Genomic DNA, 70654 nt, shown 5'->3' on the forward strand with positions numbered 1-70654 from the left:
TTCAGTAAAGGTAAGATGGGGGTGGTCAATGATAACTCTAGGAAAATGCAAATCAGATTTAAAAGTTGAGCCGGGCGGTGGTGGTGCACGCCTTTAATCCCAGCACTCAGGAGGCAGAGGCAGGCAGATTTCTGAGTTCGAGGCCAGCCTGGTCTACAAAGTGAGTTCCAGGACAGCCAGGGCTACACAGAGAAACCCTATCTTGACCACCAGCCCCCCCCCCAAAAAAAAAAAAAGTTGAACAAGAAAGGAAATGTAATCAGAGCATGGTATGTGGCTAAGGTGTGAATATTATCTACAAAGTTATAATAATGGAAACACAAAATACTAGTTCAACCAAAAGGATGTATAACACTGGAGGGATAAGGACAGAACTTGTGGTGTGGGGGAGAGGGGACGGACAGTGGTAGAGAAAAGGTACAGTTTCATCTTCTACATAAGGTCAAAGCCAGAGAAATGGAGAAATAGCTGTGTTAGCATCTTAGTTCTAATCTGGCCATTCAGAGAGTGGACGGACCATAAAGCAGCATCAGCAGCCACGACGGGGTATTGGAAATGCAGAATCTTGGAAGCTGCCCCAGAGCTGCTGAATCAGACCCTGCTTTGTAGTGGTCAAGGGAGGTGAGTGTGCTTCCACCACACCCTGGGGCATCGTGCATGCTAGGCAAGTGCTCCTCACTCGGCTACACCCCAGCCGCAGGACCCAGATTTATCAAGGACCTCCAGAGATGCGCCTCACTTGGGGGCCTGGACACCTAGCTCAGAACCTGACTTAGAAAGAGAACAGCTGGGTTGGAGAGATGGCTCCGCGGTTAAGAGAACTGACTGCTCTTCTGAAGGTCCCAAGTTCAAATCCCAACAACCACAGGGTGGCTCACAACCATGCATAATGGGATCCAATGCTCTNTTCTGGTGTGTCTGAAGACAGCTACAGTGTACTTACATATAATAATAAATAAATCTTTAAAAACAAAACAAAACCCAGCACTTGAGAGTCAGAGGCANGTGGATCTCTATAGGTTTGATCCCAGCTTGGTCTTCATAACACCTTCCAACCATCCAAGGTNACATAGCAAGACTTTGTATAAAAACAACCTTACATCTTAGAGTTCTGTCCTCCAGGTCCACTATGGATGAGTTACAAGGCAGGAGCAGGTGGGAGGANTCTCTGTTCTGAGCTGGGTCCTCCTGACTGCTGCTTGTACCCTAGCCTGTCTCCCTCCCTTCAGTTACACCCCACTTCTGTTCCAGATGTTTGCCCTGCCCATGCCTGTGCAACTGGGAACTGATTTTTTTAATCTCTTTTGCTGCTAGCTGACAGAAACATTCGAAAGTACAGAGATGCCTTTTGCATCCCCCTACCTTCCCTAAGGACAAAAAACAAAAACAAAAAACAAAACAAAAAACAATAACAAGATGCCGCTAGGCAACAGAACAGCCAGCCTCTGCACAGCTGCACGAGAAACAGAATCTCTCCACCGATAAAGCCTGGACCCGATCTGGTTTGAGGCATACCTTTTTGTCTATGTGGGATGTTTCACAGGCTCCTTCTAGGAAGACAGTGGCATTCTTGCCAAGGTGCCTAAGCCACACTGTGATACATTTTAAGTCAAGCCTCTTCCAGGAAGCTGGCTTCCTACTTACGTTTCTGTCAGTCATCCGTCAGGCCTGTAGCAATCTGGCGTTGAACTCTCTTTCTTTTTCCTTGTGTTTTGTTGAACCACTCCTATATATAGAAAAGGGAAGGACTATGGTGGTCATGGTGGTACACACTTAAGAGACTGGGGAAGGAGAATCACAAGTTGGAGGCTAGCCTGGGCTACACAACAACAATCTTCAGGTTAAGTGTAGAGTCAGAGCCAGACACACACACACACACACACACACACACACACACACTCAGAGAGAGACAGAGACAGAGAGAGAGACAGAGAGAGAGAGAGAGAGAGAGAGAGAGAGAGAAAGAGAGAGATGAGACAGTATTTGCCTCTCTTTGAACTATGAGCAAGCTACGTTCAGTCCTAGAGGTTCACTTGGGTTTTATTTAGTTTTTTTGGCTTTGTTTTATTTTGTTTTGTTGTTTAACAATTAAGTCAATTTATTTAAACAGTTGATTTAGGCATCTGCAATGGTGACTTCAACCCCCACTCGTGGCTCAATACTGATGGAAGTAATCTGCTTAAGGATTTCAGAAGGACTACGTAAATCAGTGAATTGCTTGTGGGTCCTCATCTGGAAAGATCTCATGTCTTGGAATCTTCACCACAAGGTGTTATTTTGGTAGTGAGTCTCAGTGTCTTGGTAGGCATGTGAACCGGTCCTTTCACTTTCAGATTCTTTTCCTTTGCGCCTCTGGTCAAGTCCGCATGTGAAGTCACAGGAGAAGGTTTTAGTGAGCTTTAAGGGCACCAAATAGAGAGGTGCTATGCCTGAGCCTCTAAGGGGAATGAGCTTTGTATCGAGTCCGTTGCTGTGTGGTTGCAGCAATGTAAGCATTTAGCACACTTGCTAGAATAGTTTTCAGAGTGACCCACAAGGGAAGGATTGGAGAAAGCCTCAGTGACTTATTCCTGCTCAGCATCCATGGTGGGTGGGATGGGGAGAATCAAAATATGGATTGAGGGGCTGGAGAGATGGCTCAGTGGTTAAGAGTACGGAACTGGGTTCAAATCCCAGCACACACGTGGCAGCTTACAACTGTCTGCCACTCCAAGATCTGACATCCTCACACAAACATACATGCAGGCAAAACACCGATGCACATAAAATGAAAAAATAAATTAATTAATAAAAAATACGAATTGAGATAAGGGAAGGGTCCTACATGGATAACAAATAACAGGGTGATTATGAAACTGGGGAGTATGAGGGAGTCCTGAGGAGGACCCTAGCAAGTCTGTCCAGCATACAGTTTGTTCCCCAAAAGCTTCTGTTCAAACTGTGTTTGAGCCTGGCATCTGCTGTGTCCTGAGTGGGGACAGGGAAAAGGCCAGCTTAGGGTTAGATGGGCTGGGGAGGTATGTTAGAGTTTTGTCGTTGTGACAAAGTACCTGGCTGAAATAACTTACGGGAGCAAAGATTTAAAATATTGCTCTGGGGCTGGAGAGATAGCTCAGCAGACAAGAGCCCTTGGCGCTCTTCTATAATTGCATTACCAGCACGGTATGTGGAGGTGTTGAGGTTAGAAGTCAGGGCCCTGGAACAGAGAATTTCCACGAGTTCCACACCAGCCTGGGTTACCAACTAAGACCCTGTCTCAAAATATTAATCAGTTCACTAAAGTTACTCCAGGGGTTAGAAAGATGCTCGGTAGTTAACAGCCCTTCATGCTCTTGCAGAGGGTCTGAGCTCAGTTTCCAGTGCCCATGTCAGTGACTCCTAACTGCCTGCAAGAGATCAGACACCAGCACATAAGTAATTTTTAAATAAAAAAAATACTATCTGGGTAGTGGTGGCACACACCTTTAATCCCAGCACGGGGCAGGGTTGGGGTTGGATGGGCAGAAGCAGTCAAATATGTATGAGTTTGAGGCCAGCCTGGTCTACAGAGCTAGTTCCAGGATAGCCAGGGCTACACAAAGAAAGTCTGCCTGGAAAACAAAAACAAAAATAAAATAGAATTCTTTTAAATTGTTATTTGTCATCGTCATCGTTGTCATCGTCATCATCATCACCATCGTCGTCGTTGTCATCATCATCATTTGTGTGTTTATGCAGGCCATGGCATGCATGTAGAGGCTAGAGGACAGCTTTATGGAGTCAGTTCTCTCCTGTCCACTGTTATGTGGGTTCTAGGGACTGACAGAAGACTGTCAGTCTTGATTGCCATATGGCAGTGCCTGCACCAGCTGCGCCAACTCAGCAGCAGGGAAGAGATTTCGCTATGGCTCGTGGTTTCAGTCCCTTACTCCTTCTCAGTAAGAACACCATGGTAGAGCATCGCTATGCACGGTGTGGAGGGCAAGAAGTATGTAGGGAGACAGGAAGGGGTCATAGAATAGAACTTCCCAGGACACACCCCCAAGGACCTACTTCCTCCTACCAAGCCTCACCTCTCACTCCCACCACCTCCAAAGATCCTCCAATGAAGACAGAGTCCTGCTGAGTCAGCCATTTCCCAGAAGCCCTGTGCCAGTACACTACTGCATTGGGAACCACTCTGTCAGCATAGGAGCCTTTAGGAGAATACCTGAGATCCCAAATGAGGCCTGGTCATCACCACTCTTCAAGTCTGGGTCCTGGAGGCTGCCGCACCTGGCTCAGACCCAAACAGATGGCCTCTTTAGCTGGTCAGAGCCCTATCAAGCAGCAGGAGTGGACTCTGGGCCATCAGGAGAAGCATGACCATGGAAAACGTGTAAATTAATTGTGTTTATCCCTGCCTAGCTTCCAAATGAATGAGACTCAGACAATGATTTATTCACTAAGCACTTGAACAATTACTGGCCGATTACCCCTCATCTATATTTCTATTTGTTAGACTGTTAATTCCCAGCTGTGCTCCCCCAAATACTTGCTGTTTTGAGTCTTGCCTGGGTTACCTCCGCTCCAGCAGTCTGTCCTGGGGGAGGACTTCACTTAGGTATATGCTCCTGGTCCAGCATGTCTAATGGAGACCGCCGTTGTCTCTGTCTTCTTCCTCCTTCCTTTTCCTCTCCTTGAGGTCCCCCACCTATGACACTCAGCCCAGTAACTCAAATTCCACCTCTCTCTATTCTCCTCAGTGATTGGCCGCTGCCATTTTTATTTAACCAATTGTTTTAAGTTGGGCTGCAAGGTTTGTACAACAAAAGCTGGTGACATCTTGGGACCACCAGATCTTGGGGTACAGGATTTGGCATCTGAATACATAGAGGCACCAGACAGAAGCAGGCAAAACCCTCTCCACCCCATCCCTGAAGATGCAACCTCTCATCTTCTGAGGTTTGTTGTGTTTTGGAAGCACCAACAATTTTTTTTTTTTAGAAGAACAGTATTATCACCATCATCATTCACCTGAAAGGCTTACACTTGTCTAATTAGCAAGAACACACACACACACACACACAGAGAGAGAGAGAGAGAGAGAGAGAGAGAGAGAGAGAGAGAGAGAGAGAGAGGTGGCTCTGTTCTCCAGATAATTACAGGAATCTCAGAGGGCATCTACTGAGGGACAGGACAGGATGTGGTTGGGAATGGGATGTGCTCATAATGATGGCTGCAGAATATACCGGCTCTCAGTCCTGACAGAACAATTGTCAGCCTGTGTATATGTGTAACTGCCCACAGGGAGGTCTGTTTGTAGCTCTTCTGGCTCAGACCAGCTTCCCTCTGCTGCAGAAGGTAAACCAGGGCTGACCCTGAGTGGGTGGGCTGAGGAAGCTATACTCCCCCATTCAGTCCCCGAACTCCAAGGTCAAGGGCAGCAGGCATGACAGCAGCCCCCAAAGCTGGTGGGGAGGCACTTCCAGATCGGAACCACAGGTCTAGCTCAAAGGCTAGAATGACGACCATCCATCCTGGAGTATGACAAAAGACTGAGATGCAGGATTCCGTCTTTTCATGAAGTTTGGGGCAGTTTGGAGTGCATTGGTGACCACAGTCCTCTCTCCCTAGTCTGGAGACAAAAGGCACTGGTGTGTAGACAGGGAAGGGGAAGACTTAGGCTCCTGTGCCCCTGAGCTGAGGTCACACCCTGCCCCTAACCCAAGATCTAGGTTCAGTCACCCAAACAGGAGACAGACAGAGCTTCACAGCCACTAAGAATTAAAACCTATCGATTTTCCCCATTAGCTAAAGAACGCCATCAGAGTGCATTAAAAACAGGCAAAGCACAGCTTCATGAATAATTAACACCTGCAAATGACAACCTCGTGGGACCTGGGGAGGGGGAAGGGACATCCAGAGTTCAGGGCCAATCTGACCCCTCTGACTCTCACCACAGAGATTGTAACATGGGCTGTCTCTCTACCTCCACCACCCTGTCTCCTGTCCCTTCCTATTCCATGGCCCCCTTTTGAAGGGGCACCCTATCAAGTTTGCATATCAAGAGACCCAAGGTTAACCCTTGAAGAGGGAAAGAGGGAAGAGAACCCCCGAATATCATAACCTTAAGGGAGATGCCGCTCTGTTCTGAACACGTTCTCTTCGGCTGTGCAGTGTAGTTCAGTGTATGTCTGTCAGCCTGTGGTTCCAGTCAGGGACAGAAATAAAAAAACAACACATCGAATCTGCCGCTGAGCTTGTGGAGGGCCCAGGGCCCCCAGATCATCTCCCCAGCTCAATCTTGAATACGCAGAAAGATGCACCTGCTTGGGACAGGCCAATTCATAGCGGGTGCTCCATCCAGAAGAGTAAGTGAGAAGAGGCTGTCAAAGCAGACAACGCAGAAAGAGACCCTGTCTCCAGAGGCAGGTGTGGGTTTCAGTGTCAGGGAAGCCTCCACAGGAGAGTCACGAGTTCAAGGCCAGCCTGGGCTACACAGTGAGGTGTCAGGAGGAAAAAGAAAGAGAAGAAGGGGAAGAGAACCTGGGAGGATTGGTTAGGGTGAGTGCCTTTTAGGCTAAGCAACAAGGAAAGCCCAAAGTCCCATACAAACATGCTAGGTTGGCAGAGCTGGATCCTGGCCCCAAGCTATCTGCCAACGTGTCCTTTGTGCACTGCTCAGGAGCCAGCCCCATTTTTTTTTCTTGGCCTAGGAGGTCTAGACCTGTTCTTCCAGCTAGTGAAACTCAGTTCAGACAGTCCTTCCAGGCTTGTAATTCTCCATCTCCAACCGCCCCCGACACACACCAGGTTCTCAGCCTCAAGACAAATTCCCACTTCATCTCCTGTACACCCTCCCTCTTCTTCATCACCCTACAGTGAGCAGAGTGGCTCAGAACAAACACTTCCCACGCCTCTGACCATGTTTATCTCTTCCTGTTTTGTAAGGCTCTGTACAACCCTGTCATCTTCTCTGATGGTCTTTCCCCCACCTCTTGATCCCCCAGGAAAGCTCTACTCCATACCAAAAAAAGCCAGCTTAAAGACCTTACCTGCCTCTCACTCACCTCCCCAAATGGCCCCTGGTGCCTATGTTCCTGCTGGAAGGCTCTCCCCTAGATTCTAGGTCTTCAGTTGGCTCCTCCATGGCACCTTGTTGGAACGTTTTGTTTTTTCCTTCCTCAAACCCCCTTTCTAAGTACCTGCCTGTCCATCCCAGCCCCTCTCACATCTGCTTAACTCCCCTCCCACCCCACCCTTTTCACAGCCTGAATTTCTTTATCCTTTGTTTCCTCTGCTCCCAGGGCCACTGGAATGGTTGCCTGTGTTGTCAATTTCTGCACAGGTGAGGTCCTCACTGCAGGCAGTGCCCTGGGCTTGCCTGGGGGAAGCACCCTTTCTAATTCATTGGCCCCTGTACAGACCAGCCACAAGCCCCTTGGCCGCCTCCTGTGGGGTACAAGCCCAACCAAGGGAGGAGGAGCCTTAGCCTCTTCCTGACTGTGAGCTCTGTGTCCCGCCCAGTGCCTGATAAATACACAATGATGCTAAGGAAACAGGTAAATAAGGCCCACTCTGGTACACACACACACACACACACACACACACACACACACACACACACACCAGCATACTAAACAATGTCTGCCTCACCCCTGGCTCCCATTCAAAGTGGTCATGCAATTGGACCCAGAGTCAGCAATGCTCATTTCTGGGAATGTGGAGGGACTTGGTTACTTGACAGTGTAGGTGTGAACTGAACGGCTCTGGGGGTGGGGTGGGGGGTAGGGGGGATGGTCCCTGGAGCTCAGAGCTCTGAGTCCCACCCAGATCCTCCCTACCTGTGCATGGAGGGTCTAGGTGGCACAGGACATCTGACCAAGCCCCAGGGACTGTGCAGCACTGGCTCACAGGCAGGAGGTATTGCGGAGTGTCTGCTAGCACACCAGGCTCCCAGCAGAGGCGTGGTCCTCGCTTCCCTACAGTGGCCAGCCGCAGTCTCCTAGCTCTGGCAGAGAAGGAGTTAACTTCCAGGCTTCTCAGCGTGAATGTGGAGCTATTAATACCCACAGCCCAGCCATCTACAGCCACCACAAGGCTGAGCCCCAGAGCTGAGGAGAGAGAGCGGGGAGCAGGGCAGCTCCCAGGCTGGCCAACCAGTACCTGACTTCAAGGGTCAGAACTTTTTCTGGGGACAGTGTAGACTCTGTGTCAGACTCACCTGACCCTTGCCTACCCCCCAGCTTCAGGTGTCAGTCGGCTCTCCCGCAGGCCACTGAGCTACTTACTCCAGCAGGGGAGGACAAACTTTGTCAACCATCTCTGTGCCTGCTGGTCACCTAGGAGGAACAGATTGCTGGACAGACAGAAGGCTCACACTCCTGCCTCTGGCAGGCATCTGCAGAGTGGACAGCTAAGGTGCTGAGGACTTCCCCAGAGGCAGCGATAGGACCTCGGTCCACTGCCGTCCGGCCACCTCTTGAGTCCAGGCAGCTGATAACTGCCGTTCAAGTGCAGATCCCGTACCTCAGGACAGGAGCCCCAAGAGAGCCACAGGCTCTTCCACCCACCGAGGCAACGGGTAACGTGGGCGAGAAGGCGCAGGTGGCAGGTAGGCAGGTCCGGGGTCCCGAGGCCGACAGGCTGCTGACCCTGGAGCACACTGGCTCAGAGAACCGCGTCCTGTCTGGGGATGATGCTGTGGCGGCCACCAACAGTCACCCCTGCCCTGTCCTGCGGCTGCCTCCTGCCTGGCCCCTGGGCTGTACAGCTGATGATGTGCCAGCCTTCTGCCTGGTCTGCTTCCACAGAGAGGAGGAGGAACTGGAGGAGGGTCCACTGCAGAGGTCAGTCCTGGGGTGGGCAGAGGGCTGGAGGGACCACCATGCAGCCTTCCATGCAGGAACTTTGGGGCCTGGTGATGATGTTTATGGGACCTGTCTGCCCAGGCTTACCACCCCCTCCACCTTCCCGCTGAGCTCTCTGGCTGTCACCACAACCTTCCCACGCCTCCCACTCTGGCCGAGTGACTTGCCTGTCCCTTCACTCCCATTGTGGTCATGTCTTGTCCCCACTTAGAGACCTCCATGGTTCCTCAGTTCCTAAACAGAAAGTCAGCACTCGGCATTCAAGACCTGTCTGATTGGGGCTAATGCCCCATTTCACTCTGTTCGCCAACATTACCAGGGAATACTCTGGCTCGCCTCCACCCAGGCCCAGCTGAAATGTCTCCTTTCAGGAAGGCCTCCCAGAAGACATGGGCCCGCTCTGATCGAAGAGCCCCTTGCCCTTCTAGCATCGCACTGGCATTTAACATATGCTCAGTCTTTGTTGAATTAATAAGTGAAAATGTGTATGTGCACATGTGTGCATGTGTGCATGTGTGAGCGCTCATATATGTGGAAAGGAGGGGAGGGAGGGAGAGAGAAGATGAAGGTTTCTAAGGTTGGGATTGTGTATTTGTGGGAGTATGTGTGTAACTGTGTGTACAGGTTTTTGTGAGCAGATGGGAGGACCTTTGGGATGAGAGGAGCTATGCATGAGGCCAGTGCCTAGGCACTGACTGCTATGCCCCTCAACCCTCAGGGAAACCCTGGCCTCAACCAAGTGTGACCTGGGCCACACTTGTGAATGCACAAGTCAACAGGGTCACCTCTGCTCCAGCCCAGCCTGCTCAAGCCAGTGCCACTGTGGGAAAGGCGAACACAGGACCAAGCTAGGATCCTGTCCATGTCCATTGAAGAATAGGAGGAGAAAATGTGGGCCCCTGCATCCTGGACCAGGTGCCCCTCATGAGTATATTGGACCTTGCGTCTGTGGTTTCCCTGCTAGGGGCCTCTGTGTCCTCCTCTGTGAAGTGGGAGGATGCTTCCTGCCCTGGTTGCCAGCTGACCATGCAATGACTGGACAGACACCTGCAGAGCACCAGGCTTCAGCTGGGGCTTGGAACCCCGGCACAGCCCTGGTGAGGTCTGCGGGCAGACAGGTTGGGCAGAGATTGAGGGCACATTAGTGGGAGTGGGGACACAGTGCCCATGGAGTCAGGATGCAAGATGGACCACTTCTGATTACAGAGACCACAGTCTATTCCACCAAATCTATCTAGGAGTACAGAAGCCTCCCAGGAAATGAGAGAGGCCCAAGAAAAGGTATCAGTGGGCTGTGGGGCGGCAAGGATGAGGATTGGTGGTTTGGAAAAGTAACTGGACAGGGATGGGTTGAGGTTGGCAAAGACAGTAGGTATCAGATCACATAGACCTGGACTTCAGAGTTAAGCATTTGAGCAGCCATGGAGGGCTGGAAGCCAAACAGGCAAGTTAGGAGACTCAGTGAGGCTAGATGAGAGACACTGTTCTTTACTCCACAGAACTCCACACCCCCAGTGTGGCCACTCTTCATAGTGGAGGCTTGGAGTGCTTGGCAAATGACTGCATCAGCCAATGAAATGACACAGGAGGCGGGGCTTTGGCATCATCTGCTGTGGTTGTCTTTCTGTCTTCTCAGTGTCTCTATCTATCTCTGCATCTGTCTGTCTTCTCAGTGTCTCTGTCTCTGCATCTGTCTGTCTCTGTCCCTGTCTGTCTCTCTCTGTGTCTCTGTTGATCTCTGTCTCTGTCTGTCTATCTGTGTGTGTGTGTGTGTGTATACCTCTGTGTGTCTCTGTATGTCTCTCAGTGTCTGTCTCTCCCTGTCTCTCTCTGTATCTCTTTCTTTGTATCTGTTTGTCTCTGTCTGTCTCTGTGTATCTCTGTATGTCTCTGTGTGTCTCTGTCTCTCTCTGTGTCTGTCTCTCAGTCTTTCTGTGTTTGTCTCTGTCTCTCCCTGTCTCTCTCTCTGTCTCTGTCTTTCTCTGTATCTGTTTGTCTCTGTCTGTCTCTCTCTGTGTGTACCTCTGTGTATCTATGTCTCTCTCTGTGTCTCTGCCTTTCTCTGTGTCTCTCTCTGTGTTTCTGTTTTTCTCTGTATCTGTCTGTCTCTCTATCTGTCTCTCTCTGTGTGTACCTCTGTGTATCTCTGTATGTCTCTGTGTGTCTCTGTCTCTCTGTGTTTGTCTCTGTCTCTCTCTCCCTGTATATCTCTGTCTGTCTCTCTGTGTCTCTGTGTGTGTCTCTCTCTCTGTGTCTATTTCCTTGTCTCTCTGTCTCTGTTTTTCTCTCTCTGTCTCTCTTTCCTTGTCTCTGTCTTTCCATGGGGATGAAACCCAGGGCCTTGCACGTTTATGTTAATGTGCAAGGTTAATTCTAGGTTAATTCTCAGCCCTGAGCTGACTGTCAACAACACACAGCCAAGCCCTGCCCCGATGTCCCCTGGCTTCAGGTCTTGGAGCAATGCTTATACAATCAATCCCTACCAGTGAGTGACTCAGGAAGCCCCAAGATGAGGGTCGAGCATTAGGGCCAGGATCTTCTGCCCTTTCTCCCTCATCTTTTCTCCACTCCACCTGCAGCTTTGGGGAGTCCTTTGTATCAGAGGTCCCTTCTCTCCTACTCTGGGATGTAATGGCCTACGTTTGTAGGGGCTGCTATACTCTCTAACTAATGGACTCTGGCTCTTTAAGGTCTAGGGAGGGGACACTGCCAGGCTGGGCAGAAATGGTGACCACAGGTGCCAGGTGGTGAAGCTAAAAATACTGAGTGATGTGGACAGCCAGGCTGTGGGAGCCAGGCAGAGCTGACTGGGAGGGCAGAGAGACTGGGTGAGGTCACCTTGGACTTAGAGAGTGTGTGCCGCACCCAAACCCCTCACCACCTCTCCCAGCCTTTTTCTGGTACCAGGGCTTCTCTAGAAAATCCAACTTCCATCTTTATGAGCCATGGGCTAGTCTGATTCTGCCACAGCCCTCTTCTGTGTAACCCTGAGGTCTCTTTGGATCTCTTCTCAAGCAAAATTAGAAACAGAGAGACTGTAAGGGGTATAGGCAAACTGCTCATTCATTTTTAGGTTAAAACTTCCTGAAGCCTTCTGGGACTGGATGTTGAAGCCACAGAGATAACAGGGATACAGGCACACCTCCCTAATGGGGCTCGCTGCCTTGTGGGTACAAATGGCGGCTATGTGAATATGCGGCTCCGCGAGCTATAATGAGTGTAAGCTTCGTGGCCCTGGAATCTGCTGTGGGTTGATGCACACTGTGCCACATGTCAGTGACAGTGTCACTAGCCACCTGCTTATGCTGTATCCTTGTGTTAACTAGGGTGAGGCAGCTGTTGTGCCTATGAGCCTAGAACATAGGATTCCATTCTTGTTTTGTTTTTTCGAGACAGGGTTTCTCTGTGTAGCCCTGGCTGTCCTGGAATTCACTCTGTAGACCAGGCTGGCCTTGAACTCAGAAATCTGCCTGCTTCTGCCTCCCAAGTGCTGGGATTAAAGGCATGTGTCACCACTGCCCGGCAGGATTCTATTCTCTACAGTTGGTATCTATGTAACCGAGTCTAGTGAGAGAGGTTCTGCTCCAAGCAGTCTCTCACTGACCCTGGATTCTTCCATCACGGGCCAGGCATCATTCAGAACCTTAGAACCCACTGCTAGAAACTACATTCCACTGATAGAGAAAGAAGAGAAAGTGGAGTAGCCAGATGTGGTTTATGTCTGCAAGCCAGGCATTCAGGAGTCTGAGGCAGGAGGATTGTGGGTTCAAGGCCAGCCTAGGTTATATTGTATCTCAAAACAAATACATTAAATTGAAAATGTCAGCCAAGGCTTTTGTGAGTCCCAGCTGGAGACAGCGTCTTTCACTTACCTCTGCATGCATTGGCTGTAACTGCAAGGGAGATGGAAAAGGCAGGCCAGTGCAGCCTCACTGGTTCATTATGAACATGGAATAGTCTGGTGTATGAAGACAAGCCACCTTTGGTGCCAGTTATGCTCATTCATTCACTCAGCAAAGTGGCTTGGTATCTTTCATGGGTAAGAGCTAGGGGCCACAGGAGAAACACCTGCAGTCCTGGAGCTCAGAGCTAATGAGGGACAGACAATAGGCACATAAACTTATACCATGATCATCGGGTTCAAACCCACGGGGAGTGTGGAGGATGAACAGCGGCACACAGGAAACACACGCTTTGTGAAACTGAGAAGCTGGTATCCCAGACCTGGAAGAGGAAGGGGGCTGGCCATCCTGGGGGAACACCATCCATGCAGACAGAGCAGAAGTGCAAAGGGCCAGAGGACACTGACAGGCAGTGAGCACTCACTCCGGTAGGCCAGTGTGAACAAGCGGAGAATTGTGCGATAGTGACATGGGTGAGACTGGGATAGATTAGGCCTTGATAGCCCTGCTGAGAACGGATTTTACACTAGGTGGGATAGGGAAGCTCTTGGAAGCTTTTAAGTGGGGAAGCCATGACATCTGGTTGACATTTTAAAATGGGGCTGCTCCGGGCCAGCATGGATAGAGGACCCCAGTGCTGAGATCACGGAGGGACGTGCAGGGTGGGTGACCTGTGGGCCAGCCAGGGTCAAGGGAGAAGATGGCTGCTAGCCCATCTTGAAGATGGTTTGTCCCAAGAATTCACACAGGAGTTCAGTCTCCAAAGACTTATGTCAATAATATCAAGAGATAGAAAATTAATTTAGTTGTGGTATTAGAGATGAGGTAGTGGATGCAATGGATTACCTCATTGGGGTGAGAGCTCTGGTGAGTGTTGTGGTGGCTTTGTAAGCAGAGGGAGAGGAGCCTATCCAGGCATTTGTGTATCCCTGCCATGATGGCCAACACCTTCCTGCTCCCCACAGAGACTGTGCAACGCTCCATGGACTTCCAGGCTAAAAACCTATGCACAGACTCTTTTAAAGAGAATTTTAATGTATATGTATATGTCTGCAAGTAGGCCATGCATGTGTAGGTACCCTTTGAGGTCAGCTGGAGCTATAGAATTATAGGCAGCTCTGGGCCACAGGACATGAATATTGGGAGCTGAACTAGGGTCCACTGAGCCATCTCTCCAGCCCATCCTCTTTTTTCTTTTCTTTTCTTTTTTAATATAAAGAATTTCTGGATCAGCCAGTATGAAGTATAGTTGGGATTAATTCTATTTTATGTTTTCAATTATTTACTTCTGAGGGGGGAAGCATGAAGTGTCAAGGTGAGTGTGGAGATCAGAGAACAGCATGGAAATGTATGTTCTCCCCATCCAACATGTAGGTCCTGGGGATCAAACTTGGGTCATCATGTTTGGCAGCAAAGCTCTGTTACCATTGAGCCAATTCACTGACTTCTGGCAAACTTTTTCTTTTCTTTCTTTCTTTTTAAAGGATGAGTTTATTTAGAACATTTCAAAGAAAGCAGTTGGCAGTGCAGGACAACAGACTTGCCTGCATTTTGTTTTAAATTTCGGATCTTGCACCTACCCCAAGGATCCCTAGGGTGACACTGCTGGGAAGTGCTGGAGTCATTAGGAGGTGGGCCTGCTGTGAGGAAGTCAGGTCTCCGTGGGACAGACTCTTGCAGGCAGGGCTGTGAGGGCCCTAGTGTCCCTCTCTCTTTCCCTCTGCCCATCACAGCCCACAGTCAGCTGGAGAGCACTCTCTGGAAAAGGAGAGGCAAGGCAGCAAGTGGGGAACTGACTCAATAGACTAAGGAAGTTATCCCTCACAGAACAGAGCCCCTAAAGCTGAGCGAGGACAAGCCTGTGAAACCACAGCTAACTCTTCACATCTCCAAAGGTGATGACAAGGGAGGGCAATGCTCAGAGGTCGAGTACAGTGGGGCTGCTCAAGAATTCTCTAGCTTAGGAGGGTGTGATAGTGCACGCCTTTAATGCCAGCACTCGAGAGGCAGAGGCAAGCAGATCTCTGTGATTTTGAGGTCAGTCTGGTTTACAGAATAGATTCCAGGATAGTCATGGCTACACGGATAGTCTCTCTCTCTCTCTCTCTAGGCCCAGCCCAAACTTTTTACATTGAACCCAGCAACCCTTTCCTTGCGAGCACTGGGTTTCTCGACTGCTTGCACATTTTATAAATTTCACTTTTTAAAAATTGGGAGCGCCGGGCGGTGGTGGCGCACGCCTTTAATCCCAGCACTTGGGAGGCAGAGGCAGGCAGATTTCTGAGTTTGAGGCCAGCCTGGTCTACAAAGTGAGTTCCAGGACAGCCAGGGCTATACAGAGAAACCCTGTCTCAAAAAACCAAAAAAAAAAAAAAAAAAAANCAAAAAAAAAAAAANAANAAAAATTGGGAGCATGGTTTACTCACAGTGAATGTGAAGTTTGTAAGTAACGAGCATAAGGAGTTCTGTCATATGTATTCATCGGGTAACTCAAGCCTTCATCCAGGCAAAGGACATTTTTGTTTTTCCAAAAAGTTTCTCTTGCTACCTGGTCAATATTCTCTCTTGTGCGCTCTCTCTCCCTCTCTCACGAATGCCCACACATGCATAGCAGACACACATATACACAGACACACAGACACACACACACACAGAGGGGTGGAGACACTACTACAGTTTGTATTGACCTTTGAAAGTTCCTGTGAATTAGCAGGAAACCAGGGACCCACTTTTGAGAAACTCCTGAATCTAAGTAGAACCAAAGCAAGCAAGAAAACAATGTAACAGGGAAACAAAACTTTCAAACAAGAATAGAGGCTCTGTGTTCAGAGCCAAAAAACCAAAAAAACATTGTAACTATTAAAGATAAGGAGGGTGTCTCCAGAAATAATGGCAACAAAAGTTGGGGCTGGAGTCTAGGAAGACCCAGTTTCAAAACGACATTTAAGCTTATTTCATAAACACATCTCTAATGTGCTGGTTGGTTTCCTGCGTCAACTTGATACAAGTTAGAGTCATCAGAGAAGAAGAAGCCTCCCTTGAGGAAATGCCTCCATGAGATGCAGCTGTAGAACATTTTCTCCATTAGTGATCAGTGGAGAGGGCCCAGCCCATTGTAGGTGGGGTGGTCCTGGGTTCTATGGGAAAGCAGGCTGAGCAAGCCATGTGAGATAAGCCAGTAAGCAGCACCCCGCTTGGCCTCTGTATCAGCTCCTATCTCCAGGTTCCTGTCCTGTTTTGAGTTCCTGTCCTGACTTCTTTCCATGATGAACAATGCTGTGGAACTGTAAGCCAAATAAACCCTTTCCTCCCCAACCGACTTTGTGGTCATGGTGTTTTGTCCCAGCAATAGAAACTCAAACTGAAACATAGGACATCTCAGCATGCAGCTCAGGCTGTCCTGGAACCTGCCATCTTCTTGCCCCCTTCTCCTCAGCGTCTCCTGTGCCACCACCACCCCCTGCTTTATTTTTGTAAGTATAGGTAACAGAGGGAACAAAAGAGAGTAGGAGGCTAATAAGGAGATGCCCTAGAGCCTGGGAGGACAGACCTGGAAGAGAGGTGGTGGCTCAGCAAAGGGGAGTGTTAAAACCAAAGCCCTCTATTCTCACCTGGGGCTGCTCACGGGAAGGGTGCTCTTCTGTACACAGTGACTGAGAAAAGGCTAAATCCTTGGGTTAATTTCTTAGTGTGCCCGTGCCCGTGTGTGTGTGTGTGTGTGTGTGTGTGTATTCACAAGTGCCCATGGCGTTTGAGCCCTGGGAGGTTGAGTTGCAGGCATCCGTGGGCATCCTGATATAGGTGCTGGCATCTGAACTCTAGTGCTCTTAACCACAGAGCCATCTCTCTAGCCCTGGATTTAAAAAAAAAAAAGATTTATTTTATTTCAGAGTGTGTGTGTGTGTGTGTGTGTGTGTGTGATGTGTACATGAATACCAGTGTTCGAGGAGGGCCAGAGGTGCCAGATCCCCTGGAACTGGAGTTACAGGAGTCATTCCAAGTGGGTGCTAGGACAAACTCAGGCCCTCTGCAATAGTAATACATGCTCTTTACTCTGAGTCATAGCCTTAACCTCAGCTTTAAAGAGAGAGAGAGAGAGAGAGAGAGAGAGAGAGAGAGAGAGATTGTTACTGCATATAATTTTTTAAAGATTTATTTATTATATGTGAGTACACTGTAGCTGTCTTCAGACACTCCAGAAGAGGGAGTCAGATCTCATTACAGATGATTGTGAGCCACCATGTGGTTGCTGGGATTTGAACTCAGGACCTTTGGAAGAGCAGTCAGTGCTCTTAACCACTGAGCCATCTCTCTAGCCCGTTATTGCATTTATTATTATACAGAATAATGGTTCCATTATGATATTTTCATAAATGTGTATCATGTACTTTGATTATATTCACATCTTTTTTCCTAAATAGACCCCCTTCTTTCAAGTCCTTTAAAAAAGTGTATTCAATATGTGCAAGAGGGCAGGTGACACTTGCCTTCTGAACCTGGTTAATCTAGCATGGCTAGTCTTAGCATGATTTTCTCTAGCTCCATCCATTTTCCTGGAAGTGACATCATCTCATTCTTTTTTTTTTTTTTAAGATTTATTTATTGATTATATGCAAGTACACTGTAGCTGTCTTCAGACACTCCAGAAGAGGGAGTCAGATCTTGTTACGGATGGTTGTGAGCCACCATGTGGTTGCTGGGATTTGAACTCCGGACCTTCGGAAGAGCAGTCGGGTGCTCTTACCCACTGAGCCATCTCACCAGCCCCATCTCATTCTTTATGGCTTAAAAATACTCCATTGCGGGCCAGGCATGGTGGCGCACACCTTTGATCCCAGCACTCGGGAGGCAGAGGCAGGCAGATTTCTGAGTTAGAGGCCAGCCTGGTCTACAGAGTGAGTTCCAGGACAGCCAGGGCTATACAGAGAAACCCTGTCTCGAAAAAACAAAAGAATAACAATAACAATAACAATAATAATAATACTCCATTGTGTACAGAGACTGTCTTAGTTAGGATTTCCATTGCTGTGAAGAGACACCATGGCCATGGCAAGTGACAACATTTAACTGGGGCTGGCTTACAGGTTCAGAGGTTTTAGTTCATTATCATCATGGTCATGGTAGGAAACATGGTAGCGTGCAAGCAGACATGGTGCTGGAGGAGCCGAAAGTTTTGATCCAAAGGCAGCCAGGAGGAGAATGTCTTCTGCTGGCAGCCAGGAGACTAAGTGTGATTCCACACTGGGTGGAACTTGTGCATATATGTAAGACTTTAAAGCCTGCCTCCACAGTGACACACTTCCTCCAACAGGGCCATGCCCACTCTAATAAGGCCACATCTCCTAATAGTGCCACTCCCTATGGCCAAGCATTCAACATATGAAATCTATGGGTGGGGGGGGGCATACCTATTCCTACCATCTCTCTCTCTCTCTCTCTCTCTCTCTCTCTCTCTCTCTCTCTCTCTCTCTCTCTCCATTAGTGGCTGTGTAGATGTGCTCGTCTGTGATGGAGGCTAGGGCTAACACTGGGAGTCTTCCTCTCTTCATCTTATTTATTGAGACAGGGTCTCTTGCTGAACTTATGGCTGACCATTTCTGGTAGACAGGCTTGCCAGGAAGCACCCCCTACCCTGCCACGATCTGTCTCTCTTTTCTCTGTCCCCAGATCTGGGGTTATAGGCACGGGTTGCCACGTCTGGCATTTACATGAGAACCAGGGATCCGAACTCAGGTGTCGAGGCTTGCACAGCGGGTACTTCACCCACGGAGTCAACCTAGACTTCCATGCTTCCCTTTTCTAGTTTATTCTTATTGTTGTTGCTTAGTTAGTATGCAGAGTAATGGATTTCACTGTAACATCTTCATACATATAAACCTTACCTTTGTAATGTATATAGTTTACCTTCCGTCTGTCTCTCTGATGATGAGCATCCCGACTGGTCCCCTGTTTTGGCTGTTGTGTGTAGTGCAGTGATACACAAGGGTATGCAGGTGTCTCTGTGTTGTGCTGACTTAGGGTCCTTGGCTGTTTCATGTCATAGCTCTGTTTCCAGGTTTTGACGGACCTCCATCCTGATTTTCAGGGTGACTGCTGGCTTCATGGCTTGGTATCAGGAGTCAGTGTGATGACTCAGATCTCTGTGCATCGTGCCTGAGGAGAGAAGAGATGTTAGCAAGAGGCATCCAGGCCTTAATGTGGAGTGTTGGGTCTATGGAAGCCATGTGGGAATCACCCGGCACTAGCTTGAAGTGCAGAGTGTCTGGCCTCACTTGGATCCTTCGGAGACTCATGCATGGCAGAGGGAATCTTAGGTAGCCATGCTCAAAGGGAGCAGGGAAGAGGAGTACTTGTGGAGCAACAATGAGTTTCTCCCTCTAGCCACACTTCTAGAGGCTAAGGGGCATGGCTGCTTGGAATGTGGCTCTCCCTGGTGAAGCCACTTGCTTGATGCAGGCAGTAAGAGGGCAGGTGATTGTAGCATGCCTAGTGCAAAAGGTAGGTGAGCAAGTGGGCACTTTCCAGGTACGAGTGTAGTGATGGAGAGTGGAGCCCAGACAGGACGAGGTAGGTAGTGGTGGCTGCCAGGCAGTGAGAATGCAGGTGGCTGTCTCTATAAGGTCAAAGGGCTGTCACACGCAGGAACTGGACAAACAATGGGCTAGATAGAGAGCAGAAACTGTGAGAGCGACTGACCTTAGAGATTAGGGTAAAGTGATTGATGGGTGAGTTCTCACGAGATCTGGGGTTTGTACCTAGGGGCATGGTCCAGAGGGGTCCAGTGTGTTGGAGGTGACATTAGGACATCCAGGCAATGAGAGGACAGCTCTCTGATATCTGTTCTCTAAACTCTGTCCCTCACAAGTCTAAACACAGTCATTTGTTCTGGGACATGGCCTGACATGGGACATCTGAAGGCTCCTAGAATGTCACAATGTGCAGCAGAGCTTCAGCACCACAGCGTGGACAGAGACCAAGTTCCTTACACACCGGGAAACAAGATGCTCTGGGGCTGGCTCTGCTCAGTCATAACCAGTGAGGAGGCCTTGAGTGGACCAGCGGGACCAGAGGGACCAGCGGGACCAGAGGGACCAGCGGGACCAGAGGGCTTGGACTTAACTGTCCTGGGCGATGGGAAGCAAATGATAGAAATGTGCTCTTCTTTCCCAGAAAGGAATGAGGGGTTGGGGCTGCTTCTGCGGTCCTTTGGCCTGTCCTGCACTGTAGAATTTTGGCCACTAGAGGGAGCGCTATGCTCATATTTCCAGGGATTTCCAGGCGCTGTTTGCTCAAGCTTGGCTTCTTTTTCTAATGACTGGACAGGTTCAGAGTTTGAAATGACACACTCTAGGTCCACTACTTCTGCATTATGTAGCTTTGTTGGAGTAACCTAATTGTTTTGTGTTGTGGTTTCAACAGCCATAAAACGGACATAGAAAGGCGTTTGTAGGGATGCATGCCTATTATCCCAGCACTGGGGATAATTACTTTACTAGTGTAAAGTACGCTACACCACAGTAGTGAGTTTGAGGCCAGCCTGAGTTCAAGCGCAGCCTGGTTTGTATGGACAGACCCTGACTCAAAGGTGAAAACTATTAAAATAAGTAGGTAAATAAACAAATGAGCCAACACTTAAAACCCAGGGCATTTTGTCCTCATTATCAAAATTCCCAACATCTTTGGAAGGCTGAAAGCACCCAGAACCTGAGTCTACATCCCCACAGGGCTAACCTGGGCACAGACACGTGGAGATGAGCCTCAAGCATGGGTCAGGGGCTTGTTCACAGGTCCTGGCTTCAGGTCTCTGTCAGCACCACAGCCAGCCATGTAATGATCCACAGGAGACAAGAACGCAGTTGTGGTTCAATACAACTAAGTAGCCAGCGTTGGCTCAAACTTTGGGAGTCTGACCCTCAGTAGTTTATTTTTAGGCACGTTTAAACATAGCACAATTTAGTGAAAATTTCCCAGGGGTAACTTAATCCTGTATGTGCAATAAGGCATAACTCCACCAAACCCTCTGTAAAGTACTAGTGGCATCTTTCATTTTATTTATTTATTTATTTATTTATTTATTTATTTATTTATTTATTTATTTATATGTAGTACACTGTATCTGTCTTCAGACACTCCAGAAGACAGCATCAGATTTCGTTACGGGTGGTTTGAGCCACCATGTGGTTGCTGGGATTTGAACTCAGGACCCTTGGAAGAGCAGTCGGCGCTCTTAACCGCTGAGCCATCTCACCAGCCCTAGTGGCATGTTTCATAAAGATGAGTTCTATAGATGGACTCCATGTGACACCTCCCATAAAGATAGGTTCTACAGATTGTCAAGCTCCTGATAAGGGTCTAGGGGAGGTCCCAGCCACACCGATATCCCGAAAGTCACCAGGCTATTAATCATGTCCGATCCCAGCCTTCTGGGTGGAAAGCAGATTATACACCTCCCCCCTTTGAAGAGACAACCCTGTGTGTTTAACATTCCTGGGTTCCCTAGTGCTTATCTATGAGCACAAGGACGTACATTCACACAGAGATAGGATGCATGTCTTCTTGGCCACTCCACTCCCACATGCCTGCCTCAGGCCAGTGTCACCCCTCCGGTCTGCGGAAGGCAGCTTTCTGATTGGTGCTTCTGAGTCCTCTCCCCCCCACAGCCTATTCTCCCTATGTACCCCAGATTTCTCCCTATGCACCCCAAAGCCTTTAGCAGTCCCCCCTCCATCAGAGTTAAAGCCAAAGGCTTCCAGTGGCTCTGTCACCTCTTACTGTCCATGCTGCCCCAGCCTTAGCACTTAAATCACTGCTGAGCACCTAGAGCACACTGACCGCAGGGCCTTCACACTAGCTGTTGCCTTGGCCTGGCTCCCCTGTCTGTGTATCCCCTTTCTCACTCCATTCAAGTCTCTGCTAAGAGAATGAGGCTGCGAGGACTTCCCAGAATGCTGTGTGCCCTTTCCCGGGCTTATCTCTCTTTTCCACTTTAATGCCTTGACCTGTATCATTTACTTCTGTGTCCTGTTTGTCACTGTCTCTGTACTAAAGCAGAAGCACTGCAAAGGCAGGGACTGTTCTGTGTCGTTAGTTGCAAACAGCACACCTACTCTAACACCGAGTAGAAGGACTTAATAAATATTTGGGGGTACACTGTAGCTCAGGGGTAGAGAGCTTGCCTGGCATGTCAGGGGCCCTGAATTTGATTCCCAGAACTGCAAAAGAAAACAAAAAGATGAAGAAGTATTTACCTGGTCGCGCATGGTGGCGCAGGCCTTTAATCCCAGCACTTGGGAGGCAGAGGCAGGCAGGTTTCTGTGTGTTCAAGGCCAGCCTGGTCTACATAGTGAGTTCTAAGCCTATGTCAACAACAAACAAACAATGGAATTTGCCTGTTGAGTGGGTGGATGAATGTGTGCTGTGAAGGCATTGCACCCAGTGATCCACCCAGGCTTGAGTGGGGTAGTGTGGGATGCAGCTGGGCCTGTCAACACAGGAGCACAGAGCCTGCTTTGGATCTGAGCACCCTGGGGTTGCTGCCTTGAAGCTTTCCATCTGTTTGTCTTTGTCTCTGTGATGGAAGGCTGATAGGACCCTTTCACTGGGGACTGCATTTGGATGGATCACTATCAGGGTGGCCCTAGGCAAATGCCCTGCGAATGTCTTCATGCCCGGGGGAGTATGGTATTAAATAGAAGTGAAACCCACTGGGGAAAAGAACCTAGGAGAAAGAGAGTCTTCTGCCCTGCATTCTGAGCATGGGCAGCACAGGTTAGCCCCTGGGCCCCAGGGTCTGTAACTAACATGCACAGGTGCATTGTGGGAGGTAGACTTTTTGTTCACTGGAGCTGTCAGTACTGGGATAATGTTGGACTCCACATTAGAGAGAGCCAGGCCAAGCAAGAGAAAGCCCTCAGATTCCTGGGTACCTAACATCTGGCTTTGAGGTGCCTAACATCTGGTCTTGAGGTGCCTAACATCTGGCCTTGTCCCTGGTAGCCTAAGCAGCAGGCTGAGAACTGGCTGGAGCAGGCCATGGGATTCCTCTCTGGGACTCTGTTGTGACATCTATGATCTAGGCAAGAACCTGTTGCACACAGGACCACAGGGGTGTGGGGGGCATTCATTGGTTGACAGCCACAGTCCTTGACCATCACAGGGAGTGTGGCCCTGGCCCATGCTGGATCATCTTTGTGGTTATTCTGAAAAGTCCAGATGTTTGGCTCTATTTATGTTCTTACTCTTTGAAATGTTCAAATGGGAGTCTACCTTTTACTCCCAACGGATGGGTGAGAAGGGGTACAATAGAGTTCAACAGTGACCTTAGGACCTTAGTGACCAAAGTGATGGCTGCATTGAGGGCTGCAGACGCTGCCCATAGCTTCAGACTATCCTGCAGCCTCCCCGTCTGAAGCTATGGGTAGCGTCTGCAGCCCTCAATGCAGGATGCAGTCATGTCCTTAGATCTGGGGGGAGCTATAGACCTTGAGAACAGCCTGATGACACCTGGGAGGAGCCTGTGTCTCGTTCCCTGTCCTCTGCTTTGGCGAACCCCTCCTATCTCCCCAGCCACTAGAATCCAAGCCATTCTCTAGGATCCACTTAATTAGCCAAGCCTATTAACTCCCACAAGGCTTCTCCTCCCCTCCTAATTAACTCAGTTAATTAGGGCTTGCAGGCACAGCTCCACCCAGCCCCCTCTAGTCCCACCACTCCCTGTCTCCCTTCCCGCCCCTGGCTCTGCCAAGCCCCCAACAGGATGGGAACGCTGCAGGTGTTGCCTGAGCACCTTCAGCACCCACCCTTCTCTTCCTGCCCTTCTCCCCGCCACAGGACATCAGGACTCTGCTTTTTGTAGCAGCAGCACAAGGCAGAGATGAAAACAGGTCAAGGCAATGGGTGGAGTGAGGGAAAATGGAAAGAGATGACCCTGAGCCGGTGTCAAGAAGATGCCAGGGCCTGGACCCTGGAGGCAGTATGGGTTTGAGTCCCAGGCTGTCTGAAAGCTCTATCCAGCCTCTCCTCTCTCTGTGCCCTGACATAGAGAGACAGCTCCTGGGTGAAGAGGCCTGGCTGTGTAGAAAGGTGCTAGCATGTAGAGAACATGGCCTGCCCCACATCTGTATTTGTTAAATGCACAGGTGGCCTTGTGACAAGGCTAGGGGTTGAGGAATTGAAGGAAGGGTGGAGACAGCCAGGGAGAGTACCATGTCAAGCTCTACAGTCTGGACCACTCCAGGAACATGCTGGGCCTGGGGAGGGGAAGGGCATGCAGATCTGGGCAGGGTGGCACATACCTGTGATCCCAACACTATGGCAGCAGAGGCAGGGGGATCAAGTTTGAGGCTAGCCTGGACTACATTGTGAGGCTCTGCCTCAAAAGCAAGGATGGAGAATAGGGAAGTGGTATTCACCTGGGTCAAATGAGTGGCTATGTAACTCACTTCCAGAATTTAACCATTTTAGAAACCCACATTCATCTGAGCAATGGCTGTGTACACTTTAATCCCAGCACTTGGGAGGCAGAGGCAGGCAGATTTCTGAGTACAACACCAGCCTGGTCTACAGAGTGAATTCCAGGACACTCAGGGATACACAGAAAAATCCTGAAGAAGAAGAAGAAGAAGAAGAAGAAGAAGAAGAAGAAGAAGAAGAAGAAGAAGAAGAAGAAGAAGAAGAAGAAGAGGAAGAAGAGGAAGAAGAGGAGGAGGAGGAAGAGGGAGAGGAAGGAGAGAGAAAGGAAGAAAGAAAGAAAGAAAGAAAGAAAGAAAGAAAGAAAGAAAGAAAGAAAGAAAGGAAGAAAGGAAGAGAGAGAGAGAAAGGAAGGAAGAAAGAAGAAAGAAAGAGAGAAAGAAAGAAACCTATTGTACAGAGAGCTTGGGGTTATAAGTAACAGAGATTCAAGTCTCTCTGATTAAAACTCAAAGAGGGTGAGGGAGCTGGTGAGATGGCTCAGTGATTAAGAACACTGGCTGCTCTTCCAAAGGACCCGGGTTCAAATCCCGGGTCTAATCTCTAATTCCAGTTCCAGGTGATATGACAGACATACATGGAGGCAGAATACTGATGTAATTAAAATAATAATAATAATAATAAAAGAATAAACTCAAAGAGGACTTTACTGGGCCACAGAACTAAAAGGTCCAAGTCTTCAGGCACACAGGGATGGCAAGGAGTTCAGATAATGATGAGATTTGTGTCCCCATCTCTTCATTCCTCCTCTGGAGGCTCTCCCTGGTGTGACAACAGGCTTACACTCAGCCTTTCATTGTGGTCTCAGAAAGGACCCCTGTAGCCAGGAGAAAGTGTTATATACTGATTGATGGGGCTGGGTCACAAGACCAGCCCAGGAGTCAGACACCATCATCATCAGATCCCCTGAGTAATGAAGGGTATGGCGGGGAATGTAGGTTCCTAAAGGAAACCGGGGCTTTGGGAGCAGACTGTGTAGACAGATGCTAGGTAACGGAGTCTGTGCTGCTTGGACTGCGTGGGCATAGTGCCAAGCTCAGGAAAGTTCCAAATGCAGGCATGTGAGGCAGTCCCTGCCAGGCCCCACCCAGATGTCCTTGGCCTCATTCCCAGCTTTTTGCATCTTCATCTCTTTTCCTGAAGGCTTCCTGGTTCCACCCCCATCCCTACTCCCACCCGAGCAGCTCTTATCCATCCCTGCCTCCAGGATGCGGCCGGCCAGCATGTCCTCCCCTGTCTCAGAGTTCCTCAGCGGACTTGGCTGTATGGGTTCTGCAGTGGTGGCCGGCTCCATGATCCACGCCTTGCCTATGTGTCTCCTGCTCTTTCTATTCTCTTCTCCGAGGTCCCCTACTACATAAGGGATTTAATCAACTCTCAGTCTCAGAGAAATCAAACTAGGACACTGTTGAAGCCACTCCCACCTCCAAGCCTCCCGGGATGTGTGCTAGACACACTTGACCCCTTAGAAATGTCTGTGTTCCCAGGGGTCACTTCTCCAGGAGCAGGAACTGAGAAAGCTCTGAGAGTCTATGCCTTAGTTGGAGGACTACGGAGATGCAGTAAACATGGCTGGGGTCAGGCCCCATCTGGTCCTCATTTCCCAAAGCAACAACTGCATCCCAGCCTTAAGGGTACAGCATCTATCACTATGGTAACCAGACAGCAGGGTGGATAGGGCCAGCAGTGCCAAGGTCTCTCCATTCCTATTGCTTCTCTAAGCATGACCAGTGAGGTAGGTCATCCTGAGGAAGTGTTCTTCTTTATGTATTTGTTTTGTCTTTTATTTTATTATTTTATCTTTGAGGTAGGGTCTTCACTCCATAAGTCAAGGCTGGGCTTGAAGTTCTGACAGTTCTCCTGCCTCCGCCTCTGAAACACTAAGGTTATTTGTAGGTGGGAGTGTCCCCACTGGAGTTTATCCTGGGTAGTTCTAGGACCTGGCTTTAGGAAGCATAGACTCACAGAGTGGAAATGTTCCTAGTTTTGCCTGGTGATGCACACCTGTGGTCCTAGCAGTTGAGCAGTTGAGACAGGAGCATCAGAAGCTCAAGGTCATGCTTGGTTCTACAGCAAGTTCAAGACCAGTATGGGCTGTTTTGAGAATCAGTTCTCAAATTAAGGCAGGAAAGAAGGGAGGGAGGGAGGGAGGGAGGGAGGGAGGCAGATGAACCTGCAATGTCAGCAGTTGGGAGGTTGAGGTAAGAGGACAGATGGTGAGTTCTGGTTTAGCCTCTAATATACAGTGAGACTCTGTCTTGAGGGGAACAATAATCACATTTATCAAAACTTCCACAGGATAGTTTTCAATTGTTTTAGAAAATGTGTAGTTGTGGTGGGTAGAGATTACCCCTGAGGCCAATGCTAACAGTTTATCGTTTCTGCATCCCATAATCCTACTAAGAAATGAATCTTAGCCAACATGGATCCTACCATGGATCCTCCCTTCCAATCCCAGATCTTGAGTTTATTCCAGGAGCAGCCACCCCCCTGACATTACAGGCATTGCCTTTATACTACAGACATTATATTACTGCCTTTGGCTGGCTCTCCAGCAAGGAGCAGAGTTTCTGCCTCAAAGCACAGCAGGCCTGCAGAACCACAGAGAAGCAGGTCTTTGCTCCAACTGCATCATACGGCACTTGTCAGCATCAGTGGCTTCCTGCTGGCCACCCACGGTCGCAGTTGTATTTCCACGTGGGGCAGAGAGCACAAGAACACTGTTGGAACGCTCTGATGCTCCCGTGGGATGAATTCCAAACAGAGATTTCAGAGACCTGCTGCCCTCCCAGCTACTGAACCCCGGATGCCCCATTCTCTCTGAGCCAGCCTGAGTTTGGGTGGAACCCTAGCACAAGCGGTTCAGATCTGTCCTCAGGGGCCCTGGATACTTCTGCTCCAGCTGCCTGGACTTTCCATATCTGTGCACTCAAATGACATCATATCTGTCATCTTAATCCTAATTTGCCTCCTGAATTACCCAGTCATGAGCATCACCAGCTACAGGAGCTGCTCACCGGCATCAGTGCTCTAGGCATAGGGTCGGGGTTAGAGGATGCTCAGATTATTGTCAAATTTCAAGAGACCTGGCAATGGAAGAGAGGGGTGGGGAGGGCAACGCTGGGCAGCAAGAGCCTAGAATGCTTCCATAAAGCCAGTGGGAAGCCCTGGACACAAAGCTGCCATTAAAGGAGCGTTATGTGCCCAAGTAACTGCTCAACACTACTTCCCCCAACTAGGGATCAGCTGCAGGAAGCAAATGGGAGACTTCTTTGTGAACCGTGGGCTGGTTCACAGTGGCTGCTACTAGTAGTGGGTGATTCCAGTCCCAAATGGGCAAGTCTGAGAGGCAGAAGATCAGACCATCACCGCCCACCACTTACCCTGCACAATTCCATGGATCCCGTGAGCCTCCTCCTATGTGAAAACGATGAAGAGGAAGGCAGGAGAATCAAGCTGTGCTCTTTGCACCTTGCTGCAGATTGCTGGGAGCCCATAGCAGGCTCTCATTATCTCCTCTCCCATTGGCTAACCACTGAATTAACCACTGACTTCACTAAGGCTTGGGCTGGTTGTGAGGGGTCACCCAGTGGTGTGACCCAACCTCCAGCCCTTGTAAATCTGAGGGCTTGGCTTTCTCCTTTTCTTGTTTTCTTGTTCTTCGAGACAAGTTGCTTTTGAAGACAAGGTTTCTCTGTATGGCCTTGGCTGTCCTGGAACTAGCTCTATAAACCAGGTTGGTCTCAAACTCAGAGATCTACCTGTTCCTGGGTCCCGAATGCTAAGATGAAAAGCATACGCCACCACCGTCCAGCTGCCTGACTTTCATAATCAACCAATACCCAGTTTCTGCATTATCTTTTCTTGCTTCTGCTTTGTGAAGTCAGCCCTGCCCTATTCTGCCAGGGGTTTGCATCTTCTTTGCTAGCCCCAAAACATATGGAGCCCTGAGTTTCCTAGCTTGCGTTTAAGGAGAATATGTGTTGCCTGCAAGAGTGTTTAGCCTATGGGAATCAGTTGCTGAGAGGGCAACTGGGAAGGGATTCCCCACAATTCGTTGTAGAAACCTTTTTGTAATTGCTTTGTGGATAATCAAAGCTTCAACTGAGGAATCAAGGGAGTTTTTGCAGGAGGAAGCCTTGAACTGGGGAACGCTGTAACAAAACACCTGTGACAAGAGACTTATAGAAAAGAAAGCTGTGTTTTGGCCCAAGGTTTTAGAGGCTTTAACCATTTGTTTGACCCTGTTGATGTGGGGCCAGTGGCAAGGCAGCACCCCATGGGGGGACCTTGTGGCAGAGAAAGCCTGTTTATAACATGGCCAGGAACAAAAGGAGAAAAAAGTGTCCCACAATTCTTTTTGAGAGCATGTCCTCAAATTACCTGAAACATCCCACCAGGCCCCACCTTTTAAAGGTCCCCATCACCATTCAATAGCACGAAGCTTGAGGCCCAAGCTTTCCTTTTTGTTTTAAAAGGTATTTTTAATTATTTTATCTTCCTTTATGAGGATGTTGCCTGTGTGTATATCTGTGCATTACTTGCATGCATGCTCGGTGCTCTAGAAGGTCAAAGGAGGGCACCAGATCTCCTGGAACCGAAGTTACAGACCGTTGTGAACTGGGACCTCTGGAAGAGCAGCCAGTCCTTTTAACCACTGAGCCATCTCTCCAGTGCAAGGACCAAGCTCTTGATATATGCCCTTGGGAGACACTTAAGAGCCGGCTATAACAACAACCATGGCCAAGAACATGTCAAGGCCTGTTTCCCTGAATGAGGATGTACTCTCAGCTCTAGTGTCTGGGGACGCCGTTATAAGACACAAGAAGGTGCCCTTTCTCTTCCAGTCTCCTGCTCTTACACCCAGTCACTCACACAGACACCCCCCACCCCCTGCCAAGTTGCTTGTTTGAAGCACCAATACCTCATTTTGGAAAGCTCCGACAGGGACGGGGAAAGGCGGGGAGGCTGGGACGAAGTGGAAGAGAGCAGGCAGCCACAGAATTGTTTTAGAGGATAACTTGTGTGGAAATTAGCAGACAAGGTTGGTGTTATATGGATGGAAGGAACCAAATGCACAGAGATGTGGAAAAGCAAGAAGTTGATGTTCCAAAAGAGCTTGCTGATGCCAAGGCTGAATGGAGAAGAGAGATTCCCTGGGCTGGTGTGGCAAGCAGGCACTAGATGCTGACAGCCTGCAGCACAGGGCATCTTTGGATTTCTGTTGCTGTGAACAGACACCATGACCACAGACACTCTTATAAGAAAACATTTAGTTGGGACTGGCTTACAGTTGAGAGGTTTAACCCAATATCATGGTGGGAAGCATGAAAGCAGACAGGCAGACATAGCGCTGCAGAGGTAGCTGAGAGTTCTATACCCATTTCCTCAAGCAGCAAGAAGAGAGAGTGACCCTGGGCTTAGCTTGAGCATTTGAAACTTCAAAGCCGACCCCCAGTGACATACTTTCCTCCAACAAGGTAATACCTCCTAACAGTGCCACTCTCTAAGAACTTAATGGAGGCCATTTTCCTTCACACCACAATACAGGGTAGGCTTTACCCTGGAGGGGACAGGGGGTGCTTGGCAAGCGTATTAGAAATGCAACCTAGGAGACATTGTTCTCAACAGAGCTGGTGCCCACAAAGGACCTGGTTTCCAGAAAACTAACTTTCAGTAAAGGTGGGAGGAAGGTGGGCTAGGATTACAAGTAGCAGTAGCAGTAGTGCGGGCTGCCAAGCAGAAGTCTGCGCATCAGCTTTGGGTGTTCGTTTCTTTGTCCAGTTCTGGGGACTGAGTCCAGGGTCTTCCCTATGCCAAGACTGAGCCACATTTCTAGTTCCTGTCTGTAGTTTATTCAACTTAGGTATGTGTGTGTGTGTGTGTGTGTGTGTGTGTGTGTGTGTGTGTAGAGGACAGAAGCTGACATTATCAGGTGTATTCTTCAATCCCTCCCCAGCTCATTTAACTTTTTGTGAGTGCGTGGTATGCATGCATATGTGTGTTTGCATGTATGTGGGGTGCACATGCATGTGTGTGCATGTGGAGACGGAGGTTGACTGCAGTAATTCTCTTGTTCTCTATTTTACAAATTGAGGCATGGTTTCTCACTTGAACCTAGAGCTGACTCATTCAGCTAGTCTTGCTAGTCAGCTTGCTCTGGGGATCCTGTCTGCCTCCTAAATGCTGGGATTCTAGGCTGCTACACCTGCCCAGCCATAGCTGAGTTCTGGGGACCTGAACCCTGGTCTTTAGCAGCATCTCGCTTGGTTCCCCTTCTCCCCTCCCGTACTTATTTATTTATTCAGAGACTGGGTCTTTCACTGGAACTCACCGATCAGATCGGGATCCACCTGTTTCTGCCTTCCCAGGGCTGGAACTACAGGTGTCATGGCACTGGAGGAACTCAAGTCCCTCATGCTTGCCTGGCAAGCACTTTACTTAATAAGCCATCTTCCCAGCTCCACCTAAGGTTACCTGAGTTTGCAATACCCAGCTCTAAAAGTTCTACGAGCAGCTGGAGTGGTTGGAAGAGGATGCTAATTTGAGAAAACAATCTGATCAGAGATTAAAAGGAGGAGAGATTTTGGGTGCGTCGGGGGCTTTTCCCATGAATAAAATAGTATGCTGCATGGGAGACTGGGCCTCTGGAAGGATGCGTTCCTTGTTCCCACTCTGTCGCCATCTCGGCTCGATCGCCCCACCTGCATCCAGGCTACAATTTCCGGTTAATGAACAAAGCTCTTCACACCCGGGTGGCTTTGCACAGCTGCTGCTTCAGCCAGGAACCCCCCTTCTTCCGTTCTGCTATACACCTTTAATCCCAGCTTTTCCTTAAACTTACTTCACCGTCTCCCTACAGCAGAGCTCAAAAGTTCTGCCTGAACCCTGCACGGCCCCACAGACCCCAGGTCTCTGAGTAACCTAGTAGTCTTGTGAGGTCCCCTGGAAATCGGATGGATAGGTGGAAGGATGAATGGGCAGACAGGCGGGTGAACAGATGGACCGGTAGTTGAATGAGCGAGTGCATTCTGAATAGGAGAGCTCGGATTTATTTTTCTTCTTTGAAACAGATCCAGTCTCCGCCCCACAAGCACAGGCTGGAATAGTCTGGGACAGTCTAGCCCCTCGGGGACCAAGCAGCTGGACCAGGTGACCCTCTGTGACTCCCCCGAGCCCTCTCTAACCTCGTTCTGGCCCCCTCCTGGGCTCTGACCTAGAAAAAGAAGCTTGTGCCAAAGAACGGAGGGTTTTAGGACCCCGCGTGGCCGGAAAGCGGGCGGGGCATCGCGCGGCTCCCGCGGCGGTGGGGAGGTCCAGGCCCCGTGGCGCCTGGCGGGAGGGCGCGGCGGGAGTGCGCGTGCGCGGAGCGCGCACCCTGCGCGGCGGACAAAGGCGCGTGCGGCGGCGCGCGAGGCGGAGGGCGGAGCGGCGGGCGGGCAGGTACGCGCCGGCGGGAGGCGGAGCCGCGAGGCCGCGATGGAGCACAGCCCGGGCGGGCGCCGGCGCTGGAGCCCGAGTGCCGGGCGGAGCGGGAGCCTCAGCCGGAGCCGCAGCCTCAGCCCGCGCCAGGCCGGGGCAGGAGCCCGCAGGGCCGGGCTGCTCGCAGCGGCGGCGCCCGAACCCCCCAGCGGCTGAGCGGTGACCTCCATCCTCGCACGCGGCTGCTGGGACGCAGCGACCCATCCAACCCGGGCCCCCCAAGATCTGCTTGCTACAACCGCACACCTCAATACACAGAGAGACCCAGGCTTGGGGCGCGCTAGCCTCCCCAATCCGCTACTCCGGCACACAGGAACCCCAAACCTAGGACAGCAAGATCCTCTTGCTAACGAGAAGCCGCGGGCACCCCAAAGCCTCGGGACCCGGGCGACCAAGCCCCTTGCGACGCCTTCAGCGTCCCGGCTAATGGTGGTGGTGGTGCCCTGAGCCCCTCTCGGGCCGGGCAGACGAAGATCGACACGGCGCCCAGGCCCCCTGCCGCGGCGTCCCCGCGGCCCCAGCCCAGGTAAGTGGGACCCAGGTGAGGGGCGGCAGGTGAGTGGTACCGAGGTCCCTAGAGTCCCGCAGGTGGGGAAGGAAGTCCAGAGTGCGCGCTCCCCCTCCTCAGCGTCGCCATGGAGCCGAGGCTGAAGGACGTCTCTTTGTGTCTCGCTTGGAGGAGCCGCCCCCTCCTCCTCTCCCTTCCCCCACCTTCCACCCCAACCCTGAGATTTGGACACAGCTTCAGACCCCGGGAGAGAGGAGTTGCGATGCCCTGGAGAGGGGTTAGAGGGTGGAGAGTATCCCCGGTATAGCCAGGAGCGTTAGACCTTAGGTCCTTTGAAGAATAAAGACACGTAGCTATCATCTCCCAAAGACCAAGCTGAGTTCTTAAGTGACACCCACCCACCTCCCAGGAAAGAGAAAATTTGGGGCGCCCAAAGGTGAGAGGTGCCTGCATTCTGCAGCTCTGGGTGACAGCTGGGGCTTTGGGTGTGTGCCTTTGTCTGAGAGGGCAGAGAAGGGGCGTGTTTGAGAGGATGAGTCTCTTATTTTCTGACTCCCATACCCCAGCTCAGGTCTCAGTGGGGCTCTTTATCCAGTCCCTCTTTGTGCTCCCTGCAGAACAGGGAGAGGGCAAGCCCTCTCAGTGAACAGCTAGTTTGGGGGAGGGAGGTACCCCGAATGAAGAAACCATTTCAGGTCAGAGCACCTTTCTGCCCCTCTAAGTCCCGAGGACAGCAAACCTGAGTGTCTTCCCTTTTTCTGACCCGGGGAACACCTAGGACCAAGTCCATGACTGGGACACTGTGTCCTCTACGATGCAGGATTGAGTCTGGATTCTTGCTTAAGCTTTCCAAAGCATCTACAATCAAGAGGGCCTCAACAAAAGTCCTAAACCCCAGGACCCAGGGAATGCCGGAAAATCTTGGGTGTGTTGTACCCCAAGAAAGGGCAGGAAGGTTTTTTTTCAGCCTTCCACAGACAGGTGTAAAGTCAGGTAGGAGGTGAGCAGACAGGCTGGGGAAGGCAGGATTCAGAACACAGAGCCCTATAGAAGTTTCTTTGTTCGTTTATTTATCCATTCTTTGCAACATCTACCGTGTCTGAAGTTCCAGCCCTGGAGTTTGGGGCTTCCGCTCATCTTTTCCTGACGATCTGGCTTCAGATCCTTGGGCTGTTCTGTTTGTCCAGACCGTGTCAGGACCAGCTGCCCAACCCTTGACCCCTTGTCCGTGTGACACCTGATTCCCCAGATCAGACCTGAGCAGCTGATGCCTTCCCATCACCACTGCCTGGACTCCTCTGTGCTGCTGGCTTTGCCCCATGAGTAAGGATGAAGCCTGGGTCAACACTCTTGCAGATCCCCCTGTAGACTCAAGGACAGTCAAGACAGTCAACCCCCCCCCTCCCAGGAGAGGATGTGCGAAAGCCAGTTGCCCTGAAGATGAGGTGACCTTGATCAAGCCTGTGGCATTTCCCAGAGAGAATGATAGTGAACTACATATCTGCAGCCAGCTTGGTGGGTACAGATTGAAGCCAGACTGTCAGGAGCATTTAAGGTGTGTCCTAGCCACCTTGGAAGTTTATTTTGTGCAGTGGGTTGGAGCCCAGGGCTTCATCACACACTCCACAGGCAAGAAAGTAGAAGCAGAGGCTGGAGAGAAGTTCAAATGACTGTGAGCAGAAAGAGCCATTATGAGGCCAGAAGGGGACTGGCAGGAAGACTTTCTCTCCTTGTTAACCTGCCGCGGCTCCCCATTGAGTAGCCCTAATGAAGTAGCTTGGCAGCCCAGCTCTCTGCAGCCTGCCCTAATTTACATCTTGAGCACCCCCACTATACCTGGCTCATCTCCATGACTCTTAATTCTTTATCATATAAAATCCCCCTGACCCAGAGCCCCATTCTAGGATGGCTTGGCAGCTGTTTCTACCTCTACCTCCCCTTTTGCTCTGGCTTAGACTGGCACATGGTAGAGAGCCCAGTCTAGGTGATTGGTGGCTGGGCAGCTTAGTGGCATTTGTTTCCATGTGCTGTGAGACTGCACTCCTAGGCTCAGCTTTGGGAGTCTGGGGCTGTCCTGTTCTGGCCACACCAGCACCGTTGAGCCTACAGCCTGATGTCTTAGCATTTGGAGAATACAGCTTAGAGCCCCAGTTTGCTGATCAGTGTATTTCACATGTCTGCGTTTGTTACTGATGCTCAAAAATTCTTGGAAGATTTCACATTCAGATGCTGATTTGGAGATCTTCCTGAAAAACCAGGGGATACAGCAGCTTGAGGCCCAGAGCTAGAGAATGGCTGTGTTGTTTGGGCAGGACACATGCTCCCAGTTGTCCCAAGAACTCCTGACCTGTTCTTTATTGGTGTGAACTTAGAGCCTAGCTGCTGACCTCCAGGTTTGTCGGGAAGAGTGGGAGCTGGAAAAATGAGTGCTCAGCACTGGCTGTGCCTGGTCTACCTGCCCATGGCTGGGTTAGGACTAGCAAAGTGCCTACCTGGGGTTGTTAGGGTCAGTAGTGAGAGGAGCCAGGACTTCCCCAGACTGGCCCCACATTCTGCTCTATTCCACCTCCCCATAGCGCGCGCGCGCGTGCGCACACACACACACACACACACACACACACACACACCCCACTGGAGGCACAGGCATAACCATTGCTAAGGGCAGTAGACCAGGGCTTAGGCTAAGTCTGACGGAGGACTTGGGGAGGGCTGCTATTGACCTCAGTTTATTCCTCTGTGCAGAGAGGACAAAAGTGGAGGAGGTTCTCCAGGCTTCCTCTTCTCGGGCTTTCCAGGACTGAACAGGTGGCCTGGGTCGAACCTTGCATGGTGATCATGCTGGCCACATTCAAGGTTCAATCCCCAATCCAGCAAACAAAACAAAGTGACCTTGTCCCTCCCCAGCCTCTGACATTCCCTAAGCATGAAGCTGATGACTGTTACCAAATAACTGGGCCAGAGCCAGAGGCCAGCACCAGGCCCTAGCCACTCGCCTTGGCTTTGGTAGGTATTCAATCTTCCTGGACAAAGGTCTGCTGGAGCAGAGGTCAAAAGAGATGACCCAGTGCCATGTGGAGAGCACCAGCTCTGGACTCGCCCTAGGTTTGAGATGTACTTAGCTGCTTTGGGCCTCAGTTTACTTATCTATAGAATAGGAACAATACTGTGTAGGATGAACTAAGCCAGAGGCCAGAGACTGTTCGGTCTCATTAAAGGGGCACCTCAAGGGATAGCCGAGCTTCCTCTGGAAGCTGCTCTAGAGATGCGGGGCTTGGTGTGGGCTGGGGGGAAGCAGTCATTGCTGAAGTTGGTAGTTGGCAGGGCTGCAGAGCTCCAAGATGGGTAGCAAAGAGGACTCCCAGCCCAGTCGTGGGGTCCTGCAGGAGAAGGTCTGTGGGGTTAGGTCCTCCGGAGGAAGGCCCCTTTTATCCTCTGCTTCTCTCCAGGAGAGGGGCTTAATAACAGCAGGGGTAGCCAAAGGCCTTCTGCCTTCCCCTTCGTGGCCACCCCTTTCTGTCGTATCCTCAATGCTCCTAGCTCCTCCCCACCCAGGAAGCCATGTCGTTAATGTCAGGCTCGGAGGGAGGCAGTGGAGCAGTTTCTCCTGTCAGTCTGCAGAGCCAGGCTCTGGACAGATTTTCATTTTACCCCTAGACCAGCACAGCATTGAGCCCATGGCAGGATTTGAGCCCGGCTCTATGTCCACCAAGGGTTTGTGTTGAACTGGCAGCGGCTGCCTGTCCAGTGACTAACCTGACCTTGGACTAGTCAGTTCTTGGGGGGGGGGCTGTGTTTTGACTGCAGAGGGGGTGCTGTGAGGGGTCATTGAGCCTTGAGCCAGTGAGGCAGGCTTCAGCAGTGTGTCTGCAAGCATTCTAGGTCTTCTTTCACCTTGGGCTACCATATACAGGTGAACTGATTCCAGTCAGGGGACCTGCTGTGACTTCCCTCAGCCTCACACTCATTCTCTGCAGCTTGAACAGTCACAAGAGGGTTCCAGAATATACCAGCTGCTGCTTCCCTGGGAGACTAGGCAGGGCTGGGATGGATATCATAGAACAACCTCTTTTGCTTGTCAGACCTGAGAGGATGACCTCAAAGAGGGTACACAACTCTACCCACTGGGCCCGGCCTTGGGCAAGGTTCCTAACGTCTCTGTGCCTCAGCTCTCTCTTCTGTAAGAAAGAATCCTAGCACTTGTCTTCTGGGCCTGTTGGGAGGGCCAAGTGGAAGGATGTTTGTAAAGTGCTATGACTGTCACCTGCGGCACCCCAAGGGTTGCCTCTAATATTAGTCCTTAAAGCCTGAGCAGAAAGGGATGGCAGCTCCTCATTTAGAGATGAAGTGGGTCTCTGGCCTGGTGTGGTGGCACACACCTTTGATCCCTGTACTCAGGAAACAGACAGGCAGATCTCTTAAGTTTGAGGCTAGCCTGGTCTAATAGTAAACTCCAGGCCAGTCAAAACTGCAAGTGAGACCTTGTCTGAAAAAAATGGGGCTCTGATGTGAAGGGCTTTCCCCAAGGCTCTCTCTGTCCTGGGGTTGAGGAAAAGTTCTGGTCACTTTTATCTCATACACAAAGCACAAGGCTTGGTGGATCTGAAGTTCTCTGTGGCTTCACCCGGGCACCAGCCTGTTCCAGGGGCCTGCAGCCCAGCTGCATCCGAGTCTCCTAAGGCAAGGCCCGGGTCAGGGTCACATGCTGTACCTCACGCTTCATGGATCAAGGATCTTAGAGGACTTGAGGCTACTGAGAGGAGAGCCACTTCCTGTGGTGTCTTCTCCGTCCCTCTCAGATCTGTTCTGCATACTTGGCAGGCTTCCTTTCCCTTGCTCGCTGGCAGTTCCCCTGGGATGGCACCTTGCCGGCCATGCGTCTGTTTCACCGTTAGAGCCTTGACTATTGTGCTGCACAGTCCCAGCTCTCGAGCTTGGCCACAGGACTCCCAGCTGCTCTCAGATTCAGGGGCAGTGCCGAGCGTGGAGCCAGTCACACATATCCTTTTGAAATGTGTTAGGATCGGACAAATCATCTCTAAGCCACAACCAGCTGTGTGACTTGGGGTGGAACCACATAATCTTTTTCTTTGTGCCTCAGTCTCCTTAGCTGTAAAGACATAAATAGCGTCTCCCAAGGGTATTTGAGGTTTAAATGAGTCGGTATGTCTAGAGCAGTTTTGAGTGGCTTGTAAGAGGTGGCTCCTGTAAGTACTACTTGAACCTGAACCATTTTATACCCATTTTTCACTCCTATTGGAGCCCAAGACAAGTCAGATGGGTGCTCTGAGCCATATCTTTGGCTCTTACGCCTATTTAACTTGGAAGAAATTGCGTCTCAGAGGACAAACAACTTGCACAGGCCCCTATGGCTAGGTATGGGAGTGAGCGCCTGAGCCTCGGTGTAGGTGCTACATTGGCTGCAGGTGTGTTTGTCCCTCTGTAGTTCAGAGGTGATCTGGGGCTGGGGAAAGAGCCTCTGTTCACCCAGCTCTCTCTCTCTAGAAGTCACCATTCATTCACTGGGAACAACCTGGCCAAAGGCACTGGCCCATCAACCACATTCTATTCCAAATCCTGAGTGCTAGATTATCTGCATCTTCCAGGTCTTGAGTTTTGGAGGCCTTCACAAACCCTGGGCCTGCTCATGGCCCTCTTTGAGGACCCTACCCCTTTGGACTTGGGACTCCCACCTTCTACAGGGCCAGAGAGGCTAGACAACCTGTTTGGTAACAGAGTCACCAACTTAAATGGCTGCCAAGGCTTTGCCTAGAGAAGGGGTTGACTGCCAGGTAGAAGAGAGGGAGGAAGGCTCTAAGTCAGCCCTGGAGTCTCACAGCACAGTGATCTCTAGGTGGCCTGGTGGCAAGGACATTGAGGAAGGTTGTATGTTGTGGCTTGACCCAGGAACACTCCTGAGTCTCCACATTATAGATCTGGCAAATGGGGAGGATGGGCCTGGTGATCACAGACTATTTCTGGCTGTAGCTGGTTTAAGAGTTAGATTTAGCAGCAGAAAGATGGCCTCTGAGTGTGGAATAGAAGGGTAGATTTGCCTGTACACTCAGGGGGAGAACTAGACCTCAGGTCCCTCCATCTGGTCACTGTAGCCCATTGTGCTCAGTGGGCATTCTTAGCTCTGTCCTACTGATGAGCAAGCTGAGGTGTCTGTAGGGGCACAACCTACCCAAGGTCACATTGCACAGTGGCAGGATTTGCATAACCTCTTCTTCCTTTTGCTTTTTGGACCAGGAATCAGTACTCGATGGGTTATGTATGATTGTCAAAGGACTGGAGCAATCCAGGCATGGTGGCTGTATGTCTGTACACACAACACTCAGGAAGGGTCAAGAAGATTTTGAATTTGAGGTCCGCTTGGGCTATTTAGCAGCAAGACCCTGACTCAAAAGATCAAACAAGAGAGAGGGCTTGTCTAAAATCCCGTTTCCTGGGAGGCCCCAGCCCTCGAGTATTGGATGTAGGAGCAGGCCTACGCTGCGATGGTGCTCCTGGCAGTGAGCAGAAGGGTCCAAGTGCAGGCAGATTGTGGTCCTGGGCAAGCCAGTGTAGAGGGTAGGGACAGCCCTGAGGATGGCCATTCAGGAGCACATCGTCACCAGACTAGGATGCTGTCCCGGGAAGAGAGGGAATCTTGCCAAGCACAGATTGTAGGGTGTGGGGTCCCTGGAGATGGGGTCCTGGTGCTGATGGGCAGCTAGGCAGGTTTCCTGTTTGCTTCCTCAAACAGCCCTGTCACCTGGCCTCAGCCAGCTGTCCCTTCTGCTCCCCAGCTCATGCAGGGTTGAGCCTGGTAAAAGTTTTATCCTTCCTTCCCTCCTTGCTCAGCCCCCACCTCCCCAAAGAGATTCAGTTGTTCAGTCAACAGAAATTTACTAAGCACCTGCTTTGTGCCAGCTGTCATGTGAGCTCCTGGGGACTCCACAGTGAACAAGACCAGGCCATAATATCCCTGCCCTCTGGGTGGCTTCAGTTCGAGTGGGAGAAAGACACAGTTAATAGATGTCATCATAGTCAGTGAATTATATAATGAATTCAAAGGTGCTACGTTCTACTGGGGAGAAATAGAGCAAGCGTGGAGGAAGGGAAGGTGGGACGTGGCCCTAGTTTGGAAAGTGTCACCCAAGCAGAACACTGACGAAAGATCTATGTGGGCCTTGGAGGGAAGAGCTATTCAGGCAGAAGGAACAGCTCCAGGCTGGGATAGGGCTGCTGGGAGCAGCGGGGGAAACGGTTGGGGGTGGGGCGTAGCAGCAAGTCACAGGGGTGGGTGTGGGGTGGACAAGGCTAGTGGAAAGACTGGTGTGAGATGGGCTGCGGAAGGAGTGGAGAGGGGGTGACACTGGGTGCTGTGTCTAGATTGTAGCCTGGCCCAGTGGCACACACCCGCAGTCCTAGCTACTCTGGAGGGTGAGACAGAAGAATTGGAAGTTGCAAGCTAGTTTGGGTCAAGGTCGAATACCATCACAACTGTGTGGGTTCTGGAGTTGCTTAATATCAGTGAAAACCCTGTTCTTATTTTCCCCTTGTCAAAGCAGTGTACTGACTGACTGTATCCAGTGATCTGGAGCCCAGAGGGCAGGGTAACTGGTGACTGCTGCTGTGTTCTCCCAGAGGCAGACTAATTATTTGGCAAGGTGTCCAGCATAGCAACATGGTCCGGGCTCTCTGTAAAAATTCCAAGCCCACTCACCCTTTAGCCTACATGCCTGTTTCTAGAAGCTCTGCACAGATCCACTCAAATCCACTGAGTGTCAAGTTGCTTCTGTGCAAGGCCGCTTACTTTTTATAGCAATAGCACGGACACTGGAGACTCAGCTCTGCAGTTTACCTCGCCCTCTGCCCGGCTGGCTACTCTTCCTCAAGCCAGGATTCAATGGGCGCTGTCCAGGCCTGTGGTACTGAACGTGGGTTGGAGGGAGACCTGGGGCCCAGAACTGAAGGCTAAAAGTAAAAAAGATGATGTGCAGGCCAAGAAGCTAAGGATTCAGTCCTGGCCCAGAGGCTGACGGTGGGTAGGCTCCTCCAAGCCTCAGCATCCTGCCCTGTGAAGAGGGAGTTGCCACAGAGATTAAGTGGCAAAATGAATGGTAATTTTTTTGTTGTTGTTGGTTTGGCTTGGTTTGGTTTGGTTTTGGTATTTTTGGTTTTTCAAGACAGGGTTTCTCTGTATAGCCCTGGCTGTCCTGGAACTCACTCTGTAGACCAGGCTGGCCTCGAACTCAGAAATCCGCCTGCCTCTGCCTCCTGAGTACTGGGATTAAAGGCGTCTGTCACCACGCCCGGCATAAATGGTAATTTTTACCACTTCACTTCAGAGGTGGTAGCGTAGTGGTTAAGCTTGGGTCACAGCATGGTGATGGTTGGTTCTACTGCCTCCTGGATGGGTGATCTTCTATAGTGATATGACCAAGCGGGGCCTGGTGGCATATACTTGTCATCCCAGCTACTCGGGAGGCTGAGGCAGGAGGGTCAAAAGCTTGAGGACAGCCTGGACTACATAGCAAGACTCTTGTTTTAGAATAAAAAGGGCTGGGGGGTGCAACACTTGCCGGGGCTCCATCCTAGCATTAAACACAGACAGAAAACAATGCCCGTGCCTAAGTTTCTTCATTTGTAACTTGGAGTCAGTAATATTCCCCACACTATGAGGCAGTGGAAGGACTTGATGGGTCCATGGGATTCACCCCATCAGTGTCACTTTCTGTTGGTATCTCCAGCCTGTCCCCGGTGACCAGTGCTCCTCACAGCTGCTTCTCTCATGCCACCTGGACTTGGAGCTGTTAGAGAACGATAGTACTTTACCCCCAAAGACAGCCTGGTTCCTGACCTATGACTGGTCATCAGTCTGTCTGTCTACAGAATGGAGCCAACCAACAGTCCTTCACGTGGTGCTAGAAAATAACTGTGTGCCTGCAGGGTCATCTTCAGGAAAGCCAAGATATAAAAAGTTACAACTTCCAAACACGTAAGGAATTATTCACCGGCATTTGTCACCCCCTGGCTCAGTGCTGGGAATAGCAAGATGATTAAGGCAGGGGCTGGCTTTCAAGGAGCTCTCGGCTCTCTCGCTGGGTTTTAGGTACACTCGTCTGGAGTCTAGCTTGGGAGTTATATAAACTCATCAGCTGGCTTAATTAAGCCCGAACAGAAACCCATTGATTCATGAAACAAATGTCCAGGAGTATAGCTGGCCTTAGGCGTGCCTCATCAGCACATCTCTGCTGCTTCCCTGTCAGGCAGGTTTCCCCGTTGGTGTGGCCTGCCAGCTTCCAACAGCTCTAGCCCTGTGTCCTCTGGCTTGGTCTCACACCCAGAGTGAAGGATGCTGTTTCTTCACAATTCCAGCAGACGTCCCAGGGCTTGGCTGCAGGGGTCACCATTGGGCATGTGTTTATCTTGAGCAGATGGAACAATGGATCCCAGAATCAGGCCTGTCCCTGATAGCGGTGTAGAGAGCAGGGCAGGACTGGTACCCAAAGAAAGGGGAACTGATGCCAAGCAAGGCAATACCACATGGCTGTTCAAGGAGCCTCAGCAGCACTGCAAGGCCAGATGTGCTGGTGTACACCTGTCGTCCTAGCACTCAGGAGGCAGAGGAGGGAAGATGGAGAATTCAGTGCCACCCTGGCAAGACCCTCTCTTAAATAACAATCCAGTGATCCAAACTCCATTGCAGCTGTGTGAGCAAGGCAAAAAGTGAGTCAAATCTGACTTTCAGTCAGGCTGGGCGGGGTGTGGAGCAAGGCACAGTGGCAAGCTCGTATGAAATGCCACAGGCCGTTATGTGTGTTAACTGAAGTGCAGATAAAAAGCGGTTCATCCGATGGAGTCTAAGGACTTCTGAGGGAGGCAGCACGAAGAAGACTGGCGTGTGGAGTCAGTCAGGAGACTGCAGCTGAAGCTCACTTGCCTTTCACTGATGGAAGGAGGAGAGGTCACTGGGCTGCCCCCACTCAGTTCTGAAATTCTACCACACAGCTATTTGCCTCCCACAGGGAGGGTAAGTAGTCATATCCAGAGAAGACAGGCTTGTATTCAGACACCCCTGGAGTTTGTCCTTGTGTGGGACACAGTGTAGGTCCAGGGCCTAAGGGAGAGGACCTGAACATAGGACAGAGAATCTTGGGACTCAAGTGTAAGGACAGAAAGGCTCAGCTGGAGCCAGACATTGTGGCTCGCTCCTGCGATTCCAGCCCTTGGGAGTCAGAGGCAAGAGGATCACAGGTTCTTGGCCAGCCTGGTCAGTCAGGGTAAGAAAACAAACAAAAACAGAAGGCCTGGTCCTGCCTCACCTCTCATAGCTATGCCCGGCCCCCCCACCCCCAGTTCCCACAGGTAGATTTAGCCTCTGTTGCACCCCAGAGATGAAGGATGCTTTTCTCTGTGCCATGTTTGCCTTGCAGGACTGGAGCTCCAGATCTGGACCCAGCTCTGCCAAGTGCCAACTTTGAGTCCTTGTGCACTTCAGCAGCTATCTTGATTTGCTTGGTGCTTCTGCCACCAAGGATCTCTAAAGGGTGGTTTACAATGAGCAGGTGCATTTCTCAGTTCTAGAAGGTAGGGCATCAAGGTCAAGGGCATCCGTGGTAGGAGGTGGAAAGGAAACAGAAAGACCAGGATGAGCCTTTTAAAAGAACCCAACCTCTAAATAGTTTCCAAAATCTGTCTTCTTAAAACCCATGCTTATTAGTATGTCGTGTCTGTGGTACATGGTACATGTTTACAGGTGGGTACACACACGCTTAGTGTGCCTGTGAGGGTCAGGGGACACCTTTGTGAAGTCAGTTCTCTCCTATCTTAAAGTGTCTTGTGGACATCAAACTCAGGTCACCTGACTTGCGCTGTAAGCACCTTTACGAGCTGAGCCATCTCACCTTTCCCGCCCAGGTCTCGCCTCCTTCGCCTTTGTTTGTTTGTTTGGTTGGTTGGTTTTGAGGCGGGTTCTATGTAGCTTTCAGAGATCCACCTTCCTCTGCCTGCCAAGTGCTGGGATTAAAGGTGTGTTGCCCCAGTATCTGGCCAGATCTCACTAAATACTGTTCAAATGACAGAACCCAGCGTGGAGGCACAGGCCTGCATTCGCAATACCCAGAATGCTGAGGTAGGAGGAGCAAGACTTTGAGGCCAGCATGGGCTATGCAGGAAACAAAAAAGGCAGTTAGGTTTCACCACTGGACTTGGAAAGGTACTTCTGTAAAGTGAGAGTATAGCAACCGCATCACATGCTGTGGTTGTTACTTAAGTCTAGCCCACCATGCTTCGAGCAACCAAAGTGCTCAATAAATACAGCGACACCATTCTCCCACCAACAGGCTGAGGCAAGCCCTCCTCTCTGCAGATGGGCCACCCTCCACCCACTCCTGTGAGTGCATTTTTGTCCTTGATCTCTGTCACCATTCTTGGGGAGTCCGGCCATGTTCCAGGCAGGTGCAAAACATAGTTCTGTCTACTGACTGCATAGCCCTTCCTGAGAATAGCAGTAGTTGTTGTGAGAAGCCACAGTTCAGGGGTGGAACACAGAGATTCACAGAACAGTACAGGGTGGGTAATCTTCACCCCTTCTGGGTGGACATCTAGTGGGGGCTCTACCACATTTTAGGGTTTGGGAGTCCTTTGCTCAGGTCAGCATCCAGAACAGAAGGCTTCTGCAACTGGAAAAAGTCCTGAGCTGGCAGTAACACGTCACTGTGTTACATCCCAGTGTGGGGGAGGGGAGCCAGCCACATGGCCACATGAAAGAAGGATTGTGACTTTGTAATGTAGAAGAGGAGACTGTTTGATAGCAGCTGGCTGTCTGCCACAGCCACAGCCAAGTCACCACGCTCTTGAGCCTCTGTTATTACCTGTGGAACAGAGAACATCATTCGATAGTGACAGTGGCTGCCCGGGTTGTACATTTACTGAAAGCTTTAGCATGTTCATGGGTGTATAAGTCACCCCTCAGATAAGCTGCACAGGCAGCTCCTTGCCCTCTCCTCAATGTTCTTGTGAGGACTTAGCCAGGAAAAGGTTGCCAACGGTGGTGCTGTTGCTTGTGTGTGCATGTCTGTCTGTCTGTGTGACTGTTTGTCCCTGTGACTGTATGTTTGATGTCTGTGTGTGTGTGCATACGCTTATGGCTTGTGTGTGTTTGTCTCTGCCTATGGTGAGGTATGAGAGAGCGTTCCAAAGCACTGTGAGCTGGGTTCTCTGCTGGGTGTAGCATCACAGGGTGGCACCCAACCCAGGCTGCCTGCCAACAGGAAGTGGTAGGCGGTTCAGTCTTGCTTCTTGCTTGGGAAACCCTCCCCCATTTTGGTGGCCCTCCAGCATGTGTCAGAGCCAGGACTGTCGTGCCTGCACGCTAGGATGTCCATCTCTGTCTCCTGGAGTGTACACATCAGATGGTCAAGACAGCAGCCCAGCATCTCCCTGGTGGGTGGGGGAAAGTTCCAGATCACTACACAGATGGGTATCAAAGCCAGTAGAGACACACCCTGGAAGGGTTCCACCCAGAGGGTCTCTTGGGGCCGCAGTTACCCAGAGTGTAGGAGGATACCCTGCTGAGCACAGGCTGGGAGGAAACAAAGGTCAACAGAGACCTCTATTTCCTGGTTGCTGGGCGTTCACAGCACAGTCTATAGGTACATTCAAAAGGGTGTGTGTCAGGACCTGGAGGACAGTGACCCCCTAATGTCAGATATGTCTTTATCCTTCCAGCCACTTAGGAGCTAGACATGTCATGCTTCACTCAGTCTCAAGTTGTCACATACACCAGGAGTCACGTGACATCACTGTGAGGGTGACATGGGTATCCTTGGCAGAGGTTCCACCCAGCTACTGCAGGATCTGGGTGATTTGTTCCCAACACTTGTCTTGGGAAAGAACTGATTTAAAGGATGGAGTTTAGATCCAGTTCCAGAGCTAGCTGTGTTTCTGTGGGTACGCCACTTGGTCCCTGCGCTTCATTGCATCATGGAATAACAGTACTATTACATAGCGTTCAGAAGAATTGTGGAGTCCTTATGACTGGTTGGCTGCAGTAGGCACTGTCAAGTTAATGTTTTTTTTTTTTTTCTTTAATGTGTGGATGTGTAAACTGAGGCCCAGGACTGGCCATAGGTCACTCGGCTGAAATGGCTCACAGAAGGATCAAGGCCCAGACTGTTCCAAGCTCAAGCCATCTCTGTAGTTCCCCACTGTGCCTCTAAGTCATGCTTGGTAACTGGGTCTGAGGCAGTATGTACCTGAGGGATGACACAGCAGCATCAGGGACAGACATGTAGATTCAGTCATTCCTTCTGCTGACACCTGGTGGAGAACATGACAGCAGGAAGAGGAGGGCTGGGTGGCCCCAAAACTTACCCAGTAAATTCAGGGTGGCAATACAGCACCCTGAATTGGGATCTGGTTTGGCCTCTGCCTTCAGGAGCTCTTGGCTTGTTGACAAGTAGGCAAGCTGAGACATCTTCCCCAACCTGGTCAGCAGGGGAGGCACAGATGAAAGCTCTTGAGTGCCAGTGACATGCACCTGCTGGGGCAGCAGAGGTTGATAGAGAAGGACCCAAGGACGGTGCCGTTTGAGAGGTCAGGCAGGGGAGCAGGAGTGCAAAGGAAAGAGTGCTTAGGAACAGTGGCCTGTCCAGCAGCTTCTAAAGTTTGCATTGGCTTGAGTGCCGTTCTGAGGCCCAGGGTCAAGCACTTAGAATGAGTACAGCCTCCTGCAGCTACCAGTCAAAGTCCCAGATGACACAGAAACCATCTGAGGTGACCCAGCAGAGCTGATGCTCTAAGTCGGGGAGTTGTATCAGAGAACACATGTCTGCACACCAGGCCATCCGTCTCTGTCTCCAGGCGTGTACACATATCAGATGGATAGGACAGCAGCCCAGCGTCTCCCTGGGTGTTAAGGAAGACTTCAGATTAAGAGGGCCGTCCATTCATCAGAAACTCTCAGGAAAAACTCCACACTGTCCTTGAAAGGTTGGAGGCAGTGGCCTGGGGACACTTCAAAATTGGTTTCCTTTCCTTTTGAGATGAAGCTAGCTAACTTGTCTTCCTCACCAGGTAGGTGGTGAACATTTGACAGAACTCATGGTCCCTGAAGCTGAGAGGGCCTCCCCTCCCTAGTTCCCAATATACCCTAATCATGGCCGTGTTAGAATTGTAGCCTGGAACTGGGTAGGACTGGCCACAGAGCCCAGTCACACAGAGTAAGGGGAAGCTGGGCTGGGTTTCTTACCATCCCCTGTGGTTGTGAAAACACAGCCACGCTGCAGACGAGACTCCTGGGTGACACTGTGGCATCTAGAGTCAAAATAAAACTCAGAAAAGGCTGCAGCTGGGGTGGGGCAGTTCTGGGAGAACAGGATCTAGGAACAGAGCTGGTTCATGAATGGAAAGAACAGGAGTCTGGGGAAGTAGAAGAGGTGGGAGCCAGTGCAGGGAGGGGGCCTCTGGTCTCAGCCATTGCTGAGGATGGCACAGATGGAACTCCGCCCATGGCTGGTGGGAGGCCAGGAAGTTCCCGCCTGGTGTTCCTCCTCTCTGTGTGAAGTGGGAGGCTGGGTCGTGCTGCCTAGAAGGAAGGGAAGGTCGCGGGAAAGGGCTTGCCCTGGAAGGGAGTGGCTGGCCAGGGCTTGTGGGGAGGTGGGTAGGGAGGTTCTAGCACCCCCAGCTTCCAGCTGGAAATGCACAAGTAAGCATGGGTGTGTGGTCCTAGCAACCCTGAAACCCAGGAGCAACTACACCGTTCTTACCAAATCACCTCATGGAGCCTGGTCATGCTGTGGCAGAGCCTGCCTGGAGCTGTGACTGCAGACTTGGCATGGCACACACTTACAGAGAATTTACTGAGTACAGGTGCTTCGTGCCTAGTTAAACCCCACAGTGGCTCATGGGAGGTCGTTCTGTTAAATCTCTTGATAGATGAGGAAGCAGGCACACATGCAGTCAGCCCAACGACATCCAACTAGTAAGTGACATTTGGTGTTCAAACTCAGCCTGAGGCTTGTAGGTCATGCCCCATCTCAGATGGGGCAGAGGACTTAGTATAACTGTGATGTGGGCAGGGGGCTCTGGGATGAGAGGCAGCCAACAGGAGGTCTAACACTCAGTGCACATGCGCACACCTGCCCAGTGTACCTGGGAGAAGCTCTGCTCCTAGCCCGCAAGCACAAAGCTAAGAGAAGGTTCTGGATGGCTGCCTGGAAGATAAGGATGGAGACAGAGCAGGCTTATACTGGGACAAAAGGAAACTCTTGGGATGACAGATAGACTCATTATGTTGATTGCAGTGATGGATTCATGAATATTTATGTGTTAAACTCATCAAATCGTGTTTTAAATATGTAGTTTATCATATACCAAGCAAACCCCAGTAAAGCCACAGAAAAGTGAAGCAAAGTATAAGGTGGAAAGCAGAAGTGAGAACCCTGAACTGGGCATTGGCTTTACTATCACAGAGTCAGATCCCAGCCTTGGACTTCAGCTGGGGTGGGCAGAGGATGATGGTCTCTATGGAAACACAGTAGCTGTGAGGGGTATATGCATGAAGACCATCTCGGCTGTGGACATAAAGGGGTCTCAGGCTGGGACTGAGGAGGGCAGGCAGGACTTCTGTGGGACAGGTCCCAGGGCCCTAGGTGTTGTATGTACCAGAAGGGATTGTGTTTTCCCCAGGGATGCCATTGATCATGGCTACATGTGTTGTTACTGTGTGCCCATACTGGCACTCTCTTGCCTGTGTGGGGTGAAATGGGGTGACTGAGGAAGTTGATACGGCAGAGGCCACCATTCATTGGCCCTAGCCCTGCTCTTGAGCCCGCTCTGCCTCACTGTGAAATGCCACTTGTATGTTCATCGTGTTTATCGCCCATCTTTCTGATGCACAAACCTCAAGGGCAAGGATCTCGTGTATTTGTGCAGTGCTGGATTCCCAAAGGCTCTGATGTCACCTGGCAAACAGCAGATGCTTCATCATTTTATGTGAATAAGGCTATGGCTGTAGGTTAGTGACAGATCGCATGCTTAACATGTGCAAAACTGTAGGTCTGACCCCCCCCCTCTCCCAGCACCGCCCACAACAGAAACCCAGAACTTGTGAATGGAAACATATGTGTGGCTACTGCTTTGTGGCATAAACCTGTGTGCTTGCTGGGGACTGTGTGGGTTAGTGTGAGACAAATGGGTCTGTGATACACAGTGCTAACGAGGGACAGGGACTGTCTCAAGAAACTTCGGGGATGGTGTCAAGATTAATGACGTTTAACATCCCTGTGGCCCAGCTGAGAATCTCCTAGGTGCTGGGGGGGGGGTGCGGGAGGAAGATGGTGAGGGGGCTTGTCACTCATCATGCCGTAACCCACAACAGGGAGAAGATGAGCGTGGGCTGCCCTGAGCCTGAACCGCTCCACTCCCTGCCTTGCTGTGGGCCGGGGGCCGCCCCTGTACCAGGTGCAGGTGTGCCCCTCCTCACAGAAGACATGCAAGCGCTGACCCTACGCACACTGGCTGCCAGCGATGTTACCAAGCACTATGAGCTTGTGCGGGAGCTGGGCAAAGGGACCTATGGGAAGGTCGACCTGGTGGCTTACAAGGGCACAGGTGAGTGTTGGTGGGGTGGCAAGGTATTAAGGTTAGGGGCATGCCTGGACAGAGGGCCAGAGCAGAAGGAGTTGACAAAGTGCCCAAACCAAGGCTAGGCTGCTTTGGGGCCATCTGGGCATCTTTGAGACAGATGAGCCCAGGGACATGCAGGAAGTGGTGCTTGAAGAACATTGGTGACACCTGATGCTGAGGAGCTGGAAAAGGTGAGGACAGGTCTTTGGGGACAGGACACCTTATTTAGAGGGTATGGGGAGATAGCCCTATGGGACACAGACCCAGAAGTTCAGCCAGTCAGCCAAGGTCACAGCACAACAGTGTGTTTGAACTAGGATGAGACCCTGTACAGGCCAGGCAGGAGGAGTCTCTAGGACAGAGGACTAAGGCAGCAGGAGGGACGCTTGCCTGGGTGCGCCCGAGTGCTTTCTGTGTGACCCTGGACAATGGAACCTGTTCCTCTATTTAGGAAAGAAGGTAGGGCCTGTGATGTGTAGCATTGTTGCTATTCCATAGCTGTGTGCCCAGTAAGGTGCACACGCCTGCCCAGCCTGCCCAGCCTGGGGGACTAGTTCCTTATGAGTCTTGTTCTAGCTAGGGAGATAAATACATACGACAGATGAGTAGACTGGATGTAGGGAAAATAGCTCAGGGTAGAGGCTGTAAGCCTTCCTGCTGTTTTTCAGTCAAGGGTTGTGCGGTAGAAGACGCAGGTCAGCCCTGCTCTGCTCGGTGGCCTTAGACAAGTCTTTTGACTGGGTCGGTTTTCCATCTCTGCTTGAGGACATGGTGCTGACCATGGCCATGGCCTTACTGCAGGGACAGGTTGGACAGCCACGTGTGGGAGTCTCACTGTTGTTGTTGTGGCCCTGCCAGGCACTAAAATGGCCCTGAAATTTGTGAATAAGAGTAAGACAAAGCTGAAGAACTTTCTGCGTGAGGTGAGCATCACCAACAGCCTGTCGTCCAGCCCCTTCATCATCAAGGTCTTTGACGTGGTCTTCGAGACTGAGGAGTGCTATGTCTTTGCCCAGGAGTATGCACCTGCTGGGGACCTGTTTGACATCATCCCTCCTCAGGTACTTCAGAGAGTGGCAGAGAGAGGGGAGATGGGCTTTGGGGCTACCAGAGTATGAAATCCTGGAAGGAGTTGGATCAACCAGCAGGCTGGGTATGGTATGCGTACCTGTCATACCTCTAATCCCAGCAATTGGGAAGTGAAGCAGAGGCAGGAAGATCATGGGTTCTGTACCATCTGGGGCTGAGTACTGAGACCCTATCTCAGCAAATCCGGATGTATAGCTTAGTGGTAGTGTTTGTCTAGCATACATATAAGCACTGCAAATAATAAATATGCAAGTGACCAAGCATTGAGACCGTAGAGGTGTCTCTGGAGCAAATGGGGGAGGATCCTAGTGCTTGGTTGGGGTATTTCCACTTGGGTAAAGTCGAGGTCAAAAGCCACCTAGCAGAGGAACAGGAGGGGTATCCTACTAGGTTGGGAGGAGGACAAACAGGCACCAGGATCAGGGCAGGTTCAGAGGCCAGCAGGAGAGTTGTGGCCTCCAAGTGGGCAGCTGACAGGGTCTGAAAGAAGGAACTGGGGCAGGGCCGGCGGGCCTGGCCTACCCCTGAGCAGTTCTCTCTGTTCCCAACAGGTGGGGCTCCCAGAGGACACGGTGAAGCGCTGTGTGCAGCAGCTGGGGCTGGCGCTGGACTTCATGCACAGCAGGCAGCTGGTGCACCGCGACATCAAGCCCGAGAATGTGCTGCTGTTTGACCGTGAGTGCCGCCGTGTGAAGCTGGCTGACTTCGGCATGACGCGGCGCGTGGGCTGCCGTGTGAAGCGCGTGAGCGGCACTATACCCTACACAGCGCCCGAGGTGTGCCAGGCTGGCCGCGCCGATGGCTTCGCGGTGGACACGGGCGTGGACGTGTGGGCCTTCGGCGTGCTCATCTTCTGTGTGCTCACTGGCAACTTCCCGTGGGAGGCTGCATCGGGTGCGGATGCCTTCTTCGAGGAGTTCGTGCGCTGGCAGCGGGGTCGCCTGCCCGGGCTGCCATCGCAGTGGCGCCGCTTTACCGAGCCTGCGCTGCGTATGTTCCAGCGGCTTCTGGCGCTAGAGCCTGAGCGGCGTGGGCCCGCCAAGGAGGTCTTTCGCTTCCTCAAGCACGAGCTCACATCCGAGCTGCGGCGGCGGCCTTCGCACCGCGCACGCAAGCCGCCTGGGGACCGCCTGCCTGGGTCCCTGCGCCTTGAGGCTCCCGGGCCACTCAAGCGCACTGTGCTCACCGAGAGTGGCAGCGGCTCGCGGCCTTCCCCACCCAGCGTAGGGCCCGTGGTACCCGTACCAGTGCCAGTTCCAGTACCCGTGCCTGAGGCTGGTCTGGCTCCGCCCGCACCCCCGGGCAGGACCGACGGCCGCTCGGACAAGAGTAAAGGGCAGGTGGTACTGGCCACGGCCATCGAGATCTGCGTCTGAGCCGCTGCAGCGCAGCTGCTGCGGGGAAGCCGCGCGCTCTAACCCGTACTGGGGACGAGGAGCAGTCTCTGCGCGGCAGTGGGAAGGAGTAGCGTAGACTAGGAGGCCCAGACACCGGGGTCGGTGGTGGGCTGGTGACATAGCTAGTAAATGACCATGCGTACGGCCGGCCTCAGCCTAGAGGAGCCGAGGCCCCTGACAAAGGCTGGGAGCTTGTGGGCCAGACTCTGAGCTCTGGAACCTGAACACTCCTGGCGCTTCATACCCCTTGGCAGATAACCCTACAGTATTCCATCCAAACCTGGGCACAGAAAGGGGGCTTTGGTGTCGGGCAGATATGGGCATGAGATCAGTCCTTAGAAACTGGCAAAGGACAGGCACTGGGTTGATAACAGTGGTCTCCAGGAGGTCGGAGGAAGAGGCCAAGCCCTTTAAATGTAGCAAAAGTTGTGTGCAGGAACAGACCCGATTATCTAGTGATACCCCTCACTTCTTCCTGCTGATGGGGACTTTGAACCCAGGAGGGAGAGCTATTACTGCAGCCACGAGGCTTTTGGGAACAGCTCCAATGTGTGCCCCTCCTGGGAGTAAGGGAGCAGATGGCTGGGGAACAGGAGGCTCGGCACTCCTGTGTCCCCAGGGCAATGGAGTCCACGCACAGCCCAGCTGCTCCCTCCAGAGCACTCCACAAGCAGGGAAATAGTTGTGACAGCTACTCCTGGGTTTCTGTTGCCGTCACATGTCAGCCTGGGTTCTAGGCCAGTACCCTTTCAGGAGCAGAGCACGTCACTGAAGTGAGGAGGGAGTGTGATGTGTGTCTGAGTGTCCAGACACCTCACCAGGCAGCTGCCAAGAGCCAGGCCTCTGTTTTACCATACTCCTCAGGGAATCCCAGGAGGTACCTGCTATTGGCTCAGGTTCTTAGGCAGCAAAACAGGAATCCGCCCTGCCCCAGCTCTCCTTTGGGACCCTGCACAAGAGGCTTGAGGAACCCTTGCAATAACCTCAACACAGGGAGGCTGTGCCTTCTGCCTGGCACCACCCAACTGGCCAGCCTGGGTTGCCTCTCATAGGGTCCCTCCAAAAAGTTCTGGGTCATTCAAGGAGGTTCCATCTTGGGGCTGGCTGGCTAGCTAGCTACAAGGGGCGCCAACCACCCCTCAACCTGGAGCCCCCCACCTCTACACACCCCCTTACTCCCACCACAAAGGGCTATAGGTCTCCCTGCCCTGCCTGAGTCCAGTTTACAAACTGTGGTTGCTCCAGGGCCTGGTCCTACTCTCCTGGGGTGCCACCACTTCCCTAGTGGACACAGGGCCACATATGCCAGGTAAGTAGCAAACCCCTCCTCCTGCCAAGAGCCGAGTCTCAGAAGGCCCCCATCACTGCCCTGGCCCACCTGGGGCCATTAGGCCCTCCTTCCCAGCCGCTGCCTCTCCTCTTGCCTTAGGCCTCTCCACCCTGATCTGCAATAACAAGGAAGCGAGATTCCACAGTAGACATCCCGCATCCCACAAGCGCCCTCTCTGTTGAGATCCTGTGTGGAGGCTTCTCCCTTGTAGTATCTAGGATGGTAGTCCTCAGAAGAGACCTTAGGTACGTAGCCCAGCCCCACTGTTTAGAGCCAGCAACCAGCCTGACCTGGAACAGGACTCAGACTGGGTCAGCCTCTGCTCTTGCCACCACTGGTACTGTCTCTGTCGGTTGGGTTGGGACCCTTTGCCCCTTAGGAGAGGTGTTGGTTACAGATGTTTACCTCAGTTTGTCACTGTTGAAGAAACAAATAATAATAGCAAAAAATTAGTAACACGGTAGACATGGAGGCTTAGAAGACAAACCACAGAGGAAACCTCCCCCTTTACAATTTTTCTGTGAAGTACAGTTTGTTCATGTACGCACACATATGTGTGCATCTCTGTCTCACCCCAGGGCAGGCCAAATCATCTATTGACACCTGTCCCAGCCTGTGTGTCCCTCACACTGCCCCCTGTCCTTTGGTGCTTCCCAGGGGCCCCTTTGAGCTGGCTTGTGGGGTGTAGGGGAGCTCCCCGGGTGGGAAGTGAGGCCTCGGGTTAGCTAGAGGTCTCCCACCAGGTTCTGTGAGCAGAGGGCCCGACGACTGTGTGACGTTCCCTGAGCCCACAGGACAGTCCTGGTGGCGGGCAACAGTGTCCAGTTCTGGGGCAGAGCCTGGGTTGTTCTCAAGCTGTAGAGCCTCACACCCCTGTCTCGCCTCTCCTACCCCATGTGTTTGTAAATACTCTGGCTTCCTTTGTCCCTGAGGAGGTTTTTAAATGTGTTATTTACTTCTCTAACTATGACAATTGCTATAAAATAAAAATTTAGAAAAATGATTGTTTGAGCTGCAAGGTGGAAGGGGTACACAGATCTTCATTTACAGCACACTCTGAGGTAGCACCCGCAGTGTCTAGGCCTGTTCGGCCTCAAGTGGACTCAGGCCAAGCCTGAAGGAGGGGTATGCTTCCTGGACTTTGTGCGAGAGGGGCAGAGAGAATTGTCCTGGCTTAGAATCCAGCATCAGCTTAGACTTGTGCAGCCTGGACCAAAATGGAAAGCTCCTGGCCACCACCTTGGCTGTATTTAGTGAGCGCCTTTGTTATACATGTCAGCGACCATGAAGGTGTGCGGCAGTGACAGTCTAGTGATGGGCACGTGTGTGGCTTTGCTGCTCTGTGGGTTCCTCTTCCCACCTTTTGTCCTCCTGGTTTTACCCCATCACTAGATAAAGGGGAGGGGAGAGAGAGAGAGATCCCTGAATCTAATTTTTGTTTCTTCTTTGACCATGACTACTAAAAAATTGCAACCAACCCTCCTGAACGGTCACCAACCACCCTGCCGCTCAGGGCCCTAGCGTTTATGTACCCTCAGAAAAGTTCCCAGAATTCCAAATACCACACAATCGAAGAAACTATCTGCAGCTGACAAAATCATGCCCCAGCTAAAGCATGAGGAACTCATAGTCAGCTGCTGTGAACAGTCTGAGGCCGCCACACATCCCGAACACCTGGGATTAACATGAAAACACATTTCTCGTTTTTTTGTTTGTTTGTTTGTTTTGGTTTTGGTTTTTTTTTGTTTTTGTTTTTGAGACAGGGTTTCTCTGTATAGTCCTGGCTGTTCTGGAACTCACCTTGTAGACCAGGCTGGCCTCGAACTCAGAAATCCACCTCCCGAGTGCTGGGATTAAAGTGTGTGCCACCACACCCGGCTTCTCTGTTTTTGAAAGAAACAAAATTCCAAAATTGTCACTACAAGCATGCCATTCACAGAAGGTCAGGGCTTGGGAAGGCACAGGACTGAGCTCACCAGGTTTTGAGAAGCCAGAGAATTCTAAGTTAACTGAGTGAGGGCACAGTGGGGTACTAGGAGTGGTCTTAGGGCCAAGTAAGAGTTGGTGCTGGGGAGCCGGAATCCCAGCACTTGGGAGGCAGAGGCAGGCGGATTTCTGAGTTTGAGGCCAGCCTGGGCTACAGAGTGAGTTCCAGGACAGCCAGGGCTATACAGAGGAACCCTGTCTCAAAAAACAAAACAAAACAAAACAAAAGAGTTGATGTTGGGGCAGCTGTAGAGAAGTATACCAAAAATACTCGCTAGTTACTCATTGTGCCAGCAGAACAGTGTGCCTGCTCTGCCTTCAACCCCTGTCCTATCAAGAACTGACCACCTAGCACAGCCAGCATGCCCACTTTTGGATACAGCATGCCTCCCTTTCAGGAGTTTCCTTTTTGGCCCCTTAGTAACTGGAGTCCCCTCAGGTTCTAGCAGCCTGAGCCATTCTTTTCTTCTAAAAGATCTATCACTTTGTTTAAAACTTAAGTAGCTTCCCATGACACCCCAAGTCAAAGTTGATGTTCTTTGAGTGCCTGCTCACACCCTGCCTGGGCTGGCTGTACTGTCCAGCCGTATTCTTCTACCTCTCCTGGTGCCACTTGCTGCCGATGCCTTCTCGCTCTTCCACAGACACCGAGCATGCTTGCACCCTAAGGCTTTTACCTTCCCTCTGGTCTCTCTGCACCTTCCAGGACTCCTTCCTCCCCCTTCCTTCTTCAGACCCCTGCTCCCTTCCAAAGGAAAATGTCCATGAATCGGAAAGAAGGAAAGATGGCGATTTCTTGCAACCGTCACCCTTTGCAGTGCCATGTGTTGTTACCCCTGTCTTCTGGCTAGACCCTAAGTTCTCCAAGAGTAGAGACAGAAGAGGGCAAGGCCCTGCTTCTCACTGGCCCTTCCATGCCTGACAGAGGACACAGTAAGGAAACTGTCACAAGTTGTCATTCATGAATGAACATCCAAGACTATTTTAGGGGCTGCGAGTCTACAAATAAACAAGCCAGAAACCCTTTAGTTCATCCTCTGAAGCTCAGCGTCTAAAACAAGATATTTAATAGGTTACATAATTATCTATGAAATGGAAGATGAGAGAGAAAAAGAAAGAAAATTCCACTCAGCAAATCAGAGTGAGAACACTTATCCAAGATGAAATACAGTCACTCCAGAGTGCCTGTCACTTCTCTAAAATGACTGGAAGCTGGAGGGAAAGTGGACACAGCTTGGTGGTCAGAACTTCCCAGGTTATCAGAGGGGAGCAACCTCAATATTTACCACCAAGGCTGTGAACCTCCTACTGCTGTGGAATCTAGCACTCACCTGTAGCCTCAAGATAAAAACATTGTCTGCCATGCCAATGGTTTAACCATAAGGAACCCAGCCTCCCATGCTGCAGGAGGACCAGGCTGTCCCTACAGCCTTTGAGATGTTCAGTCTGGGGTCTTAGTGTCCTTTCCTGCCCAGATTCTTCATTCTGGACTAATCCAGTATAAAGAGCTCTAATTGGGTTAGTGAGATGGTTCACATAGTAAGTACCTTACTCCCAAGCCTTAGGACCCTGGAACCTGCAAGCTAGGAGAGAACTGAGTCCTGTGCGGCCCACATGTGCCCTGCCCCGATAAATAAATAAATATGATTTTTTAAAAGTTACAGTTCACATTGAATTTGAGAAGGAAGTTTCCTTTCTTGCAGAATGCTTAAGTCCTATGCAGAATTCTCCAACTCCTTGGCAGTCTGATAAGCCCAGCAAAACAAAGAATATTGGAAGGAGCAATTTCTTTTCTTTTTTTTTTTTTTGGTTTTTCGAGACAGGGTTTCTCTGTGTAGCCCTGGCTGTCCTGGAACTCACTTTGTAGACCAGGCTGGCCTTGAACTCAGAAATTCTCCTGCCTCTGCCTCCCAAGTGCTGGGATTAAAGGCATGCGCCACCACGCCCGGCTGGAAGGAGCAATTTCAAAAGGAAACTTGAGGGCTGGAGAGATGGCTCAGCGGTTAAGAGCACTGACTGCTCTTCCAAAGGTCCTGAGTTCAAATCCCAGCAACCACATGGTGGTTCACAACCATCCGTAATGAGACCTGACAGCCCTCTACTGGGGTGTCTGAAGACAGCTAGAGTGTACTTACATAGAATAATAAAAATAAATCTTAATAAAAACAAATTTAAAATAAAAAGGAAGCTTGAAGGTTCTGTATGCCATCTAGTGGTGGTTCCTGGTATTCAGACACAGGTGAAGCCAAATAGGAAGTCCCAGCGGTTCTCAGCCTTACTAATACAGTTCCTAACGTTGACATAACCCCGTAACCATTATTTTCATTGCCCTTCCTAATAGTAGTTTTGTTACTGCTATGAATTGTAATGTAAATATGTTTTCCTGTGGTTTTATGTAACCCCTGTGGAAAGGGCATTTGACACTCATAATGGGGTCGTGGCCCACAGGTTGAGAACTTCTACCCTATCCTAAAGGTGGACATAATGAAATAGCATCAGTAATCACACAGGCTTGGTGAGATGGTGGCTGTCAAGGGTCTTCTTCCGGAGGCTTTGAGCTTGGTTTTGTACACCCAGGTCCCGGCAGCTCACAGCTCAAGCTACAGGGCGTCTTCTGTACGTCCTTGAGTACCTGAGAATGCAAACACAGTACATAAATAAAAACAGATTTTTTAAAAAAGAGTGTGTAGAAGCAGAAGGGAAACAAAATGGGAAGGGACAGGCAGTGTGCAGGCCTTCTAGCTGTGTGAACTCCTTGGCAGGAGAGGGAGATGAGAAAGCTCACCTGCAGGGGTAAGAAGGGAGGTAGAGTCCAAAATGCCATTCCACTCTGGTAAAGCTGGACCCTAGACTACAGGACAGAGAAGAATTTCAGGAGAGTCAGAGTGGAGTAAGGTTATATTTAAGGGGAGATGAGGGAGGGTACACACTTCAGGTTGGAAGCCCTGGAGAGAGCTCCTCTTAGGCACATGATTCTGTGGACACCCTCCCTCCCTCCCCCTACCCTTCCTCCCTTCCTCTCACCTTCCTTGTTTCTCCTCCTCTTCTCCACGATGAGATTTTACTCCCTGTCCTTAGCAGGTCAGGGACTCTCTGTGTGGAAGAGGCTGGCTCCAAACATCCAGGAGGTCCTTCTGCCTTGGCCTAAGTGTGCTCTGTGATTCAGGAGCGAACCAACAAGCCTGGCTTGGCACTGTGTCAATTAGGTTGTCCAAAGCATGCAATTTACAACACACTTTTAGATTAAGCAAGATTTAAAGTTAAGTGGGACTGTAGAGGGTACTTGCTGCTCTTCCAAAGGACCCACATGGTGACTCACAACCACCTATAACTCCGATTTCAAGGACTCCCAACTTTCTCTACTGGCCTCCAAGAGCAGCAAGCAAGCATATGGTGCATATACATTCATGCATGCATGCATTTGTATAGCAAGCAAACAAAAAAAATCCAGACATACTAAAAAAATAAATATTTTTTGAAATTTAAAATTAAGTGTAAAAATATTTTTTTAAATATTTTTTTCTTAAGAATTTTCCTTTGCAAATGAAATCATAAGGTAGTTTATAAGGTCGTTTGCTTAGCTGTAGGCTAAGAGGGCTGTTGGCTTAACTCAAAGGCCATGAGCACTCTGGTTCTGGGTAGACATTGTGTGCTTATCCTTTCTGCCTCTTGCTCGAGATATCTATAGGAATGGAGACTCTGTAAGCTTAATCAGTTAATCAATTAATACAATTAATCAGTCGTATTGGAGTTTCTGATTCCCACCCACATCTGGGGTGTGGGGCTTCTTCCCTGTCCATGTCTTTACTATCTTTCAGTCAGCCTCTAGGTCGTCCCAGTGAAAAGAATCCACAGTCTTACCAACGTGACCAGCCTCTGGTCCTCCCACACCTCAGATCCAGTAGGTTTTGGTGACACAGCCAGTCTTCTGGTGGGACGGGCCAGCAGTGTGAAAGAGGTTTATTTCTCAGAGAGCCAGAGTTGTACATCATTTTGAGACAGAACCAATTGGTCAAGACAGATATTCCCAGAGAACTGAGAACAAAGAAGAATGCCTTGAGCCAGGGAGCCAGGAGTCAGTCACTGGAGGTAGCCGTGGTGGTGGGATGCCAAAAACGAGAGCTCATGGAGAAGGCTTAGGTCAGGTCAGGTGAGGACAGTGGCTAGTGAGCCTGCCGCCTCAGGATAATCATGGAGACTGATACTTCCAAGCCCAGCATCAGCCAGTGGGCTAGATTCTGAGCTGGCTGTCTGCTGTGAGGTTCACTGCCCCAGTGACAAGGACATCCAAAGCTCTGCAAGCTTCTTGGCATGTGCCACCTCGGCCTTCTAGCAGGACATGTGATGCTGAGCAGGTCCTGAAAGTATGGAGACGGCTCTGCATGCCCAGATCTCTGTGTGCCCATCTTATTTCCTCTCTTGGGGAACCTAACTCAGGAGGGTGGGAGAATCTGCGCAGCCCTGGATACTAAGCTAAGTGTGGCCACAGAGGCTCTTGGTATACAAAGGGAAGCTAACTATCCTAATTTGCTTTCCTGTTGCTGTGATAGCTATGATCAAAAGCAGGTCAGGGTGCAGGGAGGGGTTTGCTTCAACGTACACCTCCAGGTAACAGTCTTTCCTTGAGAGAACTCAAGGCGGGAAATGGCAACAGAAACCTAGGAGGAAGACTGTTGACGGGCTCCATCTCTGACTAGCTCTTGCTTGCTCTCTGTCAGCTTTCTCGTACAGTACAGACCCACCTGCCAGGCGTGGTGCCACCCCCTGTAGGTGTAACCATCAGTCAAGATGAGGCTCACAGCCATGGCCACAGGCTGATCTGATAAAAGCAGTTAGTTCTTCAGCCTGTTCCCTCTTCCCAGGGAGCACTAGGTTGCTGAAAAAGCATGTACCACACTTCCTTTCTCCTCTCCTTCTTTATAGCATTCTTCTCCACTCTTTTACCTTTCTTCTGTTTCACCTTTTGCTCTCCCCCATCCACAGCTCCCACAGCCTTGCTGAAGGAATGGACACACTGCTCTTTCTCTTTCTCTGTTCCAGCCACCTTTACTTCATTTGTTTATACACTGACCCTAAAGGACTGTGCGTGTGTGTTCCTTATGCATGCTTGTGTGTGCATACGGTGGCAAGAGCAGCCACTCAGTGCTGCAGACCCCCTTGGTCCCTTGTCTGCATAGAACGGGTCTCTAGTTGCAGGTGGACAAGGAGTCAGCGAAATGAATGACAGACAGACACAGACGCAGCACAGGATTGTGTAGAATCTGAATGTAATTTGTCAAGTCGAGCATCGAACTTTTTATACAGAAGAATATCAAGAAACCGGGTGAGATACATTCACTGAGTTACAGTGACACAAAACATAAGGAATGTATACATCAAAAAAAGGTGAGGACCAGGCCGCTGCCACTAAGAAGGGAGCCAGGTGAAATGCTAGTCTATTGTTAAGCCCACCACCAGGAGTTCTTAGTAAATGCCTGGTTTATGCTGTTCCTTTGGGCCTAGTGAAGAAACCTGTCTCAGGGGGATTCCCTAACTCTTTCATGGTAAACCCACCTATTTGCTAGGCCATTGTGCATTCCCTTGTCTGGGTGAGACTGGCAATTGTCTCAAGTAAACACTCTGCACACCAGCTATTCTAGCTCGTTCTTTGTAATGCCTAATTAGTTTCACCTTCTCTACTAGAAGTAAATTTGAATGTTACTGAATAGGTAACCTTCTTACTGAATTCCTACTGAATTCCAAGCTCGTCAGCTTCGAGGTTTTTCTGGGACAGTTGGAACACTGGCAAAGGCTTAGCTATGTCAGAATTCAATCTTAAAAGGCACTTATAATAAAATAATACTAAAAGAGAGCACGCGGATCCATACACCAGACTAACTCGGGGCTAGGGTATGAGTATACGGGTTATGAGAATGCCAAGGTTCCAGGAGCTGAGTTTCTTTGAAACTCTTTGCCTCGTGAGTGCTTCCAGGCTTCTCGGCCTGTCAAGCAGACTACACTGGAGTGTGCGTAGCACCTCAGAGGTCTTCCTTTCTCACGAGCACCTTATTGCCTTGAGGCAGGGTCTCTCACTGTACCAGGTCATCAGGTTTGGCTAGACTGGCTGGGCAGCAAGCTCTTGGGATCTGCCTGCCGCTTATCCTAGTGCTAGGGTTGCAGACACTAGCCATGCCTCTATTCATGTGGGTGCTGAGGGAGGGTCTGCAGAGTAACCACTCTTCCTCACCCACCTAGCTTCCCAGCCCCCATTTTCAAAATTAGAATTTCTTTGACAATTTCATACATGGGAACAATGCATTCTGGTCATACACACGCTCCACTATCTCTTTTTATTGTCATTTTGTGTAGATTTTGCTTTATGACCATGGGCATGGGTGTGGAGCTGCCCCTTGGGACAGTAACTCACCAGAGGGTACACTACTGAAGACATTGACTTCCTGACCCCATTAGCTTACCTGGGTGGGACAGAGTCCTACGAGCCTCTCTCTGTCTGTGACTGTCCTTGTCTGTAGGCTGTGCTTGTGCAGGTCCTACGCAGACAGCCACAGATGTTCATGAGTGTCACAATCCATATCATAAGATAGCATTTCATGGCCTTCCTCCCTCCGGTCTGGATCTTATATTCATTCTGCACCCTCTTCTGTGATGTCCCCTGATCCCTGGAGCTGGTAATGTGGGTGTGTCATTTAAGGTGGAACGGTGATGTGGGTGTGCTATTTAAGGTGGAACACTCAACAGTCACTTGCTCTCAGCACTTTAACCAGCCACATATTTCTGAATTAACCACTGATTGCAACAAAGAGAAACTTCTTTTGGTCATGGCTGATGGGAGCACTAGTCCGTGGGGTACGTATAAATATTTAGGAAGCAGCTTGGCAGCGTACCCACTTAGCAAAACTAAGCAGACTCATCCCCAGTGCCATGACCTCTCTCTTAGCCCTTGACCATGTGTTCAGTACTAGGTAGGAACGCACACCCTCCTGTGGACCAGGACTCAGATCGAATAAAAAATACTGTGATTAATATTAATGAATAAGGTGACCCCCTTAACAATCATGTCACCATGGCACCAGTGAGCTTGACAAGTTGGCACTGTAGCATGCAAAGTTCCAAGTTAGGAAAAAAAAAAAAAAGACTTCTGGGTTTCCTCCCCCAGCTGCCTTGATAGCCCTTTGCAGTACTGTGAAGGGCAGCCAGCCAGCAGGGAGGGGAGGCTTCTGTCCAGTTCCAGCAGATTCTCCAGCCAGCATGGGCGGTGCCTCCTGCAGGGAAACAGGCTTATTTGGCTGACGGGTCACACTTCATCATTGAGGGAAGCAAGGCCAGGAGTTCAAGTAGGACCTGGAGTAAGAGCCGATGCAGAGGCCATGGGTGATGCTGCTTACTGGCTTGCTCCTCGTGGCTTGCTCTGCCTACTTTTCTTATAGAACCCAGGACCAGCAGCCCAGTTCTTGCCTTGAGTTATTGTCCTGACTTCCCTCAGTGATAGAGTGTGACCAGAGAGATAAGATGAAAGAAACCCTTTCCTCCCCAAGATGTTTTGATCACAGTCTTTATCAAGGAAATACATCTATCCCCCAAAATGTCCTCTTTCACTAGGGAAATAAAGACCAAGTACTCCTCTGTGTGTGTGTGTCTGTCTGTCTGTCTGTCTGTCTGTCTCTGTGTGTGTCTCTGTGTGTGTGTCCATCTGTCTGTCTCTGTGTGTGTCTGTGTGTGTGTCTGTCTGTCTGTCTCTCTGTCTGTCTCTGTGTGTGTCTGTGTCTCTCTGTCTGTGTGTGTGTCTGTGTCTCTCTGTATCTCTCTCTGTATGTCTGTCTGTCTGTCTGTCTCTATCTCTCTCTCCCTGTGTATGTCTGAGTGTGTGTCTCTGTATGTGTCTGTTTGTGTGTGTGTGTCTGTCTCTGTGTGTGTGTGTCTGTCTCTGTGTGTGTGTGTCTGTCTCTGTGTGTGTGTGTCTGTCTCTGTGTGTCTCTCTCTGTCTCTCTGTGTGTCTGTGTGTGTCCATCTGTCTGTCTCTGTGTCTCTCTGTCTCTGTGTGTGTGTGTCTATGTCTCTCTGTCTCTCTCTCTCTGTATGTCTCTGTCTGTCTGTGTGTCTCTATCTCTCTCCCTGTGTATGTCTGAGTGTGTGTCTCTCTGTATGTGTCTGTTTGTGTGTGTGTGTGTATGCGCATGCACACATGCACACACGTGCATGTATAATTTCTCATCCTTAGAATAAGCTTGGTCCTTCTAACCTTCACCTTTATGTCCATATCCTCCACTGCAGCCCGTTGTCTCCAGTGCTGGTGGGTGTGGGGGTGTGCGCCATGAATTAAAGTGCACTTGGAGCACTATTTATCAAAGCCCAAATATTTTGTACATTAGTAGGACACATGAATTCATTATCCCAGGAAGCCTTTGATCACTGTGCATGGCTCTCACTTGACAACCATGGCCACCTCATTAACAGGGCATCTGGAACAATTTCTGCCCTCAGAAGGTCCCCTTCCTCCACAGCAGAAGGACCGACCCTCTGTGCCTCTCTACCTTTCACTCCTGTTTTTAACCCTTTGCTGAGTCAGGCCTCCACGCCTTCTGCAGCACAGCATTTAACTTCTATCATCCTTGCCTCCTCGGAACTCTCACACAAATCTTATCATGCTTGTAATTCAGACAGGACCCATGACCTGCCTTCTCCTTATTTTAGTTTCTCCCAAGTGCTCTAGCATCTTACAAATTTGATTCATAGCCTGTCTTGATAGCTCAGATCTGCCGGAACCTTTCCTACTTTATAAAGATCCCATCGTGGGACGCAGCAATGCCAGGAAAACCCCATACTGCTCAAGGTCCCTGCTAGACTTCTTTTTAAAGTTATTCTTTTAAAATTATGTGTATGGGCGTGTGCGTTTGTACGTGTGTGTGCAGTGCCCACCAGGGCTGGAAGAGAGTATCGGATCTCCTGGAGCTGTATAACAGGCAGTTGTGAACATTGCAACATGGGTGCTGGGAACTGAACTTAGGACCTTTGGAAAAGCAGAACAAGCTTTTAACCACTTAGCCTTCCCTGCAGCCCCCCTCCCCCCTTGCTTTGCTTTAAACTCCTCTGAGGACAGTGCTGTCTGTCTGGCCTTGTGAACTGAGGGTCAAATCTCTTATCTCAGTTCCCAGTAATGCTTGCCTGCCCTCTCTTGTCTTCCATTTCTTGATTCCATGATGTCCTGGTTAGCATTAACTCTCAACTCGATACAGCCTTAAGTCATCTGGAAAGGGAGTTTTGGTTTTTCTTAAGGACCTTACTTACTTTTACTTTTGCTGTGTAAATGTTTTTTCCTTGAACATAAGTTAAGTGCATCATGTGTTCCTAGTGCTCATCGAGTCCAGAAGAGGGAACCATATCCCTGGCACTGGAGTTACAGATGGTTGTGAGCTGCCATGTGGGTGCTGAGAACTGAACCCAGAGTCCCCAAAAAAGCAGTTAGTGCTGTTAACCAGGTAACCAGGGAGCCATCTCTCCAACCCCTGTAGAGGGAATCTTAACGGAGTACTTGTTTTTACCAGGCTTGTCTTGGGGATACTTGTGAGGGATTGCTTTGATTGATGAGTGACATAGGAGGCTCCAGCCCACTGAGGGAGGCACCATTCTCTAGGCAAGTGGCTCTGGGCTTCGTGAGAAAGCTAGACCAGGGCAAGCTGGAGATGAGCCAGGGAGTGGACCAGCAGGTTCTTCCATGGTCCCTGCTCCAGGTTCCTGCCTCAAATTTCTGCCCTGATTTCTCTTGGTGATAGGTTGTAACCTAGAGGTAAGACGCCAAGTAAACCCTCTGCCCCCGCTTAGTTGCTTTGTGTCAGTGTTTTGTCTAGTTTTATCAGTGTCTAGTCCAGTAGGATGGAGTTAGACAAGAGGAGAGCTCGGCGTGACAAGCAAGTGTCCCTAATGGATCCTGTAGGCCAGATCATCCAGGACTAACTCTGGTCGTCTTGTCTCAGGGTTGGCAGCATTGTCTTCAGGGAGGATGATTATCCTAATTCAATTTCTGCTTTCACAGAACTCAAAGTCACCGTGTTTATCCCCATGTCCTACAGCCTCACGATCCGGAGGACGGCGACAAGCCATTTCATTGCTTATTTAAAGTCCTTCCTGGGCCAGCAAGATGGCTCAGCAAGTAAAGGCACTTGTCCCTAAGCATGATGGGCTGAGCTCAGTCCCCAGGACCCATATGATGGAAGGAGAGAACCCACTTCTACAAACTGTCCTCTGACTTCTATGCACATGCCCCTCTCAGAGGTAAATGTAATTAAAACAAACAAACAAACAAACAAACAAACAAACAAACAAACAAACGTATTTCCCAACTCAAGCAGTTCTGTTGCTGATTTCCCCCTCTGTGTTAAAGATCAGGCTAAGGGCTGACGTCTACCGCTTCTCCCATGTTCTTTTCCTCCTTGCTCCCCTGTTCCTCTTGTGGGTTCCAAGTGTTTGGAGCCAGGAGGCCTTTTGAATATAGGTCTAACTTGTTCTCTCCTTTACTCGTGGGTCCCCAGCCAAAAGAAATGGCAAACCAGCCGCTTGAGAGAAGATTCAGTGGTTAAGAGAACTGGGTGCTCTCCTAGAGGACCCGGGTTCAATTCCTTGCATCCACATGTGTCTCATAACTATCTGTAACTCCAGTTCCACGCTGTCTTCTGACCTCTGAGGACATCAGGCATAGACGTGGTGCATAGACACAAGCTCAGGCAAAACATCCAAGTAATTAATAATAATAATAATAATAATTAAACAAAAGCCAGCCCCTCCTTCTTATTCTCTCCTCTGTCTAATTTTACCCACAGAACAGCAGCCAACACAGAGGGTGTCAACCCTGTGCCCTTTACCAAATGAAGGTCCTTCTTTTCACAGCCAAGTTCCCTCTGGGCAGCCATGTTGGCCTCAGATTCATTTCTTGTTACACGCAGTGTGGCCACAGCACCTCCATGGCAGTTTGATGGCGCTCCCATCCCTTACATGTTCCTGTAAATTTAAACCCAAACCATTATCAGGGCATCTCTGTCCTCACACAGTGGTCCCCTCCGAAAGGTGTCGTTTCATACCATATAGAGGAAGGTGCTCTCCACAGACACCCCACTTTCAAAGCGCTCAACCTTAGCTACCTGCCTCATGACCCAGAGTGCATTAGTGACTTTTCTATTGCTGTGATAAGACACGATGACCAAGGCAACTTACAAAAGAAAATAATTGGTCTTACAGTTTCAGAGGGCTAGAGTCCATGATGGCAGAGCAAAGTCATGGCAGTAGGAACAGCTGAGCCCACGTCTTGATCCACAACCATGAGGCAGAGAGAACACATTAGGAATGGTACCTCAGATCCCACCCCCGGTGACACATCCCTTTCAATATGCCCACATCTTCTAATCCTTCCCTAAAACTTCCACCAATGGGACCAAGTATTTAAATGTATGAGTATAACGTGATTTTCATGGACCTGCTGGAGGCTTAAATAAAGACACGAAGACTCTTTATATATTTTAAAGTCTGATGGCTTTAGCTTGAGCTCCCTTCAGGCTACTCTAACCTGACTAATTCTTGCTACTTCCTCCCACGTGGTTAGGTCTACCTCGCTGAGTCGACCATCCACTTCCATGGTCTGCTGGCTGAAATCCCACCTCTGTCTTCATCCAGAGACCCTTTCTCTGCACAGAAGTTCTGCCTTCCACTTCCAGATTTTTATTAAAGCCAATCACTGTGCCTTAGGAAGGAATATATATATCCTGCCACCATCAGCTGCTGGCACAGCAATTAACAATGGAGAATATAGGAACACATTTTCATAACTAGTTGATACAATAAGTGTGTAGGTAAGTTACCCCAATATAGGAGCTCATTCACACTAGTACATATAGCAAGACCCAAGAAGCTATTGATATAGCAACACCATACTACCGTATACCACAGGTAGACAGATGGCTATATCAGAACTCCCTGCATGGATGCTCCAGCCTCAGCCTGTTGAGCTCCAGTGCATGCCTTGCTACCCACAACTAAGACCATACAGTCACTGCCCCCAAACTCATCTTTGGTTCTGTAGGCCTCTGGGCACTAAATGTGTTGTGCCATTCTTTCCTGGGGAGATGTGACTGAACATCTAGTCACCCCAGGAAGGTGAGGCCAGACCAAAGTCGTGATTATTTTTCCCCTCAGTGGAATTCTGTAAATCCCTCCAGGCCCATATACCACAGTACATTGTCATCACATTAGGGATAAAACGACACTTGGTGAGTCAGGAAGGTTAAGCCCATGTGTCCTGTGTGTCCTGTGTGCCCTGTGTGCCCTGCGTGACCTCAAAGCACCAAGCACACAGCTCTGGGCTGCAAACAAGGCTGACCTTGCTTGAGTCTGTACTCTGCCTCTCCATGAGGAATTCTGCTCGCTCACCCCTGGGTCACATCCCCGCCTCTGCTGCTGCATGGAATGGCTCCCAGTGTCTGGATGCCCTACTGGTTCACTGACAGCCTGTTCCATGCTTCTGCCACCATGTGGAGTGGCTCTCTGCACTTGGATACCCTACTCTGGGGTTGTCTGCAGACTGGCCCTTTCTATGCTTGCACCCTGCTTCATATTAAGTTTTAAAAATATGCATCTCCATTGCTCATTATAGGGCTATATGCACAATGGGAAAGGGTCTTTTAGTGGATTTCTAAAATGCATTTATAGATGCAGGTAAACTGAGTTATTTTCTTTGAATTCACGAGTGAAGATTGTATATGTACATCTTTTTTTTTTTTTTTTACAAAGATATATCTTTTATCTGGTGTCCATGGTGTGTTTTATAAGCACATATTTCTACTGCCCTGATGTACCTCATGTGCAGAGCACTTCTGACTACTTCAGATGCAGCAGCTCATAGGGCACTTATAGATGTAGTCAGTTGTGGAGACAGGAGGAAATGTGGCAACGTATTCCTTCCTCCTTGGTGGAACCTCTTGTTTGTTTGTTTGTTTTGTTTTGTTTTGTGTTTTGAGACAGGGTTTCTCTGTGTTGCCCTGGCTGTCCTGGAATTCACTTTGTAGACCAGGCTGGCCTCGGAACTCAGAAATCCGCCTGCCTCTGCCTCCCAAGTGCTGGGATTAAAGGCGTACGCCACCACGCCCGGCTTGGTGGAACCTCTTAAGAATACCCCGACTTGTACTTCCATGACCCTCCCATCACCCTGCCCCAGGCCCCACCTGTGAAAGAAAACAGGTTTTACCTTGTTTTGCTTATCACGATGCTTTCCATCTGCATCAAGTTTCCAGCCAATGTCATGATTCCATTCTTCTTTATGGCTAAGTAAAATCCTTTGGTTTAAATCTCCCTCACTTTCTTTCTTTAACGGATTTAAATTAATTTTTTGGAAAATTTCATGCATGCATAAATATAATGTGGTCATGCTCACCCCACTCATCCCTCTAACTCATCCCAGATTCACTCCCAACCCTCTCCCCACTTCCTATTCCTTCTTTTTAAAAGCTGTTCATACACTCATGTGTCATGGTACTGTGGGCATCTTAAAGAAAACTGGAGCCGGGCGTTGGTGGCCCACACCTTTAATCCCAGCACTTGGGAGGCAGAGGCAGGCAGATTTCTGAGTTCGAGGCCAGCCTGGTCTACAAAGTGAGTTCCAGGACAGCCAGGGCTATACAGAGAAACTCTGTCTCGAAAAACCAAAAAAGAAAGAAAGAAAGAAAGAAAGAAAGAAAGAAAGAAAGAAAGAAAGAAAGAAAGAAAGGAAGGAAGGAAGGAAGGAAGGAAGGAAGGAAGGAAGGAAGGAAGGAAAGAAAGACTGACTCACCAAGTACTGGTAGCACACACCTTTAATCCCAGCACATGGGAGGCAGAGGCAGGAAGATCTCTATGAGTTTGAGGCCATCTTGGTCTGCAGAGTGAGTTCCACGACAGCCAAGGTTACACAGAGAAATCCTGTCTCAAAAAACAAAATAAAAAGAAAGAGAGAGAGAGAGAGAAAACTAACCCTACACACACACACACACACACACACACACACACACAGAGAGAGAGAGACAGAGACAGAGACAGAGACAGAGACAGAGACAGAGGAGAAGCCCTCAGTTGTCAATAGCTTCCCATCTAGGGGTGGGAACTCATGAGAGCATCCTCATGCCATGCTGGAATGTTGACTGGCAGGTCTTGTGCAGGTAACCACAGATGCTGTTCTCCTGCCATGCCCAGAAGGCAGTGTTTTAGTCTGGTCTCCCCCAACCTCTGGCTTGTATAATTTTTCCATCTCTTCTTCTTCTTCGATGATTCACAAGCCTTGTAGGGAGAGGAATGTAATGCAGATGCCCCGTTTGTGGCTGAGCACTCGACAAACACGTTATGTCCTTTGACCAATGTCCACTGCATGGAGATGCTTCCCTGATGAGGTCTGAGAGCTGAATTCATCTCTGTGTAGAGAGACACAAACTTAGAGGGCAGCTGAATTCTCTCTCTACCGAGCAGAATGATGGTAGTAGGTTCGCCCTTGGGGCCTGTGAGCACCCCAGCCATTGCTTTCTCTCCCATTGAATGATGGGTGAATTATCTATAAAGACTTCACCACATTCTCCGTAAGGCTTGTCTTTGCTTGGGAATATTCACCCAATATTGCTACACTGAGCAAGTGTAATGTACTCTCATACACATGGGTGTATGACACATTTGCATGCCAGCATACACTGAAACGTTATCCAAAAATAGAGAAGACGGAAGCAAGTGAAACTTCTATTGACCTAAGAAGCTTGAGACAAAATGAAACATATAAATAGCAGATGTATAAATATTATTCAGCCGTAAAAAGGACAGCTACAATTAAAACCAGGGCATCTGTTTTTACAAGTGTTTGGCTTGTCTGGTTGGCAGCAGCAGCACCCTGGAGAGAGGGCATCTGTTTTGGACATTTTGACATTTCCAGGAAAATAGATGTGACTGAAGATAATGATATTTGGTGAATTAAGCCAGTCTCAGAAAGACAAATGCCCTGTCTCCTCTCATTTGTGGTTCCTAGGTTTTCTAAAGCAGCATAAACTCATGCGTGGATGTATAAGATGCAAGTAGACATGAACCCATCTACTGGGGAAGAGAAAATGGGAAGGGAAAGAACTAGAAGACCAAGGGCTGGAGGCACAGGTTGGGGTGAGCTCTGCATGCTGCATATCTATATAAAGATTTAAAATATCAACCTAGTAGTATTCAAAACTAAAGCTAACGATGAGCCATGTGCCCGTTTTCAATAAAAGTCTATGTGTCCTTGCCTGTGTGTCACTCCTGTGTCCCTGTGTCCTTGCCTGTGTATCCCTCCTGTGCTTCCATGCTGTGTACCTTTTTCTGCCTTGGTTGGGACCTGGTTGTGTTTTTATTAATCAAATATGATTGTCTCCAATTGCATCTATTTTCCTGCAAATGTCAAAATTATATTTTTTAAGAGTGAAACTCTCAGGGCAGGAGAGGTGGCTTGGTGGTTAAGAGCACTGACTGGTCTTCCAGAGGTCTTGAGTTCAAATCCCAGCAACCACATGGTGGCCCACAACCATCTGTAATGGGATCCAATGCCCTCTTCTGGTGTGTCGGAAGATAGCTACAGTGTATTCATCTACATAAAATAAATAAATAAAATCCAAAAAAGAGAGTAACTCTCTCTCTCTCTCTCTCTCTCTCTCTCTCTCTCTCTCTCTCTCTCTCTCTCTCTGTGTGTGTGTGTGTGTGTGTGTGACAATGGACCTAACTAGAAAACTTGGTAAGGCAGAGCAGATCTGAGTCCCCAGAAACTCGAGTACACACCTAAGATAGTAGGCGCCTCCCTGCTCCCTGTCAGATTCCTGGCCTAGAACATGTGCCACACTTCCCACATAAGGAAATGTGACCTGTGGTCACGTAGGCCTAGAACAGAGTTCTCCATGCTAATGAGGTACCTAGAGGCCCTGAGGGTTTAGCCAATAAACTCCACTTCCTGGACATTCCTCCCTGCAGAAGGTATTTAATCTCTGGTCCACCCTGAGAAGTTGGTACACATCCATTTTCCACAATGA

The 70654-nt window shown here is 50.1% G+C and overlaps 1 protein-coding gene across 2 annotated transcripts; it reads left to right on the forward strand.

The window, feature by feature from the left end:
* The first annotated feature begins 8083 nt into the window (after positions 1–8083).
* On the forward strand, positions 8084–53628 carry Sbk1 (SH3 domain binding kinase 1). 2 transcript variants are annotated; one of them, XM_029479498.1, is made up of 4 exons: positions 8084–8810; positions 48562–48794; positions 49668–49870; positions 50450–53625. In XM_029479498.1, the coding sequence occupies exons 2-4, from the start codon at positions 48569–48571 to the stop codon at positions 51272–51274; spliced, it is 1254 nt and encodes a 417-aa protein (XP_029335358.1). In that variant the 5' UTR covers positions 8084–8810; positions 48562–48568; the 3' UTR covers positions 51275–53625. The 2 variants fall into 2 exon arrangements, with proteins under 2 accessions (XP_029335358.1, XP_021023710.1); XM_021168051.2 differs by lacking the exon at positions 8084–8810 and adding an exon at positions 31605–32210 and having other exon boundaries at positions 50450–53628.
* Positions 53629–70654: the final 17026 nt, after the last annotated feature.

This window comes from Mus caroli, chromosome 7 (genome assembly GCF_900094665.2).
Source record: "Mus caroli chromosome 7, CAROLI_EIJ_v1.1, whole genome shotgun sequence".
Classification (NCBI taxonomy): Eukaryota; Metazoa; Chordata; class Mammalia; order Rodentia; family Muridae; genus Mus; species Mus caroli.

Bases quoted from the DNA above. Each gene is read 5' to 3' on its own strand.
- Sbk1 (XM_029479498.1), top strand. From the start codon at position 48,569: ATGAGCGTGGGCTGCCCTGAGCCTGAACCGCTCCACTCCCTGCCTTGC. The intron at 48,795-49,667 runs GTGAGTGTTGGT...TGGCCCTGCCAG, and splicing joins GGTGGCTTACAAGGGCACAG to GCACTAAAATGGCCCTGAAA. The intron at 49,871-50,449 runs GTACTTCAGAGA...TGTTCCCAACAG, and splicing joins TTGACATCATCCCTCCTCAG to GTGGGGCTCCCAGAGGACAC.